The sequence below is a fragment of the Phaseolus vulgaris genome, chromosome 4 (assembly GCF_051622355.1).
Source record: "Phaseolus vulgaris cultivar YP4 chromosome 4, ASM5162235v1, whole genome shotgun sequence".
NCBI lineage: Eukaryota > Viridiplantae > Streptophyta > Magnoliopsida > Fabales > Fabaceae > Phaseolus > Phaseolus vulgaris.
In genome coordinates, this window is record NC_143501.1 from 23,640,541 (window position 1) to 23,712,629 (window position 72,089).

Below are 72,089 nucleotides of genomic sequence, written 5' to 3' on the forward strand. Positions count from 1 at the left end.
TTTCAGCACCTCTGATGTGATTCCAATAGCCACATAGAACAAGATTCTTGACACTTTTAGGAATCACCTTGAGCTGGAAAATATAGAGGCACTTTCTTAGAAAGTGGATCATGGTTCTAAGTCAAGAACTCACCAATAACAAGTACCAAATCCCAAACTCATTTGGATGAACCAAATATTGTCAAATTGAATCACAAAGGAATTTTAAAAAGAGAAGACCGAACAGAATTAAACCACAATCAATTGTACCGAACAGAATTAAGAAACAAAACAGAATATAGGTGCTGGAAATTGGAAGAACCGAAACTAAAAACAACTCAAAACACAAGGCAACATGAACAATTGAAGAAGAAGAAAGGAAGGAGAAGAGAATGCTCATGAAGATGGAAGAATGGTTGGATGATCACGCCACTAGAAGTATGGATGCTCCTAGATGAGTGTGCAAGCCGCCACTTGAGGAAACCATGGTCCTTCAAGATAAGACTAGAGTAGAAGCTCAAAAGCTCTCCAAATGCTCACTCCAATTTTGAGTATAGTTTCTTTAGATAAATTCAAATCTGAATTTTACAAGGAAGGCACCTCTATTTATAGCCTAAGGTGCTGAAAATGAAAGCTAAAACAATTCAAAATTCCCTCCCAAATCAAACTAGAACCGGCGCTAATCTGCAAAGCAAGGAAGGTGTGATCCTTTCCTTCACTTTGGCACCCCCTATTCTACTCCTACACCTATCTACTAATACACCCCCCCAAAGCTCCTAACTAAAACCTAAAAGATGCTATAACAAAAGAGGTTTCTAAAGTTTCCCTCTAAGCACCTTCAACTAAAGAAACTACAAAAAGAGAAAATAAATGTCCTCTAGCTCCCAAAGCTTTGAACATGCTTCTTGTAATCCTTTGAGGTGGACTTTGACCTCCATGGGCGTCCTCCATTTGTGCCTCCACCTCTTCTTGAGCTTGATGAGTGGCCTCCATGTTCTCTTGAGCTTGATCTCCATCATACTCCCCGAGTTGGAGAGAATTCGACCACGAATTCGGGAGACCTACAGAAAAAGGAGTTAGATCGCTGACATTAAAAGTATGACTACCTAAGAATGTATCAGGCATATCTAACTCATAAGCATTGTCATTAATCCTCTTGAGGACTTGGAAAGGTCCATCCCCTCGAGGCATTAGTTTGGACTTCCTTTGAGTAGGAAAACGATCCTTCCTCAAATGAAGCCAAACCCAATCGCCCTCATCAAACAACAATGCTTTTCTCCTTTTATTGGCAAGTTCAGCATACTTGCCAACCTTCTTCTCAATTCTCTTCTTGATGTCTTTATGCAAAGTTTTCACAAAAGAAGCCTTTTCATCCCCATCTTTGCACAAGACATCTTCAAGAAGGGGAATAGGAAGAAGATCAAGAGGTGTTAGGGGATTAAACCCATAGACCACCTCAAAAGGAGAATGGGAGGTGGTAGAATTTACTACTCGGTTATATGCAAACTCAACATGGGGTAGTAAATTCTCCCACACTCTAGGATTCCCCGAAATAAAGCATCTCAATAGTTGTCCCAAAGTTCTATTCACCACCTCGGTTTGACCATCAGTTTGTGGGTGGCAAGTGGTAGAAAATAAAAGCTTAGTTCCAAGCTTGCCCCACAAGGTCTTCCAAAAGTGACTCAAGAACTTAGGATCTCTATCGGACACTATAGACCTAGGAATCCCATGCAAGCGAACCACTTCTTGGAAGAAGAGGTTTGCAATGTGGCATGCATCATCCACTTTGTGGCAAGGAATAAAGTGAGCCATATTTGAAAAACGATCCACTACCACAAAAATGGAGTCCTTTCCTTTTGATGTCTTGGGTAAGCCTAAGATGAAATCCATAGATATATCTACCCAAGGCATTGAAGGGATAGGAAGAGGAGTATAAAGACCATGGGGATGCATTTTAGATTTAGCTTTGCGGCAAGCTATGCATTTATCACACAAACTATGAACATGTTTATGCATATGAGGCCAAAAGAAATGTTCATGCAACACATCCAAAGTTTTAGCAACCCCAAAATGTCCCATTAAGCCCCCCTCATGAGCTTCTCTAACAAGAGATAATCTAATAGAGCATTGGGGAACACAAAGACGTTTGCCCTTAAAAAGAAAGCCATCTTGAATAAAAAAGTCTTTGTGTCCTCCCTTAAGACACTCTTGATAGAGGAGAGAAAAATCAAGGTCATCATGATAAAGTTCCTTAATGTGATCAAAACCAAGATATTGAGAGGTTAAAAGATTTAGCAAGGTGTATCTTCTAGAAAGAGCATCCGCCACAATATTTATTTTACCTTGCTTGTGTTTGATCACATAAGGAAATTGCTCAATGAATTCCACCCACTTAGCATGCCTCTTGTTAAGTTTGTTTTGGCTTTTCAAATATTTAAGAGATTCATGATCACTATGTATCACAAACTCTTTGGGAAAAAGATAGTGTTGCCAAGTAAACAAAGCCCTAACAAGTGCATACAATTCCTTATCATAGGTGGAATAGTTGAGATGACTTCCCTTCAATTTCTCACTAAAATAGGCTATGGGGTGGCCCTCTTGAAGGAGAACAGCCCCAATACCTATGCTTGAAGCATCACACTCAATCTCAAATGTCTTAGTGAAATTAGGAAGGGCCAAGATGGGAGCATTAGTCAATTTTTCTTTCAAAGTATCAAAAGCATTTTGTTGTGCTTCTCCCCAATGAAAGACCACATCCTTTTTCACTATGTCATTGAGTGGTGCGGCAATGGTACCAAAGTTTGGGACAAATCTTCTATAGAAAGAAGCAAGCCCATGAAAACTTCGGACCTCATTCAAAGATTTCGGTGTAGGCCAATTTTGAATGGCCACCACCTTGGTTTTGTCCACATGGACCCCTTTACAACTCACAACAAACCCTAGGAATTCTATATGATCAAGAGCAAACATACATTTAGCAAGGTTAGCATACAAATGTTCCTTCCTAAGGGTTTCCAAAACTTGCCTAACATGCAACCTATGGTCATTCAAAGATAAGCTATTAATGAGAATGTCATCAAAGTAAACCACAACAAACTTACCAATGAAAGGTCTAAGAACATGATGCATGAGGCGCATGAAGGTACTTGGTGCATTAGTTAAACCAAAAGGCATAACTAACCACTCATATAAACCAAAGTTGGTCTTAAAAGCCGTCTTCCATTCATCACCCGGTTTGATACGGATTTGATTGTAGCCGCTTTTAAGATCAATCTTTGAAAAGATTTTTGAACCATGTAATTCATCCAACAAATCATCTAGTCTAGGTATGGGATGCCTATACTTAATGGTTATGTTATTGATGGCCCTACAATCCGAACACATTCGCCATGTGCCATCCTTTTTTGGCACTAAGATGATAGGCATAGCACAAGGACTCATGCTATCTTGCACCCACCCTTTCTCAATCAAAGCCTCAACTTGTTGGCGAATTTCCTTGGTTTCACTTGGATTGGTCCTATATGCGGGACGATTTGGTAAAGAAGAGCCCGGTATCAAATCAATTTGGTGCTCAATCCCTCTCAAAGGTGGAAGTCCATTTGGAGGATCTTGAAACACATCTTTGAACTCTTCTACCAAATTTTCCAAGCAATGAGGACTATCAACAAGTGATTCTATGCTAAGAGTTCTAGGGATGGCTAAAAAAAGAGGATGATGAGCCACTATTTCCCTTTCAATGTCACGCCTAGACACAAGGAGTGTAGGCTTAGAACTCTTATCTTTTTTATCTTTTTTATCTTTTTCACTCTCCCTCTTTTTCTTCATGATAACTTGGTCCTCATGGACTTCTCTTGGAGAGAGAGATTTTAAAGTAACCTTGTGACCATGGAATTCAAAAGATAATTTGTTGGTAAAGCCATCATGTAAAACTTTTCTATCAAATTGCCAAGGCCTTCCCAAAAGAACATGAGTGGCTTCCATGGGCACAACATCACATAATACCTCATCTTTGTATTTTCCAATGGAGAAATGGATGAGGACTTGTTTATTAACAATTATTTCTCCTACTTCACTAAGCCATTGTAACTTGTAGGGCTTTGTATGAGAGATAGTAGGCAATCCAAGCTTATCTACTACTCTTGTACTAGCCACATTTGCACAACTACCCCCATCCACTATCAAGGAACAAATGTTGTTTTGAATAAGACATCTTGTATGGAAAATATTTTCCCTTTGACTTTCATCAAAAGGTTGTGAAACTTGTCCAAGAAGTCTTCTCACAACTAACAAGTCCCCTTCAAGTGGACATTCGCTCTCTTCCTCACTAGATGTATGAGAATGCAATGAATGCTTTGGAGAATCCGAATCATGCTCACTAACTACAATGCCCTCATGCATGTACATACTTCGTTTGGAAGGACAATTTGCAGCAATATGACCATAACCCATACATTTAAAGCATTTAGTGTTAGATGTTCTAGTGGGAGACTTAGGTCTAGAAGTTGATGGCTTAGATTCCTTGGGTTTGAAAGAATAATCTTTGGAAGGATGTTTAGAAAAAGAAGTTTTGTTTCTCCAAGACTTGGAGTAGTATCCATCATTGGAAGCATTTTTAAAAGAGTTTTTCTTAGCAAGTTGGGCTTCCACCTTCATTGCAAGATGAACTAAAGAGCCCAATGATGAATACTCTTGTAACTCAACAATGTCTTGGATATCCTTCCTAAGACCACTCACAAACCTAGCAACCATGGCTTCTTCACTTTCTTCTAATTCAATTTTAAGCACAAGCGTCTCAAGCTCCTTATAATATTCATCCACATTTAGCGTGCCTTGTTGAAACCGTTGGAGTCTCAACATGAGGTCTTTCCTAAAATGTGGGGGCACAAACCTAGCGCGCATATGATCCTTTAAAGAGTTCCAAGAGTCCACGGGAGGACCCTTGTGATAGATAATGTCCTTTACAATTCCATGCCACCATTTCATGGCATAATCACTAAACTCTAGGGTGGCTAGCTTGAGCTTATGCTCATCTTGGATCTCATGGATCTCAAAAATTTGTTCACACTTAGCCTCCCAATCTAAATACACATTTGGATCACTAGAACCATTAAAACAAGGTAGTTTGACCGAAGGAAGCTTGGACTTTGCATCATGGTAGAAGCCATTGCCGTAGTGAATTCTTTCCCCTTGGTGATGATGTCTTTGTCCATGGACTTGGGATGGAGGTCTCCTTCTCCTATGCTCATCTTCACGGCCAACATCATTTGAATAAGCTCTTGAAGATGGTCTATGAGAATGATGTCCATCATGGATAGAAGGAGATGGTCTAGCTTGTTGGACCTCCATCTTTTGCATTTTCTCTTCCAACCGTCTAATTGTTCTTTGAGCTTCATGTAATTCACCAAGAATGGAAGCTTTGGAAGGAGAATTCTGCTTGTAGGATGCATCACTTGAAGATCCAGCCATTTGTAATTAAAAAAAAAAAACAGCAAACACACAAAAACAGCAAACAAATTAAAAATTAGCAAAAACAGTGAGCTTTTGGCAATGAAACTGCCGAAATCAACTAAGGCTGAAAAAGATATCACTCTCAAAGAAATAATGTTCTTGCACCAATCTGATCTTGAGGCCTTGGAATCCTCAAATGAAATATGTCAAAGCAAGCACACCAATCTTAAGAGCAAACCACCACAAAACCAAAGAAACAATAAAGACAAACAAGAAAAGGTATAAGCAAGGAAAGGTAATTGCAAAAGGAATACTATATGTAAGACAAACTCAAAGAGTAAGAATGAAAGACAATCAAGAAAAATAAAGAACTCAATGAGAAAAGTAGGCACACAAAAGAATACCTAAGGAAAAGCACTAGAGTAGATGAAGAAAACAAAAAAATTTAGCTACTGGAAAATTTTTTTTTAATGCAAACTGTGTTTGATATTCACTGATTTAACTGGAACGTTGTAGAGCGAACTGGATTATGAAATTTAAACCACAGAAACTTCAAGATGTTAACTCAAAAATGGCACTGGAATCAATTAAAAACAGTAAGCCAATTGAGAGAAATAAATTTTTTAAAATCACTGCCAGATTACCGTATTTTTTTCGGCAGGAATGTACACTTTTTTTATTTTATTTATCATTTTTTGTGTACTTTATATTTTTGAATGATTATTTTTTCTATTCTTTTCTAACACTTTGAATATCTCAAATCCAGAATTTCAGAATTTTACAGTACGTAAATCAGTTGCAATAAGGAAAAACAGTAAGCACTCTTTTCAGAAACAGAGGAATCCTAATAGGAATAAAAAAAACAGAATGATGAACTAGCAAAGACATAATAGAAAATGATGTATTGGAACTTGTATAGGTCTAGAATACAAGTATGAACTCAATTCTAAAAAGAAAATGCACAAAGGATCAACATCAATTCAGAAAATTATATGACACCAAAGCAAGAAACAATCAAAACAATAAAAGTACTACTAGAAGTAATGACATATATGGAATAACATGACTAAGACAAAACTTGACATGATTCAAAAATTAAAAGACACAGCACAAATTGTAACAAGTGAAAGGAAGCTTAAGGTAAACTCTAGGAAGGATAATGCCATTCCAAAAGAGCAACCATACTCATAAGAATTATGAGTGCCATAAACCTTTCCACAAACACTTGGAGCAAAAGAAAAAAAAAACAGCAAGAATACTCAATTAAAATTCTAAAACAGAAACTTAAATTGCAAGAAAAATAAAGAGCTCTTGAAATAAAGTGCACACAACTCAACAATTAAACAAGAATGAACCTAAGACTCATGATACCACATGATGTGATTCCAATAGCCACATAGAACAAGATTCTTAACACTTTTAGGAATCACCTTGAGCTGGAAAATATAGAGGCACTTTCTTAGAAGTTGGATCATGGTTCTAAGTCAAGAACTCACCAATAACAAGTACCAAATCCCAAACTCATTTGGATGAACCAAATATTGTCAAATTGAATCAACAAAGGAATTTTAAAAAGAGAAGACCGAACAGAATTAAACCACAATCAATTGTACCGAACAGAATTAAGAAACAAAACAGAATATAGGTGCTGGAAATTGGAAGAACCGAAACTAAAAACAACTCAAAACACAAGGCAACATGAACAATTGAAGAAGAAGAAAGGAAGGAGAAGAGAATGCTCATGAAGATGGAAGAATGGTTGGATGATCACGCCACTAGAAGTATGGATGCTCCTAGATGAGTGTGCAAGCCGCCACTTGAGGAAACCATGGTCCTTCAAGATAAGACTAGAGTAGAAGCTCAAAAGCTCTCCAAATGCTCACTCCAATTTTGAGTATAGTTTCTTTAGATAAATTCAAATCTGAATTTTACAAGGAAGGCACCTCTATTTATAGCCTAAGGTGCTGAAAATGAAAGCTAAAACAATTCAAAATTCCCTCCCAAATCAAACTAGAACCGGCGCTAATTTGCAAAGCAAGGAAGGTGTGATCCTTTCCTTCACTTTGGCACCCCCTATTCTACTCCTACACCTATCTACTAATACACCCCCCCAAAGCTCCTAACTAAAACCTAAAAGATGCTATAACAAAAGAGGTTTCTAAAGTTTCCCTCTAAGCACCTTCAACTAAAGAAACTACAAAAAGAGAAAATAAATGTCCTCTAGCTCCCAAAGTTTTGAACATGCTTCTTGTAATCCTTTGAGGTGGACTTTGACCTCCATGGGCGTCCTCCATTTGTGCCTCCACCTCTTCTTGAGCTTGATGAGTGGCCTCCATGTTCTCTTGAGCTTGATCTCCATCAACCTCTAGGCTATAAATAAAGGTGCTTAGCTTGTACAATTCAGATTTGAATTTATCTAAATAAACTATACTCAAAATTGGAGTGAGCATTGGAGAGCTTTTGAGCCTTCTTCTCTAGTCTTATCTTGAAGGATCATGGTTTCCTCAAGTGGCGGCTTGCACACTCATCTAGGAGCATCCATACTTCTAGTGGCGTGATCATCCAACCATTCTTCCATCTTCATGAGCATTCTCTTCTCCTTCCCTTCTTTCTTGTTAATTTCCTTGTCTTAGCTTGTTTCCTAGTTGTTTTGGTTCGGCAATTTCAGCTTGTTTTGTGTAGCTATGGTTCATTTGTGTTCTTGGCTGTTTTTCATCTTTTCTTCTTCAATTCCAGCAATTTAATTCGGTTCCTTACTGTTTTGTGTTGTTAATTAGTGTTTTTGCCTTTCCTCCATCTCTTTTGGTTCAATTTGACAATATGTGGAACATCCAAATGAGTTTGGGATTTGGTACTAGTTTTTGGTGAGTTCTTGTCTTAGAACAATGATCCAACTCTAAGAAAAGTGCCTCAATAATGTCCAGCTCAAGGTGATTCCTAAGAATGTCAAGAATCATTCTCCATATGGCTAGTGGAATCACATCAATTAGGTTAACCTTTATGGTCCTCCTTAGCCTATAAAAGGGGGAGCCAACATCATGTATTTTCAAGATTTAATAAAGTATTGTTATGCTGTCAATTTTGTGCCATACACTACTCCTTGCCTAGTATCTAGGTTTTAATCTTCTCTTCATCACCTTCAAAGGGGCTGGCCGAACCTCCCCAATTTCCACACTCTCATGCACCTTCAAGGCACCCATACTTCTTAGAAAGGCCTTGCTCAAGTCCTCCACTAAGCTTCCGCAAGTTTTATCTCCGGAAAGCAAAGAAGAGCTCATAGGAATGCCATCATTTGGTATCATGAGCTATGGTTCTTCAAAGATGAGTATCTCTTTGAAATTTTCGTTTTGAGTTCTTCTTTCTCCAAGTTGTTCATATTTATTCCAAGCTGTCTTGTTGTTTTTTGTGTTTTAATATGATTTGAATGCTTGTTTATTCATTTCAATCGGTGGGTTTGTTCAAAATTGTGCTTGAACATCTATTTTCAATTTTTGTGTAGGATTCTTGATATCTTTGTGTTGCTGTTTTTTCTATTTTTAGGTATTTGAGTCTTGCTTGAAATTTCATTTGGGTCATATGATGTTCTTGAGTCTTTTTATTTTATGAATCCATAAGTTTTGTCTAAGTCATGTGTTTCCATATTTGTCAACAAATCCTAGTAGTACTCTTCTTGATTTAATTGTTTCTTGTTTTTGGTTTGAGTGCTTGATCTGAACTCTGTTGTGTTTTGATCCTTTGGTGCTTTTTAATCTTTAGTTTGAGTTCATATTTGTGTGCTAGATCCACACAAATTCCATTACACTAATTCCATTGTGTTTTTGTTGGTATATCATTCTGTTTTTGTTTCCAGATTTTCGAATCTTCTGTTTTGACTGATTTTGCTTATGAAAAATAAATACCACATAAGAAAATTCTGAGCCTCTGGATTTCACTAGATTGAGGTGTTAGCAAAAGAACAAAAAAATAATCAGTTGCAAAAAGGAATAGAAAAAAAAAGATAAATATTATAAAAAAAGTGTGCAATCCTGACGCTACATCTGGCAGTTCTGAGCACTGATTTTAAAACAATTATTAAAATTAAATGGTGCATGCGTTTGGAGTGAAACCAACGCCAAAAATTTGTTGAGATCTTGATTTGTTTGAATACCAATTTTCAGAAGAAAATATTATAAAGCCAGCTCAGCATAAATCTGTGAAATTCACGCATTCTGGACCACAACATTTTTGTTTCAGTGGTGCTGTTTTTGGTTTTTAAATCAAATCTAGTGTTATTCCATAGGTTCCTTTTTGTGTGCCATCCTTTCTTTGAGTGCCTTTTTATTTGCTTGTCTAATTTCATTTGAACTCTTTCTAAGTTGTGTCACATTTAATTCCATTTGTGTGGTACTGTTTTTCAAATTAATTTGTTTCTTGCTTTATTTCTTTGACCTCTAAGCTTGGTGGTGGATTAATTATCAATTGGTACTTGTTGAGTGGGAATTAACTTGAGGGGAGTCTAGTTTTTCTTAATATGTGCTGGATTGAAGAATTAATTACCTAATCCCAAGAGGATCAAAGGCAAGGGGCAGAAACAAACACATACTAAATACACCACATACCTTGGAAGGCCCAACAAAGAAGAAACAACAAAAGGAAGTGCAATTGGAAAAACAACAAAGGGAGTGTCATTTAAGTTCTTTGCAATTTAACTCTTGTTAATTACTTGTTAATTACGCAATTAGACGGTGAGTGTGTCTTCAAGGGCTCCAAGTGTCCAAGAAGCCTTGTACCGTCCCGTATCAGGGCGTTGACTAAGTCAAGGTCAAAGTCAACGACTGGAAAGTCAAAGTCAGCTCGAGGCGTCGCCCAGATGTAGAGACGCCAGGAGGAGGCGTCGCCTAGGCGAAGGCGTCGCCTAGGTGAAGGCGTCGCCCAGGTGAAGGCGTCGCCCAGGTGAGGGCGTCGCCAGATTAAACAGTGTAAAAGCAAGGCAATCACGGTGTGGTTCCCCGATACCCATGGGTAGGAAAGACCATGCAGGGAGCGACGTCGTGGGAAAGCCTCAGGTCCCGATATCTCGGGAAAGTGATAAAGAGAAGAAAAAGGTGGCTCCAAGGCCATAGTGATAGTACCAGTAAAGGGCAGCCTGACTCGCGAAGTACCCCTGCCGCCCCAGAGACGCCTTTGGGACAGATACGACCCAAGAGGAAGGTCACGCCCAGGATAACCGGGTGCAGGGTGTGAGAGGAAGGCAGATACGCTCTCAGAGTAAGTGGCTAGATACTTGGGGGCATGAGTTGGCACCCAAAAAGCCACCCCTAGCGCAGTAGCACTCCCAAGCAGGAGGACCCACACGCAGAAACGTCCCCAGATGGGCAGAAACGCCCCCAGATGGGGTCAAGGCGTCGTGAGGCCCTCCACGTGTATGACAGCAATGCCGGAATAGAAACACCCTCAAGTCAGGTGCCAGGTAATTAAAGATATTCAATACAGTTTCCCTTTTTAGCATTCAGGTACTATTATGGCTCCCAAGCGTTTCAACGTCTTAAATGCGTTACGTTTCGTAATTAAGCGCTTTAATGAGTGCGTTACGTTTGAGTGTAAAAGCGCTTTAAGGCGCTTTAAATGTTGGGGTAGTTTAAATAGCGCTGGGAATGTCGGAAAAAGGGTTGGAACCTTGGGCAAATTGACGAGAGACTCTTTGGTTGCTTGCCCGTGCTTTAAGGTTACGTACAAGTGACTGGAGAAGATTTTTGCCTAAAGGAGACAGCACACACACATATACACGGTTTCTTTTACCACCCCTAGAGTGCCATACGCGGTGCTCAGATACGTGGGTGGACAGTTTTTTGGTGTTTCTTGCTGGCTGACTTGAGCGTCGGAGTGCAAACGGCCGCTAGGGCGCCTCTTTGTCCTCTTTTTTGCAGGAATTCGCAGGCAATCAAGTGGGAAGGAGTCCTCAGCTGACGGTTGAGGCCACGCACGAAGACGTCCCGGTCAATCAGACGGAACATTTGGCGCCCACCGTGGGGCCGATTTAAAACATCAGCCCCATCGCAAGTTCGAGGAACATTTACCAAGCTACAGTAACGTTGAAGGAGGTTGGAGTGACAATGGCCCCCACCAGACGAAGAGCAGCGCGCGCAGCACCAGCAGACCTATCCATGCAGCAGGTCCTGGAAATAATGAGGGGGCTGCAGCAGGACATGGCGGATTCGAAGATGGAGCAGGAGCGCATGCAGGCAGATCTTGACGCCTCGCATGAGCGCAACGAAGAGCTCCACCGTGTGAATGAGGAGTTGCGCCAGGGCCTGAGAAACGATCGGAGGCGGCCTGGGCAGGACAAGACGGAGAACCATTCCCCGCCAAGGGAGTTTTCCACCCCGTTCTCGCAGGAGATCCTAGACGCAGCGATCCCGAACACGTTCGCAGGACCCAAGGTAATCTTCACTGGGATGGAGGACCCAGAGACGCACCTCGCGGCATTTCACACGCAGATGGTCCTGATAGGCGGTTCTGATGCTGCCAAGTGCAAGCTCTTCATGAGCACCCTGACCGGGATGGCTATGGACTGGTTCATTAGCCTCCCAGAAGGTCATATCACATCTTTCCGCCAGTTGTCGCGATTGTTCCGAGAACAGTACTTAGCCAACAAGGCCCCGCCGCCGGTCTCCTACGACCTGTTTGACGTGAAGCAGTATCAGGGAGAGACCCTGAAGGAGTATATCAATCGCTTCGGGGCCCAGGTCGTGAAGGTTGGCACAACAGAGGAGCCTATGATCGTGTACGCGTTTGTGAAAGGCGTATGCCCCGGCCCCTTCGGAGAATCCATTATCCGCAATCGCCCTAGGACTTTCGCTGAATTACGGCGCAGGGTAGTAGAGCATATTGCTTCGGAAGGGGAGGTATGTGTGAAGCGCACCAGTGCTGTGCCCTCACGCCCGAGGGGACCGGCGCGAGCTCAACCCGTCAGAGTCAATGAGACCACGACGGGGAGAAAGAAGCCAGAGGCGAGACGCCCCTACGAGGCCAGAAAGCCCCAGCCCCGGGGCCCAACAGGAGGCGAACGCCCCGCCAGAGAAAGAGCAAGACCGGCGAGGTACAACTTCGTGGTTGAGTTGAAGGATTTGATCGCCGTGCCCAACATAGCCGAGAGGCTGAGGCGACCGGCGAAGACCGACAAGGTGTTAGGGCCCCGTAAAGACTCTTGGTGCGAATTCCACGAGGCTTTCGGGCACCAAATTGATAATTGCCTGTCGTTGGGCTACCAGCTAGATGAGCTGGTGAGGACTGGGTTTTTGAAAGATTATGTCGCGGAGTCCACTACGACCGCCACCCTGCCGCCGCCGGCGGATGAGCCAGTACACGAGATGCCGGTGCTTGGCGAGGTCCACACCATTGCTGGAGGTTTTTCCGGCGGAGGACCCACCGCCTCCCAGCGGAAGAAATACGCGAGGGGGGTGAATTCAATTGAAGAGAGGCTCTCGGGGGAGTCCTGGGAGTCAGATATTGTGTTCACAAGAAGAGACCTCCGAGATGTGGTGCCCCATGACAACGATCCCGTTGTCATCTCGGTCGTCACGGCTGGAAATGCAAGAGTTGAGCGAGGGGAGCAGTTAGAACAGCCCTTCGACAAAGAAGAAAGGGTGCAAGAAGAAAGAACGTAAGTAGGTTATGAAGAGTGAGAAAATGGTGAAGATAGTTTCAGAGCTTGAAGAGTTAAATAAAGCGGTTAGAGCGCCATACGACGTGAATGGATGCACCGCACGATCGATACACGTGGCAGAAGATGAAAGGATGACTCTGGCACCACTGGTTTAAATCAGAAAATGTCCCGTCAACAGAATATCCAAGGGTACGATCCGCCGTCGAAAATGAGTCAGGGGCATAGCAGGAGTCAGGTCTAGATGAACTGACCAAATGTCCCACAAACCATACAAGTAGCGCCACGTGGATCAGGTCGAATGACAGAAGGTCCCATCAGCTATACGAGGAGCGCCACGTGGATGGCACAGACAAAGCCTTGGGCTCTTCGCTGTTATCAAGTGTTGACCAAGGCAAGAGTTAAGGTCGATGACGAAGTAAAGGTGACGCCCGAGGCGTTGCCAGGAAAGACGTAAAGGGCGACGACAGACGAGAAGTCGCGGGCGTCGCCAACCCAAATACCGACTGGCGTTACCTCCCCGATACCCCAGGTAGGAAAGACTGAGGAGGGAGAAGAAATCAGAGAAAAGCAAAGTTAGTTGCAGGCGTCGCCTCCCCGATACCCACAGGTAGGAAAGACCGTGGAGGGAGACGAGACCGTCAAACGCCAGCGAGTCACCGGCAGGGTGTTCCCCGATACCTATGGGCAGGAAAGACCATGGAGGGAACAAAAACCCCACAGCATTCAGCGTTTCAGACACCCGGGGACGATACGGTGCTGCGTTAGCAGGCCTCTCCTTAGGCGTGGGCGCCGAGTGTTAAAAGATCAAAGAAAGAGCTTTTCGGTATCAGAGACGTCCCGTGGACGATACGGCGCCACTTAGTGAGCCTCTCCATGGGCGTAAGGGTTGGCGAGCGACCTTACCCCATCATACCAAACTGCCCAACGAAGTGTGAGAAACGGGCAGAATACAGATAAAATAATTGAAGCGTATGAAGGGAAAAGATGAGAACGAGATCGCATAGGCGGAATCGTATGTGAAAAAGAAATAAGGACAACCATGCGAATGTCCCGAATCAGTAACAAGAGTGTGGATAGTTCAAAGAATTACAAGTTTTGGCAGATGAAATTAAAAAGCGAAGGTAAAGAATGAAGAGTTAAGCTTGAAGAGGAAGGTGGCGGATGAGGGGCAGCAGTTCAGTCGTTCAAATCCATGGGCACGACCTTCCCGTCGACTACGTGGTGTGTGGGGTCGCAGTTTGAAAGGTTGACGCCAGGATTCTCGCAGGACGCCTGGGACAGGGCCTCTTGGAACCCCTCCTCGAAGGTGCCCGCCATCTCCTGGATAAGGGACTTTTTCTCCTTCTCCAGCTCCTCAATGGCGGCGTCTCCAGAGGCCACCTGCTTCTCCAGAGCCTCTTTCTCCACACGAAGCCGGCTAACCTCGACCTGCAGTTTGTCGTAGTCAACTCGGAGAAGGTCCATAGCTTTGGCCTGCGTGGCCATTTCCTCCTCCATCCGTTCCACCTTGGCAGTTTGTTCACAGCAACGGTCCTTCAGGTCCTTTTGAGTTTCCGCGTCTGCTTTGACCAATTCCTGAAGACCCGCTACCTGTACTTGGAGAGCAACTTCACGAGCGTAGAAGTCAGCCTGGAGCTCCAAGGCCTCTGCCAGTTTCCTCTCAGCTTCTGCCCTGGACTCTTGTGCTTGTTTCAGAGACGAACAATAAGCCTCGTTCTGGCGTCCCAGGGCCTTCATCTCCTCCTCCAGGGTGGTTGCTTTCGTTTCCAAGGCCTGGAGAGTTTGAGTTTGCAAGACAGCGTTTCTGGCCTGGGAGCGCCATTCAAGAGCCACCGCCAAGAAGGCCCCCAAATAGAAAGGCATACCTTCCCTCCTGTCAGTACCTTCTGGCATAGTCCCGCCACTGAAACCCCTCATCAGGTGCATGATTGGAGGGGGAATGGCAATGGAGTCAGGGGCGGCAGCGTCGGGAGCCGGGGAAGCGGCGGTTTCTGGCGGCGGCAGAGGAGGGGAAGATTCGGCACCTTCGCCCCTTTCCTCTTGAAGAATCATAGGAGGGAGTGAGGTTGCGCTTGGAGGGTTGTGCATGAAGGGGTTCCCTCCCGGCGGCGGCGTCTCTACCAGAAGAGGAACCCGCGCGGATTTTCTCCTCCTGAAGGGCGCCACGCCCTCTGATTCCTCATCATCTGACAGAATCTCCAAAACCCTTTTTCCTTTGTCGAGAGGGGTTGGAGCTGGTGATGAGGCCGCAGCTAGGGGAACGGCGGCGATAGTCGGAGGAGAACTGGGAGTCGGGAGCACTTTGGAGCCAGGTGGAGACGCCGGAGATGGGCTAGAACAAGCTTCAGCGGTGACGGGAGGTGGCGGTGACGGAGCCGGTGGGAGAGCCGGATTGGCAGCAGGGCTGGAGGAGGCGCCTGCCTTGGCGGCACGAGCCTCCTTCAGTGCTTTCGCCAACATTATTCTTTTGGAAGTGCCCATCACCGATCCTACATCAAGACAGGCCAAACAACAAGGATTAGCACTGGAGCGGTTATGTGGATTCACAATACAGGAAGAGATGCGAAATGCAAGTAACATTGTGCAGTGAAAAACGGTAAGGCGGATAACCATAGCAACTAATGCATCATAAATCGCCAAGAACAGATACCGAAGTATGTAGAAAGCCCATGGGCATTGAATTCGTTCGCGATGAGCTTGGCGGTATCAAAGACTATTCCCAATCCCGCCAAGGCTTTGCATATATCCCGGTCAGGCGGGGCAAGTTCGTCCAGAGCCAAGGGCTTCATAGTTATGGGCTTGTCTGTCCAGTACAGGGGAAAGCCCTCTAGAATGGTAGGATCGCGCTTGGTCGCGCGTACCTTGAAAAATTTCCCCTTCCAGCCTTTGAACGAATTCTGGAAGAGCGTCAGGATGATGCGCCCGGCGATGCCAGAAAAGCTCATCCAGAGACTTTTCCCTTATTTCTTTAACTCGAAGAAGTGAAGAAAAACGTCCACAGAGGAGGGAACTCCTAGGTAGCCGCAGAGAATTTGGAACCCCCTCACGAAAGCCCAACTGTTGGGATGGAGTTGGGCGGGAGCAGTGTTTATCTCTGTCAATAGCTCTTTTTCGAAGGGAGTTAGGGGCAGACGCAGGCCCACCCTTTTTAACACCATCTGGTAGAGGAAGAAGAAAGCGCATCCCCCAATATCCCGTGAGTCCGCGCAAACGGGTATCCCAGGTCGCACTCGGCTTACCAGGACTTGGGAGTCATGACTCTTGTGGAAAGCAATGAAGTTATAGAGGGCAGGGTCCCCCCTGTGGGCCTCCACGTCCTCAACGGAGTTCAGGAGGGAACATTCGTCCAGAAGTTCGTCGGGGGCCCAGTCATATTCGCCCTTATAATGAGACTTGGGGAGCGGGGGAGGCGCGGTGGTCTTGGTTTTTGCCATCAACACCAATGCTGAAGATCAAAAGAGAAAGAAAGGGTTCAGAGAAAAGGGGTTTGGAGAGAATAAAAGGGGAAAATGGAAGAACCCTAGGAGCGCCCTACCCGCAAAAGAACGAAGGGAAACAAGAGGAATAACGAAGCATACAAGCAACATCCAGAGAAATGCGGTAATATGGACAGTCCCAGGCAGTTCATACAGTAAAGAGAATCATCAAGGAGGGAAAAACCGTACCTTTGGAGGCAGTAGGAGAGCGCAGGAAGGAGAGAATCGCGATTGCAGAGAAAGGGGTTTTGAAGGCGATGAACAGTGTGGAATTGCAGAGTGAATGAATGTAACAGTAGAGTGAGCGCGGGGTTTGGGGTAACTTAAACGTTACATTTCGTAACCCAAGAGGCGCTAACTAAGGGCCGTAGGATCGGGCCACGCGTCAGAAGGTCGATTGCCCAGGGGAAGCGCAAAGGTCTCTAAAGGAGGGCCACGCGATGGGCCACGTGGCGCGCGATAAAGGGTAGCCCAAAAGGCGTAATCATCCCCATTGCAGGGAATGTCCAATCGGTCATTAAGAATACCCCTGTGGTTCAGATAATGTCGCGTCAGTAATTCGAAAATTTGCTGAGTCAGCAGAGAATGACACGTCATCAGGAAGGCACGTGGATGGCGGGGGCAAGGCTTTAGTCTTTGCGCTGAAGACAAGTCTTCGGCTTAAGACTGGGGGGCTTGTGTACCGTCCCGTATCAGGGCGTTGACTAAGTCAAGGTCAAAGTCAACGACTGGAAAGTCAAAGTCAGCTTGAGGCGTCGCCCAGATGTAGAGACGCCAAGAGGAGGCGTCGCCTAAGCGAAGGCGTCGCCTAGGTGAAGGCGTCGCCCAGGTGAAGGCGTCGCCCAGGTGAGGGCGTCGCCAGATTAAACAGTGTAAAAGCAAGGCAATCACGGTGTGGTTCCCCGATACCCATGGGTAGGAAAGACCATGCAGGGAGCGACGTCGTGGGAAAGCCTCAGGTTCCGATATCTCGGGAAAGTGATAAAGAGAAGAAAAAGGTGGCTCCAAGGCCATAGTGATAGTACCAGTAAAGGGCAGCCTGACTCGCGAAGTACCCCTGCCGCCCCAGAGACGCCTTTGGGACAGATACGACCCAAGAGGAAGGTCACGCCCAGGATAACCGGGTGCAGGGTGTGAGAGGAAGGCAGATACGCTCTCAGAGTAAGTGGCTAAATACTTGGGGGCATGAGTTGGCACCCAAAAAGCCACCCCTAGCCCAGTAGCACTCCCAAGCAGGAGGACCCACACGCAGAAACGTCCCCAGATGGGCAGAAACGCCCCCAGATGGGGTCAAGGCGTCGTGAGGCCCTCCACGTGTATGACAGCAATGCCGGAATAGAAACACCCTCAAGTCAGGTGCCAGGTAATTAAAGATATTCAATACAGTTTCCCCTTTTAGCATTCAGGTACTATTATGGCTCCCAAGCGTTTCAACGTCTTAAATGCGTTACGTTTCGTAATTAAGCGCTTTAATGAGTGCGTTACGTTTGAGTGTAAAAGCGCTTTAAGGCGCTTTAAATGCTGGGGCAGTTTAAATAGCGCTGGGAATGTCGGAAAAAGGGTTGGAACCTTGGGCAAATTGACGAGAGACTCTTTGGTTGCTTGCCCGTGCTTTAAGGTTACGTACAAGTGACCGGAGAAGATTTTTGCCTAAAGGAGACAGCACACACACATATACACGGTTTCTTTTACCACCCCCAGAGTGCCATACGCAGTGCTCAGATACGTGGGTGGACAGTTTTTTGGTGTTTCTTACTGGCTGACTTGAGCGTCGGAGTGCAAACGGCCGCTAGGGCGCCTCTTTGTCCTCTTTTTTGCAGGAATTCGCAGGCAATCAGTGGGAAGGAGTCCTTAGCTGACGGTTGAGGCCACGCACGAAGACGTCCCGGTCAACCGGACGGAACAAGCCTCACCTAGGGCCGCCTAGCTTAAAACTATCTAGCTTAGCTTTTGTTAATTGCTTTAATTTCATCTTTTGCCTTTAGTTAGCTACGCTTAATTGCTTCTGTTTTATCTTGTTTAAAGCTTTGATAATTTGCTAGGTAGCTTGCATTGTTTTTGTGCATAAAAATTTGATTTCTACAACCTCTTGTGTTTTAAGTGGTTTACGAAGAGAAAGATTTTTGTGAAGATTTAGAGGGATGGTTTTTGGCTAAGGCAAGACTTGGTATTTAAGTAGTCCATTGTGACTCACCTCTCTTACCTGGAAAACTACCTTCATTAACTTCCCTCATTTTTCTCAAAGTAAAACACTTTTATACACAAAGCTCTAGTCATGTCTTCTCCTTCTCATTCTGCAAAGTCTATTGAAAGTGATGTGAAGTCCTTAAAATCTCTTTTGAAAGATCTTACAAAAGCTGTTCAATTAATTTCATATAGACAATTGGAGAATGAGTCTAAAATCAATGAGTTAACTAGAGCAAACGAAGAGAAGTCTCAAAATTCAAAAAAATCTCATACTCATGCATCCCATTCCAAAGAAAATGAGTCTCTAGGGGAGGGAAGCCTTAGAATCAATGACTACTACCAACCACCCCCTAGAAGAAATAGGCAAAGGGAGCAAGAGGGCCCAAGGGAGGTTAGGGTAGACCTACCTCATTTCCATGGTAAGGAAAACGTAGAAATTTATCTAGATTGGGAAATGAAAGTAGAGCAACTCTTTGCTTGCCATAGGGTGAGTGAAGAACGAAAGGTACCCTTAGCCACCCTTACCTTCCAAGGGAATGCCATGTATTGGTGGACTTCTCTAGAGAGAGAAAGACGTCTTCATACGTAACCTCCCATTGAGTATTGGAATGACCTTAGGGGAGCCCTAAGACGTCGACACATACCCTCATACCACCATAGGGATTTAATGGACAAGCTCCAAAGACTCCAACAAAAAAAATATGAGTGTAGAGAAGTATAGGCAGAAAATGGAACTCTACATGATGAGAGCATCTATTAGAGAAGAGGGGGCCACCACCATAGCAAGATTCCTTAGTGGCCTCTCTTGAGATAAGAGATAGGGTTGAACTCCTTCCCTACCAAGACTTGAATGACTTGGTTCAACTTTGCATTAAAGTTGAACAACAAAATTTGCGCAAAACTTCAAGTCAAAGGGTGGGTTCATACTCTAGCTTTTATCCCAAGAAAGACTATAAAAGAGAGGGTAGCATATCTAGAGAAAAACCAAAGGAAACTACCAAGCCCTTAGCAAAAGATGCCTCCACCCCACCCATCCGAACTAGGGACGTTAAGTGCTTTAAGTGCTTTGGGAGAGAGCATGTGCAAGCACAATGCCCAAACCAAAGAACTTTGTTCTTAAAAGGTGTAGACGAATACACTAGTGGTGAGGATGAGCCAAGTGAGAGAGAGGAAGGGGGAGAGGATGAAAGGGTAGCTCCATTAGAGGGAGAATTGTTAATGATTAGGAGAACCCTCAACAATCAACCTAGCACATCCATGGAAACACAAAGGGAGAACATCTTTCATACAAGATGTAATGTTTTAGAAAATATATGTTCCCTCATTGTGGATAGTGGATCTAGTTGCAATTGTTGTAGTGCTAGGATGGTTGATAAGCTTAATCTACAAGTAGTTCCTCATCCCAAACCTTACAAATTACAATGGATCAATGAAAATGGGGAACTAAGTGTAGATAAGCAAGTGGAAATCAAGATTTCCATAGGGAACTACAAAGACAAGGTTTTATGTGATGTAGTACCTATGGAAGCTTGTCATATCTTATTAGGGAGACCATGGCAATTTGATAAGAACACCTTGCATGATGGTATCACAAACGAAATTTCCATCACCCATAAGCATAGGAAGTTTTTACTTAGTCCTTTACCACATTCTCAAGTGGTACAAGACCAAGTACAAATGAAACATAAGAGGGATGAGGAAAACAAAAAAAAAAGCGCTAGAAAAAGAGAAAATCCTTAGGGATAGAAAGGCGTGGGAGAAGAGTGTTCCTTCCCACAAGGTTGCTCAACAAGAAAAGCCTTTTGAAAACATCTTGGAAAATTTGCTTCTTGTTGGACAACTAGCCTAATCTTTTGTAAGGGAACACTTGCATGCACTGCCACAAGTAATGAACCCATGAGTCTACCTCCTCAAGTGGAAAATCTTTTAAGCGAATTTGAAGATATATTCTCTAATGAGGGACCCATTGGACTCCCTCCCATTAAAGGTATAGAACATCAAATTGACTTTATTTCGGGGGCAAGCCTACCAAATAGGCCCGCTTATAGAACTAACCCCGAGGAAACCAAGGAGATAGAGTTACAAGTTCAAGACTTGTTGGAGAAGGGTTGGGTTCAAAAGAGCCTAAGCCCTTGTGCTGTACATGTCTTGATGGAGGAGGGCCAAGCACACCTCACCATGGAAGCCAAGACCCAAGACTAGACCGTGATGAGCGTCTAGACTCAAGGAGGGAGCGTCTAGGACATGATGAGGAAAGGCTACACATGGAGCGTCTAGGAGGAGGCCTAGACCGTCTAGGCTCTATTACAAGGTGAATGGCTAAGCACATTCACGCCCAAATGGATGCAGCCACGGATGGAAGAGAGAAGGCCTTATACATGTTACATGGAGGCCCATTAGGGGTGGCTTAGTAATTAGGGTAGTGTTAGAAAGCACAAATTTGTCTCATATGTGATTTACCCTAGATTTGTGCACTTTCTAGAACCTTAGCACACATGACTGGCCATGTGCCATGTGCCTTGTAATTTGCATTTCATTTTGTTCTCATTTCATGTGTAATTAGCTTAGCTTTCATGGCCCATTAGCCTATAAAAGGGAAGGCCATCTCTTGTATTTTTCAAGATTATTGATAGTAAAGTTATGCTGCCAACATTGTGCCAAGCTTTGCTTCTACCTAGTTTCTAGGCTCTAATCTTCATCTTCCTCACTTACCATATGGCTGGCCGAACCTCCCTACTTCCATACATATCATGCACCTTCAAGATCACCATAGCTCTTAGGAGGATCTTGCACATACACATCCATGGCTTCCGCACCATCTTTCACATGATTCTAAGAAGAGCTTCATGAATTTGCCATCATTTGGTATCATGAGCATAGGTTCTTCAAAGATGAGTAGTTCTTGGTTTTTTAATTTTGAGTTCTTCTTTATTTCATGTTGTTCATCTTGTTTTCATACTTGTCTTGCTGTTTTTTTAATTTTTACTTTGTTTTGGTGTGCTATTTGGAAGATCCAACCGGTGCACTTTGTTCAATTGATCTTGAACAATCCTTGTGCAATTTGTGATAGGATTCCATACACCTTTGAGTTGCTGTTTTTTCTTTTAGGTATTTGAGTCTTTATTGCACTTTTATTTGGTTCATTTTATGCTCTTGAGTCTTTTAATTTCTGAATCCATATATGTTTTGTCAAGTCATGTTCATCCACAATGTCATCAAATCATAGTAGTCCTTTGTTTGGCTTGATTGTTTCTTGATTTTGGGTATTTTTTATTTGATTTGAATCTGTTGTGTTCTTGATCTTTTGGTGCCTTTTTATTTTTAGTTTGAGTTCATATTTGTGTTTAGATCTTACACAAATTCCTTTTCATTAATTTCATTGTGTTTATCTTTTGGTCTCTTGCTGTTTTTTTCCAGTTTTTACAGAATCCCCTGTTTTACATTCTCTGTGCTGGCTGTTTTGTTCCAGAAAATTATTTTCACTCATAGGAATTTTTTGATTCTCTGGAATATGCAAGATTAGGCTGTTACAGAAAAGACAAAAAAAGAATCAGCTCAAAAGAGTCAATAGAAAAAAAATGATAAATATTTTAAAATCAATGTCCAAATCTGGGCGCTAAAGTTGGCGTAACTGAACACTGAAATTGAAAACATTATTAAAAAAAATGGCTCAAGCGTTTGGAGTGATTCCAAAGCCAGATTTTAGTTAAGATCTTGAATATTTTGCATATCAATTTTCAGAGGCAAATTCCAAAAGGGCAGCTCAGCATAAATTGGGGAAAAACACGTTCTCTAGCCCACAACAATTTTCCAGTGGTGCTGTTTTTTATTTTGAAATCTAATTCTAGTGCTATTCTTAGGATTCAATTTGTGTGCCTACCTTTATTTGAGTACCTTTATTTTCTTGTCTAATATTCTTGGAACTCTTTCTAGTTGTCACAATTTAACTCCATTTGTGTGGTACTGTTTTCTTCAATTAATTGTTTCTTGCTTTAATTCTTTGGCCTCTAAATTTGGTGCTGAAATTTATTCTCTTTTGGTGCTTAATGGAGTGGAAATTTGACTTGGGTAAGGTCTAGTCTTCTTGATAGGTCCTGGAATTGGAGAATTAGGACCTTCATTCTAAGGGGAACAAAGACTAAGGCAGAATCAAACACTTCTCAAAACACCACAAACACTTGGAGGGCCCAACAAGCAAAGACAACCAAGGAAGTGCCAATAGCAAAAAGAGGATCAACAAAGGGCGTTTTCTTAATTTCTTTGCAACTTAGTTTGTGTTAATTACTTCTTCAATTACGTGGTTAGACGGTGAGTGTGTCTTCAAGGGCTCCAAGTGTCCAAGAAGCCTCACCTAGGGCCGACTAGTGTAGAGTTTTTAATTAGGAACTGTTAATTGTTTTTAATTACATAACTTGCTTCATTATGTGTGGTTGGCTTGTTTAAGCTTTGTTAAATCGTCTAGTTTTGTTAAGTAGTTAGCTTGCATTGTTTTCTTGCATTTGATTTCTCAACTTAATTGTGTTCTAAGTGGTTTACTAAGAGAAAGCTTTGTGTGAAGACATTGAGGGATAGTTTTTGGCTAAGGCAAAGGCTTGGTACTTAAGTAGTCCTCTGTGACTCACCTTCCTTACCTGGAAAACTACCTTCTTTGACTTTCCTAAATTTTCTCAAGGTAAAACACTTGTATACACAAAAATTTAGCCATGTCTTCTCCTCCTCACTCTCCAAAGTCTATTGAAAGTGACGTAAAATCTATAAAATCTCTTTTGAAAGAAGTTTCACAAGCTGTGCAAATGATTTCTTTTAGACAATTGGAGAATGAGACTAAAATTAATGAATTGGCTAAAGCCCAAGAAGAGAAATCACAAAAATAAAAAAAAACTCATACTCATGCATCTAGAAGTAATGAGTCTCTAGGGGAGGGAAGCCTTAAATTAATTGTTGGGTTTAATAGTGCCAAAGTTCAAGAGGGGGGGTGAATTGACCTTTTAAAACTTCTTCGCAGAAACAGTGTTTAACCCAGTTTTACAGAAAATAAATCGATTTATGTGAAAATGAACAGATTTATTTCAGCACTGTTTTTCTGTTTGAAACGCTTTTAATACTGCAAGGTTAATCACAAGACTATGCAGTGAGAATTTCCAGCAGCACACACACAAATATCAGATTTGAAAAACAGTGGAACACAAAACAGCAAGCCTCAATTTCAAGCACGTGATTAAGGTTCAATTGATAGCATGCTAATTAATTGAGTGACCTTTGCAAACAAGCTGTTCCAGTGCCTTTTAACAGACTATGAGTGTTCTTCTTGATGTCAAGCAATTTTCCAGAAATTAAGAACAATGAATCACAGAACAGCAAGCTTCAGCTTTAAGTAATTTGTTTAGGTTCAATTAATAGCATTTACAGTTTCTTGAGCAGCCTATCACAGTCAATCTGTTCCAGTGGTTTTTAGCAGATTATATATGTTCTTATCAGATTCAAACACCTTTTTCAGAAATCAAGAACAGTATGCACAGTGCCCAGAAAGAACAGATTTATTTTCAATTGAACAGATTTATTTCTTTGCTGTTTTATCAATTATGCAGAAACGAAATTGCAGAGAGAGAGAGAATGAACACAAGCAATTATACTGGTTCACTCAACCTGAGCTACATCCAGTCTTCACCAACAACAGGTGGAATTCACTAACACACAGTACAATCAAGTACACTTCCCACTGTTCTTGAAACCTACAAGAACTTAGGTACTCTTGCTGAAAAAACCTATTTCAGCACTCACACACACACATCCACTCTCCAAGAACACCTATCAAGAAGAGGGATCAACCAAACTATTGCAAGTAATAAGAAGTGAAACGACTACACCTGATTGAGGTAACAAAGATCAGCCTTAAACCAGTAGGCAAGATTGCTAGAACAGTAGCTGCACCTCACACCAAGCTTTTGGAACCAAACCAAGAACAAGCACTTTGTGATTTTTGAAATCTTTGAAGAACAAATGCTAATCCTTGAAAACACTTAACTCTCTGCTGTCAAAACTTGTTTTTTGCAAATGTATAAACTGTTTGAATCATTGTTTAACTCAGAAAACAAGTTTGCATTTTATAGAAAGCCAGCTTATAACAGAATTTTGAAAAACAGTTAAAGCTGTTATAAAATGAACCGATTGAAAATAAAATAAACTGATTTATTTTCAAAAGCAGTTAGAGAATCTGTTAAGTGAGGAGACTTAGTCAACCATTCTGGTGCTGAGATAAAACTGAAAAACGTTTAAGCTTGACATGGCACCAGAGACAAAAAGAATCTATTCATTTACAGATGAACAGATTTATTTTTCAAAACGAAAACAGAGGAAGTTTAACTATTTGAAACTCAGTCGTTTTGAAAAGAAGAAGACTTAGTCAAAATACCTGATGCACAAAATCTAATTTTTACAAGACTTTAGCCAAGGCATTAGTGAAGAAAATGAATCTGTTTATTTAGAAAAGAACAGATTTATTTTTATGCAGTAAACGTGTTTTTGTGTAAAACATGTGAAAACAGTTTTAGAAAACTTATGCTTGTTCTTATCACATGGCCAGTGGTTATGAGGTGAGTTACTCAGCAAAAAGCCCACTCTTAGACAACCTCTAAGCACTAACTAAGACATACTTAAAGTAAAGCAAAATTACATGAAAAGTACATACAAGTCTTCATCAAACACTACATATAAGTCTTCATCAAACACAATCTTGAAGGGGCAGCAACCATCTTCAACAATCTCCCCCTGTTTGATGGAGACAAATCCCCATAGCTAACCTCATAGCATTGTTGCTTTAAGTACCTGCACTGCACTAGACTTTAAACCAGAAAACAGCAATATTGCATAACATGCAGAATTTGTTTAAAGGTGCAGAATTAACTCCCTGTTTCAGCTAGCATCACCTAGCATGGTGAGCTATTTTTCTCCCCCTTTGGATTCATCAAACAGCATATAAGCATAGGGAATACAGGGGTATAAAGCAGAAATTATAACCATAATAGTTCAGAACCAGAAAACCAAATTTTTCAACATTACATAAACTTGAAAACTGATAAGGAAAGCATTAAAAGTAGAAAAAACTACTGATCCTTGTAGTAAAGCTCTGCAAGCTGTGCCTGAACTCCTTCAATCTGATCATCAAGGTGTTGGAACCTTGCATGAGTAGTCTCAAAGTGTGCCCTTTGTTCTGTAGACATGACATCAAGACGGTACAACACTTGCCTCTCAAACATAGACATTGGTTCTCCACGGTATTCTGGACTTTGATAGGCAACTATGGCATTTGCAGCAACTTCCTCATGTTCAGATTGGGCAGCAGGTGAGTCATCATCCATAGCAACAGCTTCATCCTCATCCTCATGTTCTGCTTGAGTGTCCTTCTCCTTGAGAACCACCCATTTGTTTTCAATTTTGTGAAAACCCATTTTGGTGAGAGTTGAAGTGTCAATCTCACTTACAGCTTTGATAGGGTCATTTCTCTCATTTGTAACATCAACACCAAAGTAATCAATTAATTTGGAAACAAGAATAGCATAGGGAAATCTGTAATCAGCCAACCTTTTTGACTTGAGCATGTGTTCATTGACAATGAACACCCAGTTTACCTTAATCTGGTTCATGATGCAATATAGGAGAATGAGATCCTCTTCATGTAAGACAGCATGGTTTGTCCCTCTTGGAATCAGTTGCCATGCTATGATGTATGCAACTAGACGTGGAGTGAGGTTCAAATGCCCTGCATGGAATCTGTTTATGCTCTCTGTAGAATTCCTCATGCAACTTTTGTAATATTGCAGCTTGTTGAATTCTGAAATTCCACTGGTATTTCCTTTCCCTACTTTCAGTCCAGCATATTTTATTCCAGCCACAGAATTCCACACCTCACTTGTGATCGTCATCTTTGTCCCTTTCACATAAGAGACAACATTCTTCCCATCCAATGTGAGGTTAGTATAAAACACCTTAATCAAGTCAGGATAGACATTACCCGTTAATTCCAGCATCTTTTTCAGTTTCTGGTGCTTCAACACAGCCCTTGTTTCTACAAATTTTTAAGATTTCAGCCAGTTGAAATCCAGCACCTTGGGTATGTTGATCTGCTTCCTGCTTGTTTCATGAATGTAGGCATTGATGCCTTCTTCATTTCCAGCGAACCATCCTTCTAACACACCTTGAGAAGTGGTTTGCTTTCCCTTGCTTTTCTGTTTTTGTCTTGAAGACGAAGCCATGTTTTGGACCTGAATTCTTTTCTTGATTTTAAATGGTGAGAATAGAAAGAGAATGGCCAATGTGGGTAGCAAGTATTCACACAGATTTATAGCAGAATAAATGGATTGATATGGCAGTTATGAGTGGATATGCATGAAGATTTTATGCTTCTGAATTTGTGCAGAGAATCTTTGAAAATATGCACCAAATCTTTAGGGTCACGATGCATACACTCAAATTCTTATTGAGCACCCAAACCATCAAATCGGTTACATAACCATGACCAAAACCGTCAAAGGTACAGAGGTTAATGCCCACTAAATCAGTCAAGCAGTCAAAGATCAGAATTTCTCTTTCCTAGTCATCACTGCGTATCAGTGCAGAAAATAAACACATTTAATTGCGAATAAACAGATTTAATTTTTTACTGCTAGGTACAATTGACATTTATAATACCCAATTCATTAAGCAGAAAATTAAACCTATCTTTGGCTAATGGTTTTGTGAACAAATCAGCAAGTTGTAAATCAGTACCAATGAACTTAATATCACATGTTCCATTAGATATGTGTTCCCTTAAAAAATGATGCCTTATTTCATTGTGTTTGGTTCTTGAATGCATGACAGGATTTTTGGTTAAGTTGATTGCACTTGTATTATCACATAGCAGAGCTATATGGTTAAGTAAGATACCAAAATCATTCAATTGTTGTCTTAGCCATATAGTTTGAGCACAGCAACTCCCTGCTGCAATGTATTCTGCTTCAGCAGTGGAACTACATAAGCCTGCTTTTTGCATTGCCATGAGATCAAGCTTGATCCAAGCAAATGACAGGTTCCACTTGTGCTCTTCCTATCAATTTTGCAACCTGCAAAATCTGAATCAGAATAACCAGTTAAGCTTAATGAAATATTACCTGGATACCACAAGCCAACTTCTTTAGTTCCTTGCAAATACTTCAAAATCCTTTTGACAGCATTGTAGTGTGATTCTTTAGGAGCAGATTGAAACCTTGCACACATGCACACTGCAAACATTATATCTGGCCTGCTGGAAGTAAGATACAGCAGTGATCCTATGAGTCCTCTGTATTTGGTTTCATCAACAGAAATTCCAGCTTCATCATGATCCAAATGACAGCTTGTTGAGAAGGGTGTGCTGATTGGTTTACACTTGTCCATTTCAAATTTCTTCAGCAAATCCTTGCAATACTTAGCCTGACTTAGGAAAATGCCATCCTTGAGTTGTTTGACCTGCAAACCTAGAAAATAGTTCAACTCACCCATCATTGACATTTCAAACTCACTCTTCATGACTTTCACGAAAGCTTCACACAATTCTCCATTGTTTGATCCAAAAATGATGTCATCCACATATACTTGGACTAGAATTGAGTCATCTCCTTTCTTCTTAATGAACAAGGTCTTATCTGATGTGCCTCTGTCATAGCCTTGTGAGGTGAGAAAATCACTTAGCCTCTCATACCATTGCCTAGGAGCTTGCTTGAGTCCATAGAGAGCCTTTTGGAGTTTGAACACATATTCTGGATGTTGATGGTCTTCAAAACCTGGTGGTTGTGAGACAAATACCTCTTCATTTATATAGCCATTTAGAAAAGCACTCTTCACGTCCATTTGAAATAGCTTGAACCCTTTGATGCAGGAGAAGGCAAGCAGCAGTCTAACAGCTTCTAACCGAGCCACTGGTGCATATGTCTCATCATAGTCTATTCCTTCTTCTTGATTGTACCCTTTAGCTACAAGCCTAGCCTTGTTTCTGGTGATCACTCCATGCTCATCCATCTTGTTTCTAAATACCCACTTTGTTCCAATTACATTCATCTCAGGTATTCTAGGAACAAGAGTCCAGACCTCATTAAGAGCAAACTGATTCAGTTCCTCTTGCATAGCTAAAATCCAGTTGCTGTCCTTGAGAGCTTCCTTCAAATTTTTGGGTTCAACTTGAGATACAAATGCCATTGCTTCACAGAAATTGTTCAAGGATTTTCTAGTTGACACTCCTTTCTCAATGTTCCCAATGACATTATCAAGGGTTAAGTCTCTTGGGGTTTTCCACTCTTTTGGCAAACCTGCAGCTGCAGTAGATTCTTGTATAGCATGTGTATCAGCAGTATCAAAATGAATCGATTCATTTTGATTTAAAACAGATTTAAATTCATTACTGTCAGGTTCATCAGCAGCAGTTTTAGATACACTGTGATCAGTTTCATCAAAAACAACATGCATTGATTCTTCTACTATAAGCAGCCTTTTATTGAAGACTCTATATGCATGACCATTCAAAGCATAACCAATGTGCACACCTTCATCAGATTTAGCATCAAACTTACCAAGATTTTCTTTGCCATTATTCAATACAAAACATTTACACCCAAATACTCTAAGGTGACTCACACTAGGTTTTCTGCCCTTATACAATTCATATGGGGTTTTCTTAAGAATTGGTCTTATTAAGGTCCTATTTAAGACATAACCTGCAGTATAAACAGCATCAGCCCAAAAATACTTAGGAAGCTTAGATTCATTTAACATGGTTCTAGCAAGTTCCTCTAGTGATCTATTTTTCCTTTCAACTACACCATTTTGTTGGGGTGTTCTAGGGGCTGAAAAGGTATGAGCTATCCCATGCTTCTCACAGAACCTCTCAAACATAGCATTTTGAAACTCTCACCCATGATCACTTCGAATTGATTTAATGCAGCAACCATTTTCATTTTGCAGAATTTTTGCTAATTTCTTAAAGGCAGTGTAAGCATCATGTTTATGTGCAAGAAATAAAGTCCATGTAAATCTAGAGTAATCATCCACAACAACTAAAGCATACAAATTTCCAGCCAAGCTAGCAACTCTAGATGGACCAAATAAGTCCATATGTAACACATCCAATGGATTTTTGGTAGAGACAATATCCTTTAACTTGAAAGAGGATTTGATTTGTTTACCTTTCACACAAGCATCACAAAGCCTGTTGTCCTGAAATTTAATGTTAGGCAAACCAGAAACTAAATCTTTAGATTTCAATTTATTCAAGTGATTTGTGTGTATGTGAGCTAACCTCCTGTGCCACAACCAAGACTCATCACTTCTTACTAGATGAATTACTTGAGATTGTGCAGCCATTTGACTCAAAATTCACTTTGTATCCTTTGTCACAAAGCTGACTTATGCTGAGAAGACTATGCTTAAGTCCTTCTACATACAGCACATTCTCAATGGTTGTTGAGCTCCCTGTTCCAACAGTTCCTCTGCCCAAAATTCTCCCTCGGTTATTATCACCATAGATCACATGTCCTTCTGCTTTGAGCTTTAAGCTGGTGAACTTTGTAAGATCTCCAGTCATATGCTTGGAACAGCCACTGTCCAAGTACCACTGGTTCTTCTTGCTTCCAATCTGCAAAACAGAATAAAAAATTTACAAATGGTACCCTTTTCAGTATAGGGTCCAGCACAGATTAACACCTTCTCTTTGGTAGCCACTTAGCTAAGTTCTTAGGCACAAGATGTCTTCTAGCAATGCAAGACCTAGATGTATGACCAGACTTCATGCAGTAAAAATAGGTTACATGAGATGCCTTTTTGCCACTGTTAAAAGCTGAAAAAACTGATTTTGCTGGAACAAAAAAACTTGAAAGCTTTTTGACATTGGTTGTATTTCCAGGGGTATAACCAAGTCCATTCTTATTGAAAACAGCATTCTGTGATCCAAGGAGAGACTCAAGGTTTTCTCTGCCCTTGGTGAAATTGGAAAGGGTTTTCAGCAAATATTCCACTTGTTTTTCCAATCTTTTGCAATTTTCACAGTTTTTAATAGAGGCATGCAAGCAAGTCAGTTCAAGGCTTACCAAATCTGTTTTGGCCTTATGCAATTCTTCCTCAAGTGTTTTTACTTTAGGTGCAAGCACATTATTTACCTTTTGCAGCTTATTGCATATTACAGCTAGCCTATTGGCTTCCTCATGTGTTTCCTTGAAGGCAGCAAGCAAATCATCATAGTTATCAGAATCAGCAGAAAAATTACTTACTGATTCAGAGCTTGACTCCTCATCCTTCATCATGAAGCACAAATTATTCTCCTCATCTTCTGTTGAAGAGCTGCTAGTTGAGGATACTTCATTTTCCTCCCATGAGATGTAGGCTCTTCTTCCTTTGTTCCTTTCAAATTTCTTGCTGGCAGATTTGTCCCTTGTTTGATTGTCTGGACAATCTGTTTTGATATGCCCTGTTTTGCCACATCCAAAGCAAGTATATTTAGAGGAATTTAAATCATTGGGTTTAGGATACCTTCTTTTCTGCTGGTTCCTATTTTTGCTTTTCTTCCTCAGAAATTTGCTGAATCTTTTTGTAAGAAGGTTGATTGTATCATCATCTTCAGCATCTTCCTTTTCTTCCTTGATCTCATCCAATTCAGTTGCTTTCAGTGCCAAACCTTTGGGTTTTCTCTCTGTTGTTTCCTGTTCTTTAAGTCTTTGAAGCTCTAGCTCATGCTCCATCAGCTTTCCAAACAGTGCAGCAGTTCCCAATTTTGACAGATCACGGCTTTCAGAGATAGCTGTCACCTTTGGTTGCCAGCTTCTGTCGAGGCACTTCAATATCTTTATGTTGAGCTCCTCTCTATCAAATTCTTTTCCCAAGCCAGTGAGGTGATTCACAATGTGGGTGAATCTTTTTTGCACATCAGCAATGTTCTCTCCGGGTTGCATTCTGAACAGCTCATACTCTTGGATGAGTGCATGTTTCCTTGACCTTTTTACATCCTCAGTCCCTTCATGAGTCACTTCTAAGACTTCCCACATCTCCTTTGCTGACTTACATTGAGATATTCTGAAGAACTCGTCCATTGTCAATGCAGAAGTTATGATATTCTTGGCCACAAGATCATGTTGAGCCTTCCTCCTTTCAGTCTCATTCCACTCTGATCTTGGCTTTTCAACTTGTTCATCCTTGACAATCTGCATTGGCACATAAGGTCCATTGACCACAGCATCCCAAATTAATGCATCAATGGATTCCATAAAAATTCTCATTCTAACTTTCCAAAATGCATAATTCAATCCATTAAACATAGGTGGTCTATTTACAGCAGAACCCTCAGCAAAAAGCACATTAAACTCAGACATTTTTACAAACAAACTTGATTAAACTACAAGTCCTAGCTCTTGATACCAATTGTTGGGTTTAATAGTGCCAAAGTTCAAGAGGAGGGGTGAATTGACCTTTTAAAACTTCTTCGCAGAAATAGTGTTTAACCTAGTTTTACAGAAAATAAATCGATTTATGTGAAAATGAACAGATTTATTTCAGCACTGTTTTTCTGTTTGAAACGCTTTTAATACAGCAAGGTTAATCACAAGACTATGCAGTGAGAATTTCCAGCAGCACACACACAAATATCAGATTTGAAAAACAGTGGAACACAAAACAGCAAGCCTCAATTTCAAGCACGTGATTAAGGTTCAATTGATAGCATGCTAATTAATTGAGTGACCTTTGCAAACAAGCTGTTCCAGTGGCTTTTAACAGACTATGAGTGTTCTTCTTGATGTCAAGCAATTTTCCAGAAATTAAGAACAATGAATCACAGAACAGCAAGCTTCAGCTTTAAGTAATTTGTTTAGGTTCAATTAATAACATTTACAGTTTCTTGAGCAGCCTATCACAGTCAATCTGTTCCAGTGGTTTTTAGCAGATTATATATGTTCTTATCAGATTCAAACACCTTTTTCAGAAATCAAAAACAGTATGCACAGTGCCCAGAAAGAAAAGATTTATTTTCAATTGAACAGATTTATTTCTTTGCTGTTTTATCAATTATGCAGAAACGAAATTGCAGAGAGAGAGAGAGAATGAACACAAGCAATTATACTGGTTCACTCAACCTGAGCTACATCCAGTCTTCACCAACAACAGGTGGAATTCACTAACACACAGTACAATCAAGTACACTTCCCACTGTTCTTGAAACCTACAAGAACTTAGGTACTCTTGCTGAAAAAACCTATTTCAGCACTCACACACACACATCCACTCTCCAAGAACACCTATCAAGAAGAGGGATCAACCAAACTATTGCAAGTAATAAGAAGTGAAACGACTACACCTGATTGAGGTAACAAAGATCAGCCTTAAACCAGTAGGCAAGATTGCTAGAACAGTAGCTGCACCTCACACCAAGCTTTTGGAACCAAACCAAGAACAAGCACTTTGTGATTTTTGAAATCTTTGAAGAACAAATGCTAATCCTTGAAAACACTTAACTCTCTGCTGTCAAAACTTGTTTTTTGCAAATGTATAAACTGTTTGAATCATTGTTTAACTCAGAAAACAAGTTTGCATTTTATAGAAAGCCAGCTTATAACAGAATTTTGAAAAACAGTTAAAGCTGTTATAAAATGAACCGATTGAAAATAAAATAAACTGATTTATTTTCAAAAGCAGTTAGAGAATCTGTTAAGTGAGGAGACTTAGTCAACCATTCTGGTGCTGAGATAAAACTGAAAAACGTTTAAGCTTGACATGGCACCAGAGACAAAAAGAATCTATTCATTTACAGATGAACAGATTTATTTTTCAAAACGAAAACAGAGGAAGTTTAACTATTTGAAACTCAGTCGTTTTGAAAAGAAGAAGACTTAGTCAAAATACCTGATGCACAAAATCTAATTTTTACAAGACTTTAGCCAAGGCATCAGTGAAGAAAATGAATCTGTTTATTTAGAAAAGAACAGATTTATATTTATGCAGTAAACGTGTTTTTGTGTAAAACATGTGAAAACAGTTTTAGAAAACTTATGCTTGTTCTTATCACATGGCCAGTGGTTATGAGGTGAGTTACTCAGCAAAAAGCCCACTCTTAGACAACCTCTAAGCACTAACTAAGACATACTTAAAGCAAAGCAAAATTACATGAAAAGTACATACAAGTCTTCATCAAACACTACATATAAGTCTTCATCAAACACAATCTTGAAGGGGCAGCAACCATCTTCAACATTAATGACTATTACCAACCACCCCCTAGAAGGAATAGGCAAAGGGAGCAAGAGGGGCCAAGGGAAACTAGAGTAGACCTACCTCACTTCCATGGTAAGGAGAATGTAGAAATCTACCTAGATTGGGAGATGAAAGTAGAACAACTCTTTGCTTGCCATAGGGTGAGTGAAGAACGTAAGGTACCCCTAGCCACCCTTAGCTTCCAAGGGAACGCCATGTATTGGTGGACCTCTCTCGAAAGAGAAAGGCGTCTTCATAGGGAACCTCCCATTACATATTGGAATGACCTTAGGGGAGCCCTAAGACGCCGCCACATACCTTCCTACTACCATAGGGAGTTGATGGACAAGCTCCAAAGACTCCAACAAAAGAACATGAGTGTGGAAGAGTATAGGCAGAAAATGGAGCTCTATATGATGAGAGCATCCATTAGGGAAGAGGAGGAAACCACCATAGCTAGGTTCCTTAGTGGCCTATCACTTGAGATAAGAGATAGGGTAGAACTCTTACCTTACCAAGACTTGAATGACTTGGTTCAACTTTGCATTAAAGTTGAACAACAAATCTTGCGCAAAACTTCAAGTCAAAGGGTGAGTTCCTACTCTAACTTTTATCCCAAGAAAGATTTTAGAAGGGAGGGTAGCACATCAAAAGAAAAACCAAAAGAACCTACCAAACCCTTAACCAAAGACACCTCCACCCCACCCATCCGAGCTAGAGATGTTAAGTGTTTCAAGTGCTATGGTAGAGGACATGTGCAAGCACAATGTCCAAACCAAAGGACTTTGTTTCTTAAGGGTGTAGATGAATACACTAGTGGCGAGGATGAGCCTAGTGAGAGAGAGGAGGGGGGAGAGGATGAGAGGGTAGCTCCACTAGAGGGAGAATTGCTTATGAATAGGAGAACCCTCAACAATCACCCTAGCACATCCATGGAAACACAAAGAGAGAACATATTTCATACAAGATGCAATGTTTTAGAAAACATATGTTCCCTCATTGTGGATAGTGGATCTAGTTGTAATTGTTGTAGTGCTAGAATGGTGGAAAAGCTTAATCTACAAATAGTTCCTCACCCAAAACCTTACAAACTTCAATGGCTTGGTGAAAATGGGGAACTAAGTGTAGATAAGCAAGTGGAAATCAAGTTTTCCATAGGGAACTACAAAGACAAAGTTTTATGTGATGTAGTACCTATGGAAGCTTGCCACATCTTATTAGGGACACCATGGCAATTTGACAAGAAAACCTTGCATGATGGTCTCACTAACAAGATTTCCTTCACCCACAAACATAAGAAATTTGTACTTAGTCCTTTACCACATTCTCAAGTGGTGAAAGACCAAATACAAATGAAGCATAAGAGGGATGAGGAAAACAAAAAAAAAGAGCGCTAGAAAAAGAGAAAATCCTTAGGGATAGGAAGGCGTGGGAGAAGAGTGTTCCTTCCCACAAGGTTGCTCAACAAGAAAAGCCTTCTGAAAACGTTTTAGAAAATTTGCTTCTTGTTGAACAACCAAGCCTTATCTTTTGTAAAGGAGCACTTACATGCACTGCTACAAGTAGTGAACTCATGAATCTACCTCCTCCAATAGAAAAACTTTTAAGTGAATTTGAAGATATATTCTCTAATGAGGGGCCCATTGGACTCCCTCCCATTAGAGGTATAGAACATCAAATTGACTTCATTCCGGGGGCAAGCCTACCAAATAGGCCCGCTTATAGAACAAACCCCGAGGAAACCAAGGAGATAGAATCACAAGTTCAAGACTTGTTGTAGAAGGGTTGGGTTCAAAAGAGCCTAAGCCCTTGTGCTGTACCTATCTTGTTGGTGCCCAAAAAGGATGGAAAATGGCGCATGTGTTGTGATTGTCGAGCAATCAACAACATCACCATCAAGTATAGGCATCCAATCCCAAGGCTTGATGATATGCTTGATGAATTACATGGGTAAACCATATTCTCCAAAATTGACCTTAAAAGTGGATATCACCAAATTCGAATCAAAGAGGGTGATGAGTGGAAAACCGCTTTTAAGACCAAATTTGGATTATATGAGTGGTTGGTGATGCCCTTTGGGCTCACTAATGCCCCAAGTACATTCATGAGGCTTATGAATCACACCTTGAGAGATTGCATAGGTAAATATGTAATAGTTTATTTTGATGATATCCTAGTGTATAGTAAGACCCTAGAAGACCATCTAAGTCACCTTAGGGAAGTTCTTCTAGTGCTTAGGAGCAATAGTCTTTTTGCCAATAGGGATAAGTGTACCTTTTGTGTAGATAGTGTAGTTTTCTTAGGTTTCATAGTCAACAAAAAGGGGGTGCATGTAGATCCCGAGAAAATCAAAGCCATCCGAGAGTGGCCTACTCACAAAATGTAAGTGATGTAAGGAGTTTTCATGGGTTAGCTAGCTTCTATAGAAGGTTTGTGCCTAATTTTTCTAGTCTAGCTTCTCCTTTGAATGAACTTGTTAAAAAAGATGTTGCATTTTGTTGGAATGAAAAGCATGAGCAAGCCTTCCAAAGGCTAAAAGCTCAACTCACCAATGCACCAATTCTATCTCTCCCAAATTTTTCCAAAACTTTTGAGATAGAATGTGATGCATCGGGGGTAGGCATAGGTGAGGTATTGTTGCAAGGTGGACACCCCATTGCATATTTTAGTGAAAAACTCCATGGTGCCACCCTCAACTATCCCACCTATGACAAAAGAGCTCTATGCACTTGTGCGAGCCCTAAAGACTTGGGAACACTATCTTGTGTCCAAAGAATTTGTCATCCATAGTGATCAAGAGTCTTTAAAATATTTAAAGGGCCAACACAAGCTCAACAAGAGACATGCTAAATGGATGGAATTTCTTGAACAATTTCCTTATGTAATCAAATACAAGAAAGGAAGCACCAATATAGTGGCCGATGCTCTTTCAAGGCGGCATACACTCTTTTCAAAATTGGGTGCCCAAATTCTTGGATTTGATCACATAAGAGAGCTTTATCAAGAAGATCAAGAACTCTCATCCATCTATGCCCAATGTCAACATAGAGCGCAAGGAGGTTACTATGTGTTTGAGGGATATCTTTTTAAAGAGGGAAAACTTTGCATTCCCCAACGCACACATACGAAACTCCTTGTCAAGGAATCACACGAGGGGGGACTCATGGGCCATTTTGGGGTTGACAAGACCCTAGACCTTTTAAAAGCATAATTTTGTTGGCCACACATGAGGAAAGATGTCCAAAGACATTGTTCTAGATGCATATCATGTTTAAAAGCCAAGTCTAGAACAATGCCTCATGGACTCTACACCCCTTTGCCGATTGCAAATGCTCCTTGGGAAGACATTAGCATGGATTTCATTTTAGGACTTCCTAGGACTGCAAGAGGCCATGACTTTATCTTTGTGGTAGTGGACCGTTTTAGCAAAATGTCCCATTTTATTCCAAGCCACAAGGTAGATGATGCTCAAAATATTTCTAGACTCTTCTTTAGAGAAGTGGTGAGACTTCATGGTCTCCCTAGAAGTATAGTATCTGATAGAGATCCCAAGTTTATAAGCCACTTTTGGAAAACTCTTTGGGGCAAACTTGGAACAAGACTACAATTTTCAACTTCTTGTCATCCTCAAACAGATGGCCAAACCGAAGTAGTCAATAGATCTCTTGGGACTATGCTTAGGGCTATCATGAAGGGCAACCATAAATCTTGGGATGAGTATCTTCCCCACATTGAGTTTGCTTACAATCGAGTAGTTCACAAGACTACTAATGCTTCCCCTTTTGAAGTAGTATATGGTTTTAATCCTCTCACACCCATGGATTTGTTGCCTCTTCCTAATCCACAAGAATTTGTGCATAAGGAAGAAGTAATCAAAGCCGACTTTGTGAAAAAAATGCATGAGAAGATTAAACTCCAAATACAACAACAAAATGAGAAGTACACAAAATACAACAATAAAGGGAAGAAAGAAATAATTTTTGAGAAAGGAGACTTAGTTTGGCTTCACCTTCGCAAAGATAGATTTCCAACTCAAAGGAAGTCCAAACTAAGTCCCCGAGGTGATGCACCCTTTCAAGTCCTCAAGCAAGTCAATAACAATACATATAAATTGGACCTACCTCTTGAATATGGAGTACATGACACTTTTAATGTAATTAATCTTTCTCCATTTGTAGGTACCAATGACGATGACGAGCTGAATTTGAGGACAAATCCTTTCCAAGGGGGAGGGGATGATGGAGGAGGGCCAAGCACACCTCACCATGGAAGCCAAGACCCAAGACTAGACCGTGATGAGCGTCTAGACTCAAGGAGGGACTAGGACATGATGAGGAAAGACTACACATGGAGCGTCTAGGAGGAGGCCTAGACCGTCTAAGCCCTATTACAAGGTCAATGGCTAAGCACATTCACGCCCAAATGGATGCAGCGACGGATGGAAGAGAGAAGGCCTTATACATGTTACATGGAGGCCCATTAAGGGTGCTTAGTAATTAGGGTAGTGTTAGAAAGCACAAATTTGTCTCATATGTGATTTACCCTAGATTTGTGCACTTTCTAGAACCTTAGCACACATGACCGGCCATGTGCCATGTCCCTTGTAATTTGCATTTCATTTTGTTCTCATTTCATGTGTAATTAGCTTAGCTTTCACGGCCCATTAGCCTATAAAAGGGAAGGCCATCTCTTGTATTTTTCAAGATTATTGATAGTAAAGTTATGCTGCCAACATTGTGCTAAGCTTTGCTTCTACCTAGTTTCTAGGCTCTAATCTTCATCTTCCTCACTTACCATATGGCTGGCCGAACCTCCCTACTTCCATACATATCATGCACCTTCAAGATCACCATAGCTCTTAGGAGGATCTTGCACATACACATCCATGGCTTCCGCACCATCTTTCACATGATTCTAAGAAGAGCTTCATGAATTTGCCATCATGTCTTGTTGGTGCCAAAAAAAGATGGAAAATGGCGTATGTGTTGTGATTGTAGAGCAATCAACAACATCACCATCAAGTATAAGCATCCAATCCCAAGGCTTGATGACATGCTTGATGAGTTACTTGGGTCAACTATATTTTCCAAAATTGACCTTAAAAGTGGGTATCACCAAATTCGAATCAAAGAGGGTGATGAATGGAAAACCAATTTTAAGACCAAGTTTGGATTATATGAGTGGTTGGTGATGCCATTTGGCCTCACTAATGCCCCTAGTACATTCATGAGGCTCATGAATCATACCTTGAGGGATTGTATAGGTAAATACGTAGTAGTTTACTTTGATGATATCTTAGTGTATAGCAAAACCCTAGAAGACCATCTAAGTCACCTTAGGGAAGATCTTCTAGTGCTTAGGAGCAATAGTCTTTTTGGAAATAGTGATAAATGCACCTTTTGTGTAGATAGCATAGTTTTCCTAGGGTTCATAGTTAACAGGGGGGGGTGCATGTTGACCCCGAGAAAATCAAAGCCATCCGAGAGTGGCCAACTCCGCAAAATGTAAGTGATGTAAGAAGTTTTCATGGGTTAGCTAGCTTTTATAGAAAGTTTGTACCTAATTTTTCAAGCTTAGCTTCCCCTTTAAATGAACTTGTAAAAAAAGATGTTGCATTTTGTTGGAATGAAAAGCATGAACAAGCCTTTCAAAGGCTAAAAGCTCAACTTACCAATGGAGTTTCTTTGAGCAATTTCCTTATGTAATCAAATACAAGAAAGGAAGCACAAACATAGTGGCAGATGCTCTCTCAAGGAGGCATGTGCTCTTTCCAAAATTAGGTGCCCAAATTCTTGGATTTGATCACATAAAAGAGCTTTATCAAGAAGATCAAGAATTTTCATCCATCTATGCTCAATCTACACATAGAGCACAAGGAGGTTACTATGTGGCTAAGGGATATCTTTTTAAGGAAGGAAAACTTTGTATTCCCCAAGGCACACATAGGAAGCTCCTTGTAAAGGAATCACATGAGGGGGGTCTCATGGACCATTTTGGAGTTGATAAGACTTTAGATCTTTTAAAAGAAAAAATTTATTGGCCACACATGAGAAAGGATGTCCAAAGACATTGCTCTATATGCATATCATGTTTAAAAGCAAAGTCTAGAACAATGCCTCATGGACTCTACACCTCCTTGCCGATTGCAAATGCTCCTTGGAAAGACATTAGCATGGACTTCATTTTAGGACTTCCTAGGACTGTAAGAGGCCATGACTCTATCTTTGTGGTAGTGGACTGTTTTAGCAAAATGTCCCATTTTATTCTGTACTGCCCAGGTAGTCGGAGGTGATGACGTGGCAGCAAGCTATTATGTAGGCGTGTTGAGCAGGGCTCATGGCTGGCAGAAGGGAAGGAAGTCGGGGGGCTCGTGTAGTTGCCAGTCCTTAAGTTGGCGTGCTCCGATCTCTAGCATACCTAAACCGGCGGTCACCGGGTTTGTGATGAAGTCGCCGGATGCGAACCCGGACGACCAAGTGATCAGAGATCGCCGAAAGGAGGACATCGCCGTAGGATCAGGGAGGTTTGTTCCAGGCTTTCAAAGCAGAGGATGAAGTCGTCAGATGGTCATTCCCTAGCTAGCCAGAGGTTGAGGTCGAGGAACAGATTACCCGAGCATGCACGATGAAGCAGGTGAAGTAGATCATGAAGGCGGCCGGCGAGACCACAGGGAAGGTGTGTATGAAGGCACCCGTACTCGCCACATAGAAGAGATCACGCTCCAAGGCAGTTATGCGCTGAGTTGTTTCTTGTGTAAGTAACTTAGCCGAAAAGCCTGAAGAGTAAGAAGTTGCGCCCAAGTCAAGGATGCTCCAGATGGTGACACGTGTACAGCTGGATGCGAGCCACGTGTCCAGATGTGTAACTGTCAGGAGAGAGAAAGTGCACAGGTATATAAGAGATTCTAACGAACTTCTGAGGTACGCGCGTTTTAGAATACTTCTTTTACGCTTGCGAGAACTTGAGTACGCTGAGAGAGAATTTTGCACGGTTCCTGTTCTTAGTTTTCTCTTAAGTATTTTGGTGGTTCAGTCGCTGACTTGGGCGTCGGAGCGTGATCAGCCGCAGCGGCGCCGTTCCGTCTTTTGCAGGTTCTTGAGGTGAATCAAGGCGAAGGATCGAAGCTAACACGGCGCATAGTCGATCCAGATTTGACGAGGCAAGGTTCTTGCGTCCTGGTCAACAGGCAGGATCATATTCCTTGCCACAAGGTAGACGATGCTCAAAATATTTCTAGACTCTTCTTTAGAGAAGTGGTGACACTCCATGGTATACCTAGAAGTATAGTATCTGATAGAGATCCCAAGTTCATAAGCCACTTTTGGAAAACTCTTTGGGGAAAACTTGGAACAAGACTACAATTTTCAACTTCTTGTCATCCTCAAACGGATGGCCAAACCGAAGTAGTCAATAGATCTGTTGGAACTATGCTTAGGGCTATCATGAAAGGAAACCACAAGTCTTGGGATGAGTACCTTCCCCACATTGAGTTTGCTTACAATAGAGTAGTCCACAAGACTACTAATGCTTCTCCTTTTGAAGTTGTATATGGATTCAATCCTCTCACACCTATGGATTTGTTACCTCTTCCTAATCCACAAGAATTTGTGCATAAGGAAGGAGTAATCAAAGCCGATTTTGTGAAGAAAATGCATGAGAAGGTTAAAATCCAAATACAACAACAAAATGAAAAGTATGCAAAATACAACAATAAAGGGAAGAGAGAAATAATTTTTGAGGAAGGAGACTTAGTTTGGCTTCACCTTCAAAAAGACCGATTTCCCACTCAAAGGAAGTCCAAACTAAGTCCCCGAGGTGATGGACCCTTTCAAGTCCTCAAGAGAGTCAACAACAATGCATACAAATTGGACCTACTTCTTGAATATGGAGTGCATGATATTTTTAATGTAATTGATCTATCTCCATTTGTAGGTACCAATGAAGACAAGGATGACGTGGATTTGAGGACAAATCCTTTCCAAGGGGGAGGGGATGATGGAAGAGGGCCAAGCTCAACACCCCATGAAAGACAAGAGCCAAGCCAAAAGCGTCTAGAGCCAAGTGAAGAGCGTCTAGTGCAAAAGGGAGAGCGTCTAGGACAAATTACTAGGTCCATCGCCAAGCGAATCCATGAAGACTTGGACCAAGCTACGGATGGAAGAGAGAGCTATTTGTATATGCTACATGAAGGTCCATCAAGAGTAGCTTAGTATTAGTTGTAGTGTAAATAACACAAACTTGATTCCATGAGGATTTGACCTAGATTTGCTACGTTCTAGAAGGATTCCTTCACTAGGGCCGACCATTTGCCATGGTTTCCTTGTGATGTCATTTACATTTCATTTAGAAGGCATTTGCTTATCATTAGGTTAACCTTTTTGGTCCTCCTTAGCCTATAAAAGGGGGAGCCAACATCATGTATTTTCAAGATTGAATAGAGTATTGTTATGCTGCCAATTTTGTGCCATACACTACTCCTTGCCTAGTATCTAGGTTTTAATCTTCACTTCATCACCTTCAAAGGGGTTGGTCGAACCTCCCCAATTTCCACACTCTCATGCACCTCCAAGGCACCCATACTTCTTAGGAAGGCCTTGCTAATCTCCTCCACTAAGCTTCCGCAAGTTTTATCTCCAAAAAGCAAAGAATAGCTCATAGGAATGCCATCACATCATCCTGTCAGTCTTTGACGACATCTTCAACCTCTCTACTATGTCGGGTACGGCTATCAGATCCTTCAACTCTACCACGAAGTTATGCCTTAAAGGCTTATTCTTTCTCACGGACCCCTTAGCCTGAGGCTTCCTCCCCTAACTCCTCTTCCCCGTTGCAACCTCATGCACCCTCATGGGTTGCGCACGCGCCGGCGCTCGTGGGCGCGTGGGGACAACACACGCGCGCTTTTCATTCACCTCCCCTTCCGCTGCAATGTGAGCCACCGCACGATGCCGAATCTCAGCGAAAGTTTTGAGGCGGCTCCTAATGAGTGATTCACTGAAAGGCCCGGGACAAATCCCCTTCCTAAACACGTGAACCATCATTGTCTCGTCCTTGGTGTTGACCTTCACCACCTGCGCCCCAAAACGGTTAACAAACTCCTTCAGCGACTCACCCTGGTACTGCCTCACATCCAAGAGATCGTAAGAATTGGGTGGGGGAGCGCGATTCGCAATATACTGCTCCCTGAACAACTGCGACAGCTGTGCGAACGAGGTCACATGGTCGTCTAGAAGGCTGATGAACCAGTCCATCGTCGTCCCTACCAACGTGCTCATGAACAACTTGCACCTTACGGCGTCAAAACCACCAACCGGCATCATCTGCGTATGGAAAGCGATGAGATGAGCCTCTGGATCCTCCATCCCAATGAACGTGGCTTTCGACCCTACGAACGTAGCTGGTATCACTGCATCCATAATCGCCTGCGAAAAAGGCATGCGAAACTCCTAGGGAGATGTAGCACATTCTTGTTCCTCTGTTTCACGATTCCATGCCTGGTTTCGCAAACCACGCCGCAACTCTTCATTGGTTTGGTGTAACTCTTCATTTCTTGCTTGCAAGGCATCCAGATCCATCTGGATGCGTTCTTGGTCAGCCCTGGATGCCGCCACCGCTTCTTGGAGGCCCTGCATCATCTCCATAACCTGTTGCAAGGCCAACCCTTCACTTCCGCCTGGTGCAGTAGAGCTTTTCCTTGTATTTCTCTTTCTTGATCGATTCTTGATGAATCTTGTTGAATCTTCTTAATGAATCTTTATGAACTTCTTGATGAATCTTTATGAACTTCTTGTGGTTGGGACAAGCGTTCTAGATTGTGCCCCACGGTGGGCGCCAAATGTTCCCGTCGATTGACTTAAACGTCTTTACGTGCCTCTAATAACTCCGCGTTTGAGAACCCTCCATTCCTACGTCCCTTTCCTCCGATGGAATCACCTGAAACAAAGAGACAAAGGGCGCCCTCACGGCCGTTTGCACTCCGTCGCTCAAGTCAAACTCTTAACTCTGAGAGCATTGTGTGTGTTCTCTCTCTCTCTCTTTGTGTTACTTCCCTTAGAAATGCGTAATGCGTACTAACCAAAGCGTACCTTGTTATGTTTGTTGTTACTCCTCATATACCTTTCAGTGTCTCTGCCCCTCTTGCTAATTGTGACTTAAGCATACTGTAGGCGCGCCTTAGCAACACTAACACCCAGTCTCAGGGCCAGCTTAGTGCGTAAGACCACCCTGCCAAAGCGCGTCTGGCGTGGGATGACCACTTAGGTGCCACCTCATGCACCCAATCTCTGGGGTCATCCGCCCTGGGCGCCCCCTGCCCAAATCACGTGCCATGCATGATGGAAACCGTCCAGCCTTAAAACTTTCGGCCAAGAAGATAGACGAAGATCGAGTTTTAATGAAGAGTTTGTAAAGTCTTTTTCTTCTTCTTAGCCTTGTAAAAATTGTATAGAGTAGTTAGGAAGTTTTGGGCCTTGTATTTTGGGCCAAAGTAGAGAAAGATGTAAATAGAAAACAAAGTAATGTGTAAAATAGTAAAAGAGGGGTGCAAATAGAAATGTAGGCAAGGAAGGCATGAGTCTCCACATGTCTTCTACTTAATGGAGAGGATTGGAACCAATAAGGTGGTGACACTTGTCACACTCTCATTCGAGAGTTTTTGAGAGACTTTATCCTATAAATAGGAGTCTCTTATACATGTAATTCTTTAACTTGGAATTAGTAATGAAATGCTGCCTAGTTTTGGCCATTCTACTTGTTCTTAAGTTCTCCCTAGGTTAGTCTCCTTCAAGACTTAGCCTAGACTTTTTCCTAGTGAGTTGGCCTTACCTCTCACTCTCACAAATTCCTAACTCCACTTCAATCCATGGAAACTCCTCTTGAGTTTCTTTAATGCTTCCGCTCATCATATCTTCTTCATCATTCATCCAAAGAAGAAATTACAAAGATCACTAATAGAAGAAGAACGTTTTTCCATCATTTGGTATTCAGAGCTATGGTTGTAAGATCTTCTTCTATTTTTTTCTAAATTTCGTGTTGTTCATAATGTTCTTGATTGTCTTGAATGTTTATCGATTGATTTTGTGTTTTTTTGTCTTTTTGTTTGGTTCAAATTAATTGTTCTTACTTGAACCTTCATGTATGTACTTTTAGGTGTTATTGTGTTCATGTTCATGTGGGCTTTTGAATTTTTTAAGTTTTCTTCAAATTTGTTCGGTGAAATTTTCATATAATTGAGTCATTTTGATTTTATAATCATATATGTTTTGTCTAGAGTCATGTTTAGTCAAAATTTGTCATAAACTCCATTAGTTGAACTTTTTTGAAGTTTTTTTTCAAATTTCTTCATAAATTAGAGCTCTTGAGTGCTTTTGATTTTCATATTTGAGTTCATAAATTGCTACTAGATCATTAGCAATTTTCTTTGAGTTAGGTTTCCATTATTATTCTCTCAAAATTCATTTTCGAAAATTCTCGAAAAATTTTCTGAAAATTGTTCGTGGTTCTAAAAGAAATTTCCAGGTGTGAAGAGTAATTTGGATTTGTTTGTGAGATCTCATTGGATCTGTGGTGCGAATAGCAGTTCTGAATCCATTTGTATTGTCAAAATTTCACGAAAATTTGTTGCACGTTCACGTTCACGTTCATATGCGTTTTCAATCCGTTCATCTTATTCTTCATTCTTGATGTGATTTTGAAAACGTGTGAGCTGAGTTTGGTGCGAAGGTGAGAAACATAAGTTTGACGAAGAATTTGTTCGGTGTGAAATCTAATTGAAGCGGTGTGGTGTTGGAGGAATCACGAACAGAGGTGTTATATTCTAAAGTTTTAGGATTTAATTAGTAGTTTTTATTATTTATCATTTATCTTTAGTTGGGATTTAATTAGTTAGGATTTAAATCTTTAGTTTCGATTTAATTAGTTAGGATTTAATTAGTACTTTTATCATTTATCATTTATCTTTAGTTGGGATTTAATTAGTTAGGATTTTATCATTTATCTTTCTAGCATTTATCTTTATCATTTGTAATCTTTAGTACTCTATAAATAGAGTATTGAACTATCATTTGAGATATCAATAATATATGCACTTTGTTTCCGTTTCTCAATTCTCTATCATTGTTCTTGTTCTTGGTATAATCGGAAGTCACCTAAAGGTTCCCTTTGTCCAAAGCCTAATCGTTCTTTGAAATCTCTTACGAGAGGACTTAGACGCTTCTACACACGATCGTTCATATCAATTGGTATCAGCTAGGACCTTCCAGTACTTCAATGGCAGAATCAACACGCTCCGCTCAAGCTACTAAGGAGATGGAAGATCGAATCTCCCAAAGGATGGATAATCGGTTTATGGAACTCGCGACTACGTTGAAGGAAACTTTGACTCTTTCTATGAAAGACACCATCCAGGATTTACTTACTCAATCTCAAGGTGAACGCTCCCCTCGGCCCTCACCTGAGACAATGTCGCGCGGACCTCGAACGGGGTCTTCTTATGTTTGTGGCACGCGGTTGGCACGGATCGACTTTCCCCGATTCAATGGCAAAAATGTTAATCAGTGGATTTATCAATGCGAAAATTATTTTCTCATTGACAAGACTCCAGAGGAATTCAAGGTACAGCTGGCACTTGTGCATCTAGAAGGCAAGGCCTTGCAATGGCATACCGCACTTAAGAACTCTGATTTAGATATGGATGCACCTTCATGGCCTGGATTCACCAAAAGTCTAAAAGATCGGTTTGGTGCAATTGGCGATGATCCCATGGTTGCGTTAATGCGTCTGCGACAAAAGACGTCCGTTGATGCCTATCATGAAGAGTTTGATTCCATCATTACAAGATTAAAGTTAGCTAATGATCATGTTCTCAGTTGCTTCCTTGGTGGCTTAAAGCAAGACATCCAAATGATGGTACGCATGTTCCAACCTACAACATGCATTTACTTTGGCCAGGACGTATGAAGCAGCCAATTCTAGCAAGTCGACGACCAAATTCCACAGGGGAGTCTTAGGTCCAGCTCCAGTGCCTCTATCATCGTCATCTCCAATCACTGCGGTTCCCAAACCTAAACCCACACACCACCTAACGCCGGAATTCATAGCAGAATGCAGAGCCCAAGGCCTTTGTTATTTTTGTGATGAACCCTACTCAATGGAGCACAGTAGAGTACACAAGAAATTACAGCTTCACGTCATGGAGATGGAGGAAGAAGATGACACACAGGATAGTCCTCCCAGTGACGATACTGACTTATTGCAATGGAAGGAACCACAAATCTCAGTCAACGCATTAACAGGAGTGGCTGGGTTCAAGACTATGAGAATCACTGGATATCATCAAAAACAACCTTTACATATTCTCATTGATAGTGGCAGCACTCATAATTTCTTAGATACCCAAATGGCTCAAAAATATGGGTGTGTAATTGAGACAATTGCCCCTTTGAATGTCGTGGTAGCAGATGGGTCAAAGATCAAGATATCTTCCGTGGTCAAAAAATTTAGTTGGACAATTCAACACACAACTTTTACTGCTGATATGCTACTCCTTTCTTTGGGGTGTTGCGATTTAGTGCTGGGAATTGAGTGGCTCATAACATTGGCCGATATTTTATGGAATTTCGACAAACTCACTATGGAATTCAAGGTACAAGGAAGGCGACATGTTCTACGTGGCTCTATGGCCCCCAAGCTTAAACCTGCACACAAGCAACAGTTGAGCAAAGCTTTTATTGACGGTGTACATTTGTCTATGATACACGTGGGTGCAGAGGAGGACATGTTGTTGCAGTCCTTGACTACACATGCTGCAGAACAGGAGATTCCAACTGAGATCGCGAATCTCTTACAAGAATTTGCAGATATCTTTCAAGAACCACAACAATTACCACTCTTTCGACCAGGCCATGATCATCATATTCCATTGATTCAGGGAGTTAATCCAGTCAACAAACAGCCTTACAGGTATGCCACAACCCAAAAGGACATTATTGACCAACTTATACATGAATATTTGCAATCCGGAATTATACAGGAAAGTTGCAGCCCTTACGCCAGCCCCGTGCTTCTTGTAAGCAAAAAAGATGGTTCATGGAGACTTTGTGTTGATTATAGGGATCTGAATAAGGGCACAGTCAAGAACAAATTTCCTATTCCTTTAGTTGATGATCTACTGGATGAATTAGCAGGATCTACTGTTTTTTCGAAAATTGATTTACGTGCAGCTATAATCAAGTTCGAATGAATCCCGACGATGTGTGGAAGACAGCTTTTCGAACACACTCGGGACATTATGAGTACCTGGTGATGCCATTTGGACTCACCAACGCTCCGGCTACATTCCAAGGATTAATGAACTCCATTTTTCAGAGGTTTTTAAGGAAATTTTTGTTGGTGTTTTTTGATGATATTCTAGTCTACAACAAAAACATAACGGAGCACATACAACATCTCAAAGAAGTATTGCAGACTCTCCGTATCCATTCTCTTTTTGCCAAGAGATCTAAATGCTATTTTGCTGTTTCCGAAGTGGAGTACTTAGGCCATATTATTAATGCACATGGCGTTTCCGCGGACTCCAACAAAGTTGCTGCTATGGTAAGCTGGCCTCTACCACGAACCCTAAAACAATTACGAGGGTTTTTGGGCTTAGCTGGGTATTATAGAAGATTTGTCCGCGGCTATGGCATCATTGCTAAACCCTTAACTGATATGCTTAAGAAGGACAATTTCCTTTGGTGTGAGAGGGCTGAACAAGCTTTTCACGACCTTAAGAAGATGATGAGCAGTACTCTCGTTTTAGCACTACCTGATTTCACAAAAGTCTTTGTTGTGGAGGTAGATGCTTCTGGGCAAGGCGTGGGAGCAGTTTTGATGCAAGACCACCATCCCATAGCTTTTATTAGTAGAATTTTTAATCTTCAACAAGAAGCTTATTCAACATACGAAAAGGAATTGGTGGGAGTAGTCTTTGTTGTGCAAAAATGGTGACATTACCTGTTGAATCGTCATTTTACTATCAAGACGGATCATTACAGCCTTAAATACATCTTAAATCAAAGATGGTCCACTGAGTTTCAACAAAAATGGCTAGTCCAGCTGATGGAATTTGATTTCACCATAGAATATCGCCAAGGAAAAGAAAATGTTGTCGCTGATGCATTATCTAGAAGGGACATAGTGGAATGCAAAGGTTTAATTACCTTACAACTACAGTCTGAGTTACTACAGGATATACAACAATCATGGATTACAGATATTCACTTACAGAAACTCATAACAGAGTTAAAGGCGAATACAAGTTCCCATAAACATTATACATGGGAAAACAATGAACTTAGAAGAAAAGGCAGGCTGGTTGTAGGGATAGATGGGTTATTGAGAAAGAAGATTTTGCAGTGGCTACATGCCTCAGCAGAGGGCGGTCATTCGGGTATGAATGCAACAGTGAAAAGGGTCAAGGCAGTGGTTTATTGGAAAGGATTAAATAAAGATATCAAACATTTTATCCAACGGTGTTCTGTGTGTCAGCAAAATAAATATGACAGCGCTGCTACTCCAGGCCTTCTACAACCTCTACCCATTCCACAGACCATTTGGCTGCACATCACCATGGATTTCATTGAAGGGTTACCACATTCAGAAGGTAAACAAGTCATTTTTGTGGTAGTAGACAGGTTGAGCAAAGCTGCCCATTTTATGGCCCTAACTCACCCATATACGGCAAGAAGTGTTGCTCAAGCATTTTTGGACAATGTGTTCAAGTTACATGGATGTCCAGAAACCATTACCAGTGATAGAGATCCGATTTTTGTGAGCCAATTTTGGAAAGAGTTTATGGCAGTACAAGGAGTGCAAGTTCAACTGTCCACAAGTTATCATCCCCAAACAGATGGCCAGACAGAGGTGGTGAATAGATGCTTAGAAACTTATTTGAGATGTATGTGTGTTGACTCACCACACAAATGGGTGCAATGGCTTCCTCTTGCAGAATGGTGGTATAATACCACATTCCATACAACCATCAAAGCCACCCCTTATGAAATTGTGTATGGTCAACCACCTCCTATCCATTTACCATACTTATCGGGGAATCCAGCATTGAATTGGTAGATAAAAGCCTTCTCAAGAGAGAATAAATGTTGAAAGTGATAAAATTTCATTTAAAACGAGCACAAGAGAGAATGAAGCAACTAGCAGATAGACACAGATCCGAGAGGGGTTTTGAGATTGGTGACTTAGTTTACGTTAAGTTGCAAGCTTACAGGCAGGTATCCGTAAACTTCAAACCAAATGCTAAGTTGAGCCCAAAGTATTTTGGGCCCTACAAAGTTTTGGATAAGGTGGGGGAGGTAGCTTATAAGCTAGAACTTCCAGTGCATTCTAAGATTCACAATGTCTTCCATGTATCACAACTAAGGAAACATGTGGGAGACATGGTGGTTTCCACTACGCTACCTTATCAATCTGAAGACCCACTACAACTGAAAGAGCCTGAAGCTGTCATTGACCGCATGACAGTTAAGCGAAGAGGAAGGGCAGTCACAAAGGTTTTAGTGAAATGGAAGCACCAACTTCCTGAGGATGCAACTTGGGAGTTCTACTTTGATTTGAAGAAGTACCCATTGTTCCATTCTTGAGGGCAAGAATGTTGTTATGGGGAGGGCATTGTTATATTATAAAGTTTTAGGATTTAATTAGTAGTTTCTATTATTTATCATTTATCTTTAGTTGGGATTTAATTAGTTAGGATTTTATCATTTATCTTTCTAGCATTTATCTTTAGTACTCTATAAATAGAGTATTGAACTATCATTTGAGATATCAATAATATATGCACTTTGTCCTTGTTCTTGTTCTTGGTATAATCGGAAGCCACCTAAAGGTTCCCTTTGTCCAAAGTCTAATCGTTCTTCGAAATCTCTTACAAGAGTACCTACACGCTTCTACACACGATCGTTCATATCAGGAGGTGTTTTGCGGTTTTTGGCAAACGAAATTGGTGTAAGGAGGTTTTGCGGCTTCCGGCGAACATAATCAGTGGACAGAGGTTTTTTGCGGTTTCCAGTGACCTAAATCAGCGAGGAGTTGTGTTTTCCAGCGACCTAAATCGTTGAAACTGTGAGTTTCCGGTGCGTTTTCATCTACATTCTTCATTCTCTGGAACGATTTTTAAATCAAGTGATTGGAGAACACTGAATGAGATATTGCGGTAAGGAGATTTGAACCGCCGAAATCAGAATTTGCTTTAGATTTGGTGCGTTGCTGGAAGAATCAGTAACAGAGGAGTTTCAATTTTCCGGCGAAACCGGTTAACGGAGAAGACGATCGATTTGAAGCGATTTGCTGGAGAATTTGAGATTCAGCGAGCACGAACCAAAAAGGAATTGTAGTGTTTCGTATGAATTGATTCATTGCAGCCAAGGTGTTTGTTCAATAAGCATGAATTAGAATTGTGTGAGCTGAAGGTGTAGCGAAGTCCAGTGGCATTCAGTTTCTGTGAATTGAAGAGGTGCGTTCAATTACATTTACGTGCAATTTTAATTACAATTGTTCTGTTCTGTTAATCTTCGAAATAAGAGAAGTTGAGTAGTGGAGTGGTTGATCTGAGACGGTGTAATTTTGATTCAGTGTAGTTTGTGTTGAGTAGTTGGAATAGGCATTCCATCAAACACTTGGTGTTCTATACTGAATTGAAGGATTTCCTGTGGTGATTCAATTGGACCAACAACTAATTCAACATAAACAAGTTATTGGCAATTGATTTAACAGTGTAGTAATTGTTTTGATGTAGATTTGGGTGCAGAAGTTTTATGGTTTGGCTATTTTGGTACAAAATCCTGCACATAATTGGTGTATATTGTTGAATAGTTCGCAGCTGCACAATTTTAATCTTTTGATTAGTGTAATTTGGTGGTATAATTTTGTGCATTGAAACTGTTTATGAATTGATCACGATGTTGTGATGTAGTATGATGACTTGAATTGTCTGCATCATTTGGTTCATAATTGGTGTTCACGATGCAATGCTTAATTGAGTAAAATTCCGGTGCATAATTGGTTGGTGTATTGATCCAAAGATTTAATTAAAATTGCCTCATTGAATGCAAGAAAAGTGAGATAGAGAAAGCAAAGTGCGTAAACTAAATTGGTTCAATTTTGTTGAAGCAAGAATTTTACTGGTGCAAGTCTTGATGCAGAATTTTCCGGTTTAGCTTGTGAAATTGGCAAAGTGAAGCTGTTGGTGAATTTTGAAATTGTAATTGACAAGCGTAGGTCTTCATACTAGCTGTTCTGATTCAGATTTGATTGCTTGAAATTGTTGATCATTTTGGTGCAGATTTTAATTAAATAAAAAAAAGTATGTCTGCATTTGAATTCAATTTGTGAATTACAAATTGATTGAAGCTGATGCAGTGAATTGTGGGGTCCGTAAATTTGAAGAATTTGATGAGAAATGGTGTGCCGAAGGTGCAGCGTGAATCAAGTACTACCAAGGTGTGCAATTAATTGAAGAAATTAAAGTAGAATCAGTGAAAGCAAATTGGAAATTGTTGAATTGGTGAAAGCGTGATTGTGGGTGCTTTTAACTAACCAAAAATTACTTATGTGTTGAGTAATTAGAAGTGTGTATTGGCAGCTACTGGAACTTGCAATCACACGGTGGGACCCATGCTTTAAAGTTAAATGCAATTTGTTGAATAATGAGGGAGAGTAAATGTTGGTGAGAAATTTGGCAATTGGAGTTCCTTAGCGCGGGACCCGCGAGAATTGAGTTCTTTGAACCAAGCTACATTGGGCAACAACATTTTGGATTTCATAGTCTACTAATAATTTTCATCATTCTTTGTTTTAATTTTGTAATCCATTCTAGTGTCTATCTTTAGGTGTTTTCTTTTGAGTGCCTATTTTTTTGAAAACCTTTAATTTTTTTGCTTGTCTTGATTTTATGGATAATTTTTGTGTTTGTCATCTCTAATCTCCTTTGAGTTTCACTCTTCAAATTGAGTTTTTATTGCTTTTATTATTGACCTCTTGAAGTGGAATATACCTTGAATTTGTTCTTTGTGAGAATTGAGCTAACTTCTAGGTAGCATCCTAAGAGAAGGCAAAGGACTTTGCAAGGGGTACTCACCTTTGGAGGACAAACAAGTAAAGGCTTAGAGAGAAACACTTGTGAGAGAAGAGAAGAAAACTTTGAAGATTATTTTTTTTTTTAAATTTTGTGTGATTTCAATTGTTTTGTAATTTGGCCATTATCATTACTTTAGGTGTCTTGGAAGAGTCTTTGGTGTTCTTCCATCTCCTACAAGTTTTCTTTAATTTTCTTATTAGATACACGCTTTAGACGGTGAGTGTGTCTTGAAGGTTCACAAGTGCCAACAAGCCTCACCATTAGGAGTCGTCTAGTTTAAATTTTTGCAATTTAAATTCTTAGTTTTTAAAAAACTTTCTTTTAGTTTCTTTCTTTAGAATACTCTTTGTTTGTGTTGAAGAAGTTTTCATTGGAAGGAGATTTGTGAAGTACATTGGGATAAGTTCTGGCTAGGAAAGACTTGGTACTTAAGAGTGTCCATTGTGATCCACCTCTCTTTCCTGGGAATTTACCTTGTGTGCTAAACTCACTTTCCTTCTTGTGAAAAATCTTTTAAATACAAAGCTTAATATGTCTATGTATACTTATCATCATAGTAGAAGAAAGATTTATAACCCTCATTATCAAAAAAAGGAAGGGATGCGTTTTGAGCCTAGAAGTTTATATTATTCTACCGAGCCTGAAGTATACATTCCTCACTTTGATGGAAATAAAAATGTTGAAGCATATTTAGAATGGGAAACAAAATTTGATCAAATCTTTGAAAAAACATCAATTGGATGAATTTAGCAGATTTTCCATGGCTACCCTAAGTTTTCAAGAATATGCTAGGTCTTGGTGGACAAAAAGGGAAACTGATGTTATAAATGGCAGAAAATCTGAAGTACTTAATTGGGATGAATTGAAGACGTGTATGAGAAGAAAGTTTGTTCCACCTTCATATGTGAAAAAGAAAAAGCTTAGAGAAGAAATGAAAGAGCTTGTAGAAAAAGGAAGAAATTTTATATACAGAGAAAAAGAATATGTTAGAAGAGAAAAGGAGTTTAGAGAAAAATTCCAAACTCTTGTCAGAAAGAAGGAAGAGAAGGAGGAAAAGGAAAGTACAAAAAACTCTTTTTCTGGAGTTGAATCAGATATCGATAACATTTTATCTTCTCTAGAAAACCCTTGTGAGAATATGCTTGAAGAAAAATCTATGTTTGGAGCTGAACCAGATATAGATATAAATATTTCCTCCACACAAAATACAGAAGAATGTTTGATTGAAAAGGAAGAAGAGGAAACCCACAAAGAAGAAGAACCTTTTATGACACTCCCTCAAAGCATGGCTGAGAAAGAATCCTTAAAGGGGGATTACAATACTTTGAACTCTTCTTTTCAATTATATAATGCTCATTCTTCTTTACAAAAATCTCAAAAACCAAACTTTGTGATGTTGTTGCCTAGCTTGGGCAATAAACAACACAAAGTGAACAAAAATATTTTTGAAAGGGGCCTTATGTTTTTCTTTAAAAAGAAATTTAAAGATAAAGGGCCTTATTTTTGTTTAGTTTTCTTTTGTTTTAATTTTCTTTTAAAAAAGAAATTTATCTCATGTTTGTTTGATGTTGTTTATTATAGATTGACATTTGACCCAGGAGGAAAACATCAAATAAACAGAGGCTGCTGTCATTGAGCATCATTCAGATCTGAGGATAGATCCTTTTCAAGAGGGAGGGGATGATGGAAACCGTCTAGCCTCAAAACTTTCGGCCAAGAAGATAGACGAAGATCGAGTTTTAATGAAGAGTTTGTAAAGTCTTTTTCTTCTTCTTAGCCTTGTAAAAATTGTATAGAGTAGTTAGGAAGTTTTGGGCCTTGTATTTTGGGACAAAGTAGAGAAAGATGTAAATAGAAAACAAAGTAATGTGTAAAATAGTAAAAGAGGGGTACAAATAGAAATGTAGGCAAGGAAGGCATAAGTCTCCACATGTCTTCTCTTTAATGGAGAGGATTGGCACCAATAAGGTGGTGACACTTGTCACACTCTCATTTGAGAGTTTTTGAGAGACTTTATCCTATAAATAGGAGTCTCTTATACATGTATTTCTTTAACTTGGAATTAGTAATGAAATGCTGCCTAGTTTTGGCCATTCTACTTGTTCTTAAGTTCTCCCTAGGTTAGTCTCCTTCAAGACTTAGCCTAGACTTTTTCCTAGTGAGTTGGCCTTACCTCTCACTCTCACAAATTCCTAACTCCACTTCAATCCATGGAAACTCCTATTGAGTTTCTTTAATGCTTCCGCTCGTCATATCTTCTTCATCATTCATCCAAAGAAGAAATTACAAAGATCACTAATAGAAGAAAAAGGTTTTTCCATCAATGCATGCATATCACCCCTGGAATGTGACCCTTACGAGTCGTCTCTTTCCTAGTGGCTCTTTGGTGGTGGTGCGTACTATCGCAATTCCTACACCCCATGCTGGTAACTGGAGTGTGGCTTGGAAACCACTTTTTTCGGTCCATCTTTACTGTTGGGGTGTCGAGGCTTGAGGCCTTCACGCCCTGCCTCGATGTCGCCCCCTCCTCGGCTCCCCTTACCCGCGAGCCTAGCGAGACTCCGCCCTATCCTGCTGCTGACCCTCTAACAGACCCAGCCTTCGGGGCCCCACTATGACTTTGGTCAACGCCCGAGTCAGAGGATCGGTCGGTACAAGTATGTTGTAAGCTGAGAGAGCGTTAACAACAAGGTACCTGATATTCTTTGTGCGGAAAGCTACACCATCCGTGAACGTGGTCCTCAGCTCTATGTGTCAACGCACTTCCACCTGGTCTCCTACAACTCCATACAAGCAGTCGGTGTAAGGCCTTAGCTGGTCGGGAGACAACTGCAATTTGTTGAAGGTCGACCAGAACATCACGTTTGTCGAGCTTCCCTGGTCCACTAGAACACGATGCACCTTACTTCCTGTTGTTACTACCGAGAATACCACTGGGTCATTGTCGTGGGGGACGACATCTAGGAGGTCGGCCTTGGTGACTTAATGAGTGACTCACTGGAGGGTCCTGGCAAGATTCCCTTCCTGAAAGCGTGCACCATCATATCCTCGTCCTTGGTGTGCAACCTCACCAACTGTGCCCCAAATCGATTGAGGAAGTCCTTCAAGGATTGTCCCTAGTATTATCTTACGTCGAAAAGATCGTAAGAGACTGGCGGGGGGGCGATTGATGATGTATTGCTCCCTGAACAGCGTAGAAAACTGTGCAAATGACGTTACATGGCCATCTGGGAGGCTGACAAACCATTCTAGCACTGTGCCTGTCAGCATGCTCATGAACAGCTTGCAATGCACTGCATCAGAGCCCCCAGACAGCATCATCTGGGTGTGGAAGGTCGTGAGATGAGCCTTTGGGTCCTCTATACCTGTAAAGGTGGCTTTAGGACCTATGAAAGTGGTTGGTATCACAGCGTCCATGATCGCCTACGAGAATGGCTTTGGGAAAGCCCTAGGTGGTGTAGGTGGGGCTCACTCATCCACCACACGTTCCCCTGCCTACTGCAAATTTCTGCGCAGTTCCTCGTTGGTCCTGCGCAGCTCTTCGTTCCTTGCTTGCAACGCAACAAGGTCAATCTGGATGCGTTCATGATCCATTTTGGACGTCGCCACTGTCTCCTGAAGGTCACGCATCGTCTCCATGATTTGTTGCAAGGTGATGTTTTCCCCAACGTTCGGTGCGAGGGATCCTTGCCTTGTGTTACTCATATCGCTAGATCTCTTCTCTACACTTGTGAATGGGCCCAAGTTTTAACGGGGCCCATGGTGGGCGCCAAATGTTCTTGCGGGTTGACTCGCTTGCCAATTGACTCTAACGACGATCTCACGCTCGCCTCTCTCTTCTTTGGTTTGTGTTTTCCTAGATCGAAACACTTTGTACCTGCAAAGACAAAGGGGGGCGTCCTAGAGGTCGTTTGCACTCTGACGCTCAAGTCAATACTGGGGCTAAGAAACAGTATGTGAGTGTAATAGTTCTAATATCTGAGATTGCATACCTTGTGGGTTTTCTTACTACCCTTTATGTATCTAGGGTTTCTTCTATTTCTGTAACCATCATTTAGGGTTTCTGGGGGAATGCCCTTGCGCCGCTATTACCCAATCTTAGTGTAATCTAGCGCGTAAGGCTCCCCTTGCTGGAGTTCAACCTCTAACAGAATGGCCACCTGGGTACCAACTTGTGCACCAAATCTCTGGGACAATGCGTTCGGGGGTGCCCTAACTATTTGTACCGCCCTGGTGGACGGGTGTGATGACGTGGCATCCTGCTACAGTGTAGGCGTGTTGACAAGGCGCCAGGTTGGTAGGTAGGAAGGAAGTCGGGAGGCACGTGTGGTCGCCGATTGTTAAGTTGGCGTGTTCCGATTTCCAGTTTACCAGAATAGGCGATCGCCAGGTTGAAGATGAAGTCGCCAGATGTAGACTCAGGCGACCAAGCAGTCGGAGATCGCCAGAACAAGCACATCGCCGAAGGTGAAGGAGAAGCAGATTATGAAGGCGGTCGGCGAGACCACAGGGAAGGTGTATGAAGGCCCTAACTCGCCAATTTCAGTAGAGATCGCACTCCTAAGTTAGCTATGCACTGGGCAGTACCATGCATAAGTAACTTAGCCAAAATAAGAGTAGAAGCAGCGCCAAGTCAGTGAGCCTCCAGATGATGGCACGTGTACAGTCGGATGCGAGCCACGTGTCCAAGTCTGTAACTGCCAGGAGAGAGAAAGCCACCAGGTATATAAGAGCTCTTAACAGACTTTCTGAGGTACGCACGTTCAGTTCATACACTTTACGCTTGCGAGTGAGAGAGGATTTGCACGGTTCTCGTTCTTAGTATTTGGTGATACCGTCACTGACTTGAGCGTCGGAGTGCGATCGGCCGCAGCGGCGCCGTATCGTTTCTTTGCAGGTTCTTGAGATAGATCCAGAGGAGGAACGGAGGTGAGAAGCGGCGCGCACGACGATCCTTTGACGAGGCATTCTCCAGCGCTCCGGTCAACAGGCTGGATCACTATTCATGTGCCATGCATGCAGCCTCCCTTGGAAATCCTAACCCTAACGGGAATTTGTGGCTTCCAAGACTCTTTACTCGTGTCGCGCCCAGTTGCGCTATCCACACCACACACATGGAGCCCTGTGACTTAGGCTTCCCCCTACCTCTGGGCGTTTTACTGATAACTGGTGTGTTTCTTGGGACCCACCTTTCGTGGCCCAATTTAGTTATTTGCACCACCAATGCTCGATGTCACATCGATCTTACTCTGTTTCCGAGGACACATCGGCATATCTTGGTGATCGACATCCGACAACTAATCAGCACACTGACCCATGCCGCTTATGAGACACTGGCTCATGCCGCTTGTGGGACCCAGCTTACGTGGCCCATCATTACTAGCGGTCATCAATGTCCGAGGACTGATTGGTACACCTATCATTACCTAATTAGTAATCATAATTAGGCTACAATCTAATTTTTTTAAACATGTGTATGCATTTGGTTCCCATTTGTAGAGGAGAGAAATATCTAAATTTAAATTTTTATAAATTTAATTTACATTTTACAAATAGAAACCTATATAAATTTGATTTGTTTTATTTTTTCTTCTTAAAAATATTTTATCTTTTTTATTACTATTATTATTAATATTAATTATTCACAATATAAATTTTGAATTTCAGTTGCGGTTAACAATATTAACTTTTCGGCCTAGAAAGACCTAAAAATAAATTGTATTTTATATACTAAAATTTGTAAATATTATAAGTATTTTATTCTTTATTAATATATTAAGTGTTAGTTTTATTTTCTTTTATTTGATTTACTTTTATAATTATATGAATTATAGTTCTAAATTATTTTTTTTTATTTTCATGAGTTATTTTATTTTTATATAAATATAAAAAATATTTTTATAATTGAAATTTATAAAAAAAAAATTAAATAAATAAAAGTTAAATTTATATGTTAGATCTCAAACTATTTTAAAATGAGTCAATTTCGTTAGAACACGTATAATTCATTATGCACTCAAAAGCAAATGTTGAGATGAATCTATTATAGTTCAATAATCTAATATTGTACTCAGGTTAATGGCTTTGAGCTCTTCTTCTTGCGGTTTTAATGGTGGTTTGGCGAAAGCATTCACGGATTGAGGTGGAATAAGGCTCTCCTAGGAGTTGTGTAAGCCTTAAAGGTGCATGAAGAGTATGAAGATGAGAGAGGTTCGGCCAACTCTCCTTGAGATGCAGTTTTGGAAGATTCAGACAAATCTAAAGAGATTTTAGGCAAGGGAGTATGAATGGCACAAATTTGGCAGCATTTCAATACTCAAAATAATCTTGTGAAAACATGAGGTAGGCTCCTCCTTATATAGCCTTGGAGGACCGAAAATGAAAAGGTAATGTCTATGAAATTCTAGCCAAATGACATATAAATGTGGCACCTAGGAAGTCACATGGTAAACGTGAACCAAGAGTGACTTTTGGTGCGCCTAAGCCTAATATGACCGGTCCTAAGTTAGCTTAGTAGTTTCTAGAAACTGTAAGCTAACTTAGGTTGGTTTTTAGGAACCAACATTTATCCTAATTACAATTTAAACAATTTTACAAAAGGAAATTCTATACTATTTTGACAAGAATTTAAAAACTATGCAACGCTTGATTGTGGACTTCTTGGAACATGTAAAGGTAGGTTTCTCTGCCATCAGTGGCAGTGTCCCAATCCTCATCAAGCCTCTTGGTCATTGCCCTTGTAGTTGGCCCTATATGTCTTTGTGTATGAACTTTCTTTGAAGTGGTGCTTGGCCCTCTTCCATCATCCCCTCCCCCTTGGAAAGGATTTGTCCTCAAATCCAAATCGTCCTCTTCTTCATTGGTACCTACAAATAGTAAATCAATTACATTAAAGGTATCATGTACTCCATATTCAATAGGTAAATCTAATTTGTAAGCATTATTATTGACTTTCTTGAGGACTTGAAAGGGTCCATCACCACGGGGGCTAAGTTTGGACTTTCTCTTAGTAGGAAATCTATCATTTCTAAGATGCAACCAAACTAAGTCTCCTTCCTCAAAAATTATTTCTCGCTTCCCCTTATTGTTGTATTTGGCATACTTCTCATTTTGTTGTTGTATTTGTATTTTAACCTTCTCATGCAATTTCTTAACAAATTCGGCTTTGATAACTCCTTCCTTATGCATAAATTCTTGTGGATTAGGAAGAGGTAACAAATCCAAAGGAGTAAGAGGGTTAAATCCATATACAACTTCAAAAGGAGAAGCATTAGTAGTTTTGTGAACTACTCTATTGTAAGCAAACTCAATATGGGGAAGGTACTCATCCCAAGATTTGTGATTACCCTTCATGATTGCCCTAAACATAGTACCAAGAGATCTATTGACTACTTCGGTTTGGCCATCCGTTTGAGGATGACGAGATGTTGAAAATTGTAGTCTTGTGCCAAGTTTTCCCCAAAGGGTTTTCCAAAAATGCCTTATAAACTTAGGATCTCTATCAGATACTATACTTCTTGGTAAACCATGAAGTCTTACCACTTCTCTAAAGAATAGTCTAGAAATATTTTGAGCATCATCCACTTTGTGGCAAGGAATAAAATGTGACATTTTACTAAAACGATCCACTACCACAAAGATGGAATCATGACCTCTTGCACTCCTAGGAAGTCCTAAGATGAAATCCATGCTAATATCTTCCCAAGGAGCATTTGCAATCGGTAAAGGGGTATATAGTCCATGAGGCATTGTTCTAGATTTTGCTTTTAAACATGAAATACATCTAGAACAATGTCTTTGGACATCCTTTCTCATGTGTGGCCAATAGAATTTTCCTTTTAAAAGATCAAGAGTTTTGTCAACTCCAAAATGGCCCTTGAGACCCCCTTCATGTGATTCTTTTACAAAAAGTTTTCTATGTGTACCTTGGGGAATACAAAGTTTGCCTTCTTTAAAAAGATACCACTCGATCACATAATAACCTTTTTGTGCTTTATGTTCACATTTAGCAAAGATAGATGCAAAGTCTTGATCTTCTTGATAAAGTTCTTTTATGTTGTCAAATCCAAGAATTTGAGCACCAAGTTTTGAAAAGAGCACATGTCTCCTTGAGAGATCATCCGCCACTATATTTGTGCTTCCCTTCTTGTATTTGATGACATAAGGAAATTGTTCAAGAAATTCCTGTTGAACCAAGTGGTGTTCAATGTTTTGAAGAATCAAAATCCTTTGGAGGATGTTGAAGCCTCTGCTTTGTTGTGTGTTGTTGTGCTGGTTTAAGCTTTGTTCTGGGGTAGTTTAATGTTGTAATCCACCCTTAGATTAAATCTCAAGCAATTAGCATCTCAATCCTTATCAAAGTAAAATATTTTTCAAACTAAGTTGAAACAACCGATTGTTTTGTCGAAACAACTGATTGTTTACACTTAGGTGTTTTGAGAAAGTTTGAAAACTGTTTTTGAATGGTGAATTTTGTTAAGTAACAAAACAACCGATTGATTCGAGGAAACAATCGATTGTTTGTTTTGAAACCATAACAGAAAAACTGTTTTCTTTGACTGAGCTTTAAATGCTTTAACTGAATACGCTCCAGTCATTAAATGCTTTGACCAATCTATTTTAAATGCAATTAAGAGTTTGTTAAGATTTGATAACAAACTATATTCTTGAATATATTCTGAAAAACTGTTTTTAAGTTTTAAGAATCTTGAGACAAAGTTTTTTAACTAAGAGTTTTTCAAAGAGTTATGAGATTGCTTAAGAGTTGAGAGATTGATCAAGGTGCTGGAATAGGATTCTACTTGTATTGATTTCAGATATTCATCTGTAACAAGTGTAATCTTTGTAAACTGTTGAACAATTCGTGTGTGTGTTTTGCTGAGATTGGCTGTGTGTTCTTGAGGTGTTCAAGATCAGCAATCTTAGTGTTGGCCAAGGAGAGTGTGTTTCTTGAGGTGTTCAAGGTCATTCTCTTGGTTGTGGTGTAAGTGATCTAGTGGTGATTGCTTAGTGGTTATCCTCAGGGTTTCTGAGAAGACTGGATGTAGCTCTTGTTTGGAGTGAACCAGTATAAACAACTGTGTACAATTTCTCTATCCCTATCTCTTTAATTCAGTTTTGATATTTTGGAACTGGTATAAACAATCGATTGTTTCGCTAAAACAACCGATTGTTTTTTCAGCTTTGTGCTTTTGCTATTTGATTTGGAAAAACTGAATCCTTAATCAAGGTTCTTTCAAAGAATTTCCATTCTATGTTTAAAAGTTTTCAAAAATCCTCCTTAAACAATTCACCCCCCCTCTCTCGTTTAAGGCCATATATTCTAACAATTCCATCCACTTTGCATGCCTTTTATTGAGCTTGTGTTGGCCTTTCAAATATTTTAAAGACTCATGATCACTATGAATAACAAATTCTTTTGAAACAAGATAGTGTTCCCAAGTCTTTAAGGCCCTTACAAGTGCATAGAGCTCTTTGTCATAAGTGGGGTAGTTAAGGGTGGCACCATGAAGTTTTTCACTAAAATAAGCAATTGGATGCCCACCTTGTAACAATACCGCACCTATGCCAACCCCCGATGCATCACATTCTAACTCAAAAGTTTTAGCAAAATTTGGAAGAGCTAGAATGGGTGCATTGGTAATTTGAGCTTTTAGCCTTTGAAAGGCTTGTTCATGACTTTCACTCCTGTTCCGTCCGGTTGACCGGGACGTCTTCGTGCACGACCTCAACAGTCAGCTGGGGACTCCTTCCCGCTGGTTGCCCGTGGATTCCTGCAAAAAAGAGGACAAAGAGGCGCCCTAGCGGCCGTGTGCACTCCGACGCTCAAGTCAGCCAGCAAGAAACACCAAAAACTATCCACCCACGTATCTGAGCGCCGCGTATGGCACTCTGAGGGTGGTAAAGAAACTGTGTATGTGTGTGTGTGTTGTCTCCTTCAGGCAAAAATCTTCTCCGGTCACTTGTACGTAACCTTAAAGCACGGGCAAGCAACCAAAGAGTTTCTCGTAAATTTGCCAAAGGTTCCAACCCTTTTTCCGACATTCTCCGCGCTATTTAAACTGCCCCAGCATTTAAAGCACCTTAAAGCGCTTTTAAACTCGAACGTAACGCACTAATTAAAGCGCTTTATTACGAAACGTAGCGCATTTAAGACGTTGAAACCCTTGGGAGCCATAATAGTACCTGAATGCTGAAAAGGGAAACTGTATTGAATATCTTTAATTACCTGGCACCTGACTAAAGGGTGTTTCTATTCCGGCATTGCTGTCATACACGGGGAGGGCCTCACGACGCCATGACCCCATCTGGGGGCGTTTCTGCCCATCTGGGGACGTTTCTACGTGTGGGTCCTCCTGCTTGGGAGTGCTACTGCGCTAGGGGTGGCTTTTTGGGTGCCAACTCATGCCCCCAAGTATCTAGCCACTTACTCTGAGAGCGTATCTACCTTCCTCTCACACCCTGCACCCGGTTATCCTGGGCGTGACCTTCCTCTTGGGTCGTATCTGTCCCGAAGGCGTCTCTGGGGCGGCAGGGGTACTTCGCGAGTCAGGCTGCCCTTCACTGGTACTATCACTATGGCCTTGAAGCCACTTTTTCCTTCTCTTTATCACTTTCCCGAGATATCGGGACCTGAGGCTTTCCCACGACGTTGCTCCCTCCATGGTCTTTCCTACCCTTGGGTATCGGGGAACCACACCGTGATTGCCTTGCCTTAGCGACGCCTTCACCTAGGCGACGCCTTCACCTAGGCGACGCCTTCACCTAGGCGACGCCTTCACCTAGGCGACGCCTTCACCTAGGCGACGCCTTCACCTAGGCGACGCCTTCACCTAGGCGACGCCTTCACCTAGGCGACGCCTTGCCTTAGCGACGCCTTGTCCTGCCTTGGCGACGCTTCCTCTTGGCGTCTCTACCCTAACCTCTCTTGGGCTTTCTTGCTCTCTCCTTCTATTCCTCCTAGGGGGTGGTTGATAATAGTCATTTATTCTAAGACTTCCCTCCCCAAGAGAGTCATGATCTTTAGAGCTAGATGCATGAGAATGTAATTTTTTTTATTTTTGAAAATTCTCATCCTTTGCTTTAGTCAATTCATTAATTTTGGCCTCATTCTTCAATTGTCTATATGAAATTAATTGAACGTCCTTGGCAAGTTGTTTTAAAAGAGATTTCATGGACTTCATATCACTTTCATTAGATTTAGAGGAGTGAGAAGAAATGACTAAAACTTTGTGTTTAGAAGTGCTTTACTTTAAGAAAGAAGAGGAAAGTTAATGAAGGTAGCTTTCCAGGTAAGAGAGGTGAGTCACTAAGGACTCAATTCTTTTTCTAAGTAAATTACTTAGAACACAATGAAGATGAAGAAGTCATATTTTATGCAAGAAAAACAATGCAAATCTATTTAACAAATAAAGCAATTGATCAAAGCTTTAAACAAAGATGTACGTAAGCAGAATTTAAGCAAAGCTTAAGCAAGAATTACCGTAAAACAATCTAGCTAACACAATTGAAATTGCTAATCTACAAAGCTTTAAACTAGGTGTTTCCTAGGTGAGGCTTCTTAGACACTTTGAGCCTTTGAAGACACACTCACCGTCTAATCGTGATTAATCCACTAATTAACAAAAGTGAAATGTAATTACAACTCAAGAAATGCAAAGAAATTGAATTTCACAAATTTAATTTCAGCTTTGCTAAGCTATGCACTCCTTTGGCTTGTTTTTGCTCTTCTTTGTTCTGACCTTCAAAGTGTATGGTGTGTTTTTGGTATCTGTATTTGTTGTTGCTCCTTTGCCTTGAATCTCTTATGATTTAAGCAATTAATTTCTCCAAAACAGTACCTACTAAGTAGAGCTAGACTATTCTCAAGTCAAATTCCACTCAACAAGCACCAATTGAAATTTATCCACCAACAATATAGAGGTCAAGAAAAGAAAGCAAGAAAGAATTAAATTTTAAAAACAGCACCACAACAATTGGATTTAATGATATGACACAACTAGAAAGAGTTCAGAATAATATTGGACAAATAAATAAAAAAAATAGGCACTCAACAAAGGTTAGCACACAAAAGGAACCCAAGGAATGGCACTAGAATTAATTTGAAAAACCAAAACAGCACTACTGGAAAATTATGGTTCAGAAAGCGTGACTTCAAATATTTATGTTAAGCTGGCTATTTTGAATTTTCTTTTGAAAATTTAAACACACACGATTCAGAATCTTAGCAAACTTTTGGCACTGTAATCACACCAAAAACATGCACCAATTAATTATGATAAATTTTTCAAAATCAATGTCCAATTACCGCCAGTTTTAGTGCCAGAATGCACACTTTTTTGTGTGATTTATCTTCTTTTTTTTTCTATTTTTCCTTTTCAACTAATCTTTTTTTTTTCTAACACATCAAACCACTGAAATCCAGAATCTCATAATTTTCTTTCAACGTGTTTAATTTTCATAACACAAAACAGCCAGAACAGAATTTGTAAAAACAGAGGATTCCTAATTCTGAAATTAAAAACAGAATGAAAAACTACAAAAACACAATAGAATGAATGTTATAGGAATTTGTATGGATATATCATACAAATATGAACTCAAACTAAAAGGAAAAATGCACCAAAGGAACAAATCAATTCAGAATTCAAATTAACACTCAAATCAAAACAAGAAACAAATGAATCAAGAAAAGTACTACTAAGATTTGTTGACATTCTTGGAATTACATGACTAGACAAAACATATAGATTCAGAAAATAAAAAGACTCAAGAACATCATATGAACCGAACAGAAATTCAAACAAGACTCAAGTAACCTAAAATCAAAACAGCAACACAATTCACCATAGATTCCTACACAAAAATTGAAAATAAGGTGCTCAAGAACAAATTGAACAATTTCTACCGATTGAAATGCTTAGAATAGCATCTAAATCAAATTAAAAATGTAAAAACAACAAGACAACATGAACAAGAGATGAAAAACATGAAGATAAGAAGAACTCAAACAGAAAATGAAAAGAAACACTTATCTATTGAAGAACCTATGCTCTGATACCAAATGATGGCTTTAAGCTCTTCTTCTTGCGGTTTTAATGGTGGTTTGGCGGAAGCATTCACGGATTGAGGTGGAATAAGGCTCTCCTAGGAGTTGTGTAAGCCTTAAAGGTGCATGAAGAGTATGAAGATGAGAGAGGTTCGGCCAACACTCCTTGAGATACAATTTTGGAAGATTAAGACATAAATCTAAAGAGATTTTAAGCAAGGGAGTATGAATGGCACAAATTTGGCAGCATTTCAATACTCGAAATAATCTTGTCAAAACATGAGGTAGGCTCCTCCTTATATAGCCTTGGAGGACCGGAAATGAAAAGGTAATGTTTATGAAATGCTAGCCAAATGACATGTAAATGTGGCACCTAGGAAGTCACATGGTAAAAGTGAACCAAGAGTGACTTTTGGTGCGCCTAAGCTTAATATGACCGGTCCTAAGTTAGCTTAGTAGTTTCTAGAAACCGTAAGCTAACTTAGGTTGGTTTTTAGGAACCAACATTTATCCTAATTACAATTTAAACAATTTTAAGAAAGGAAATTCTATACTATTTTGACAATAATTTAAAAACTATGCTACGCTTGATTGTGGACTTCTTGGAACATGTAAAGGTAGGTTTCTCTGCCATCAGTGGCAGTGTCCCAATCCTCATCAAGCCTCTTGGTCATTGCCCTTGTAGTTGGCCTTTTATGTCTTTGTGTATGACCTTCCTTTGAAGTGGTGCTTGGTCCTCTTCCATCACAACTTCTTAGAAAACTTTAGGATTGATGGAGATCAAGCTCAAGAGGACATGGAGGCCAATCATCAAGCTCAAGAAGAGGTGGAGGCACAAATGGAGGACGCCCATGGAGGTCAAAGTCCACCTCAAAGGATTACAAGAAGCATGTTCAAAGCTTTGGGAGCTAGAGGACATTTATTTTCTCTTTTTGTAATTTCTTTAGTTGAAGGTGCTTAGAGGGAAACATTAGAAACCTCTTTTGTTTTAGCATCTTGTAGGTTTTAATTAGGAGCTTTAGGGGGGGTGTATTAGTAGAGAGGTGTAGGAGTAGAATAGGAGGTGCCATAGGATGTTTGTTTTAGGCGCCGGTTTCTAGAATAGTTTAGGAGGGAATTTTAAAATGTTTTAGCTTAGTTTTTCAGCACCTTAGGCTATATATAGAGGTGTTCTCTTTGTAAAATTCAGATTGGAATTAATCTAAGAAAACTCTACTCAAATTTTGAGTGACCTTTGGAGAGCTTTTGGAGCCTTCTTCTCTAGTCTTATCTTGATGGATCAATGGAGTCCTCAAGTGGCGGCATCACTCTCATCTAGGAGCATTCCACACTTCTAGTGGCGAGATCATCCATCCTCCTTCCATCTTCATGAGCATTCTCTTCTCCTTCCTTTCTTCTTCAATTGTTCATGTTGCTTTGTGTTCTTGAGTTTTTCAGTTTCGGTTTTTCTATTTTCCAGCACTATGTTCTGTTTTGTTCTTAATTCTGTTCGGTTCATATGAATTGTTGTTTAATTCTGTTCGGTCATTCCAGCTTTCATTCCCTTTGTTGATTCAATTTGACAATATTTGGTTCATCCAAATGAGTTTGGGATTTGGTACTAGTTTTTGGTGAGTTCTTGTCTTAGAACAATGATCCAACTCTAAGAAAAGTGCCTCTATATTTTCCAGCTCAAGGTGATTCCTAAGAATGTCAAGAATCTTGTTCTATGTGGCTATTGGAATCACATCATGTGGTATCATGAGTCTTAGGTTCATTCTTGTTTAATTGTTGAGTTGTGTGCACTTTATTTCAAGAGCTCTTTTAATTTCTTGCAATTTAAGTTTCTGTTTTAGAATTTTACTTGAGTTTTCTTTTACACCAAGTGTTTGTGAAAAGGTTTATAGCACTCATTCTTCTTATGAGTATGGTTGCTCTTTTGGAATGGCATTATCCTTCCTAGAGTTTACCTTAAGCTTCCTTTCACTTGTTGTTTAAGTTTGTGATGTGTCTTTTAATTTTTGAATCATGTCAAGTTTTGTCTTAGTCATGTTATTCCATATATGTCATTACTTCTAGTAGTACTTTTGTTGCTTTGATTGTTTCTTGCTTTAGTGTCATATAATTTTCTGAATTGATGTTGATCCTTTGTGCATTTTCTTTTTAGAATTGAGTTCATACTTGTATTCTAGACCTATACAAGTTCCAATACATCATTTTCTATTATGTCTTTGCTAGTTCATCATCCTGTTTTTTATTCCTATTAGGATTCCTCTGTTTCTGAAAAAAAAGTGCTTACTGTTTTTCCTTATTGCAACTGATTTACGTACTGTAAAATTCTGAAATTCTGGATTTGAGATATTCAAAGTGCTAGAAAAGAATAGAAAAAAGAATCATTCAAAAATATGAAGTACACAAAAAATGATAAATAAAATAAAAAAAAGTGTACATTCCTGCCAAAAAAAATACGTAATCTGGCAGCGATTTTAAAAAATTTATTTCTCTCAATTGGCTTACTGTTTTTAATTGATTCCAGTGCCATTTTTGAGTTAACATCTTGAAATTTCTGTGGTATAAATTTCATAATCCAGTTCGCTCTACAACGTTCCAGTTAAATCAGTGAATATCAAGCACAGTTTGCATTTAAAAAAAAAAAAAAATTTCCAGTAGCTAAATTTTTTTGTTTTCTTCATCTACTCTAGTGCTTTTCCTTAGGTATTCTTTTGTGTGCCTACTTTTCTCATTGAGTTCTTTATTTTCTTGATTGTCTTTCATTCTTACTCTTTGAGTTTGTCTTACATATAGTATTCCTTTTGCAATTACCTTTTCTTGCTTATACCTTTTCTTGTTTGTCTTTATTGTTTCTTTGGTTTTGTGGTGGTTTGCTCTTAAGATTGGTGTGCTTGCTTTGCATATTTCATTTGAGGATTCCAAGGCTTCAAGATCAGATTGGTGCAAGAACATTATTTCTTTGAGAGTGATATCTTTTCAGCCTTAGTTCACTTCGGCAGTTTCATTGCCAAAAGCTCACTGTTTTTGCTAATTTTTAACTTGTTTGCTGTTTTTGTGTGTTTGCTGTTTTTAATTACAAATGGCTGGATTTTCAAGTGATGCATCCTACAAGCAGAATTCTCCTTCCAAAGCTTCAATTCTTGGTGAATTACATGAAGCTCAAAGAACAATTAGACGGTTGGAAGAGAAAATGCTAAAGATGGAGGTCCAACAAGCTAGACCATCTCCTTCTATCCATGATGGACATCATTCTCATAGACCATCTTCAAGAGCTTCTTCAAATGATTTTGGCCGTGAAGATGAGCATAGGAGAAGGAGACCTCCACCCCAAGTCCATGGACAAAGACATCATCACCAAGGGGAAAGAATTCACTACGGCAATGGCTTCTACCATGATGCAAAGTCTAAGCTTCCTTCGGTCAAGCTACCTTGTTTTAATGGTTCTAGTGATCCAAATGTGTATTTAGATTGGGAGGCTAAGTGTGAACAAATTTTTGAGATCCATGAGATCCAAGATGAGCATAAGCTCAAGCTAGCCACCCTAGAGTTTAGTGATTATGCCATGAAATGGTGGCATGGAATTGTAAAGGACATTATCTATCACAAGGGTCCTCCCGTGGACTCTTGGAACTCTTTAAAGGATCATATGCGCGCTAGGTTTGTGCCCCCACATTTTAGGAAAGACCTCATGTTGAGACTCCAACGGTTTCAACAAGGCACGCTAAATGTGGATGAATATTATAAGGAGCTTGAGACGCTTGTGCTTAAAATTGAATTAGAAGAAAGTGAAGAAGCCATGGTTGCTAGGTTTGTGAGTGGTCTTAGGAAGGATATTCAAGACATTGTTGAGTTACAAGAGTATTCATCATTGGGCTCTTTAGTTCATCTTGCAATGAAGGTGGAAGCCCAACTTGCTAAGAAAAACTCTTTTAAAAATGCTTCCAATGATGGATACTACTCCAAGTCTTGGAGAAACAAAACTTCTTTTTCTAAACATTCTTCCAAAGATTCTTCTTTCAAACCCAAGGAATCTAAGCCATCTACTTCTAGACCTAAATCTCCCACTAGAACATCTAACACTAAATGCTTTAAATGTATGGGTTATGGTCATATTGCTGCAAATTGTCCTTCCAAACGAAGTATGTACATGCATGAGGGCATTGTAGTTAGTGAGCATGATTCGGATTCTCGAAAGCATTCATTGCATTCTCATGCATCTAGTGAGGAAGAGAGCGAATGTCCACTTGAAGGGGACTTGTTAGTTGTGAGAAGACTTCTTGGACAAGTTTCACAACCTTTTGATGAAAGTCAAAGGGAAAATATTTTCCATACAAGATGTCTTATTCAAAACAACATTTGTTCCTTGATAGTGGATGGGGGTAGTTGTGCAAATGTGGCTAGTACAAGAGTAGTAGATAAGCTTGGATTGCCTACTATCTCTCATACAAAGCCCTACAAATTACAATGGCTTAGTGAAGTAGGAGAAATAATTGTTAATAAACAAGTCCTCATCCATTTCTCCATTGGAAAATACAAAGATGAGGTATTATGTGATGTTGTGCCCATGGAAGCCACTCATGTTCTTTTGGGAAGGCCTTGGCAATTTGATAGAAAAGTTTTACATGATGGCTTTACCAACAAACTATCTTTTGAATTCCATGGTCACAAGGTTACTTTAAAATCTCTCTCTCCAAGAGAAGTCCATGAGGACCAAGTTATCATGAAGAAAAAGAGGGAGAGTGAAAAAGATCAAAAAAATAAAAAAGATAAGAGTTCTAAGCCTACACTCCTTGTGTCTAGGCGTGACATTGAAAGGGAAATAGTGGCTCATCATCCTCTTTTTTTAGCCATCCCTAGAAGTCTTAGAGTAGAATCACTTGTTGATAATCCTCATTGCTTGGAAAATTTGGTAGAAGAGTTCAAAGATGTGTTTCAAGATCCTCCAAAAGGACTTCCACCTTTGAGAGGGATTGAGCACCAAATTGATTTGATACCGGGCTCTTCTTTACCAAATCGTCCAGCATATAGGACCAATCCAAGTGAAACCAAGGAAATTCGCCAACAAGTTGAGGCTTTGATTGAGAAAGGGTGGGTGCAAGATAGCATGAGTCCTTGTGTTATGCCTATCATCTTAGTGCCAAAAAAGGATGGCACATGGCGAATGTGTTCGGATTGTAGGGCCATAAATAACATAACCATTAAGTATAGGCATCTCATACCTAGACTAGATGATTTGTTGGATGAATTACATGGTTCTAAAATTTTTTCAAAGATTGATCTTAAAAGCGGCTACAATCAAATCCGTATCAAACCAGGTGATGAATGGAAGACGGCTTTTAAGACCAACTTTGGTTTATATGAGTGGTTAGTTATGCCTTTTGGTTTAACTAATGCACCAAGTACCTTCATGCGCCTCATGCATCATGTTCTTAGACCTTTCATTGGTAAGTTTGTTGTGGTTTACTTTGATGACATTCTCATTTATAGCTTATCTTTGAATGACCATAGGTTGCATATTAGGCAAGTTTTGGAAACCCTTAGGAAGGAACATTTGTATGCTAACCTTGCTAAATGTATGTTTGCTCTTGATCATATAGAATTCCTAGGGTTTGTTGTGAGTTGTAAAGGGGTCCATGTGGACAAAACAAAGGTGGTGGCCATTCAAAATTGGCCTACACCGAAATCTTTGAATGAGGTCCGAAGTTTTCATGGGCTTGCTTCTTTCTATAGAAGATTTGTCCCAAACTTTGGTACCATTGCCGCACCACTCAATGACATAGCGAAAAAGGATGTGGTCTTTCATTGGGGAGAAGCACAACAAAATGCTTTTGATACTTTGAAAGAAAAATTGACTAATGCTCCCATCTTGGCCCTTCCTAATTTCACTAAGACATTTGAGATTGAGTGTGATGCTTCAAGCATAGGTATTGGGGCTGTTCTCCT

General features: G+C 40.5%; 1 long non-coding RNA gene and 3 pseudogenes across 1 annotated transcript; all 4 read left to right on the top strand.

Annotated features, from left to right (window-relative positions):
• Positions 1 to 16,667: 16,667 nt before the first annotated feature.
• On the top strand, positions 16,668 to 35,017 carry LOC150027972 (uncharacterized; annotated as a pseudogene).
• A 1-nt stretch (position 35,018) lies between these two features.
• On the top strand, positions 35,019 to 42,188 carry LOC150027973 (uncharacterized; annotated as a pseudogene).
• A 3,467-nt stretch (positions 42,189 to 45,655) lies between these two features.
• Positions 45,656 to 51,942, top strand: LOC137837368 (uncharacterized). The gene is made up of 2 exons (XR_011085440.2): positions 45,656 to 45,783; positions 50,945 to 51,942. It is a non-coding gene; the product is annotated as an uncharacterized LOC137837368 (long non-coding RNA).
• On the top strand, positions 46,149 to 48,217 carry LOC150027974 (uncharacterized; annotated as a pseudogene).
• Positions 51,943 to 72,089: the final 20,147 nt, after the last annotated feature.